Source organism: Pipistrellus kuhlii, unplaced genomic scaffold (assembly GCF_014108245.1).
Source record: "Pipistrellus kuhlii isolate mPipKuh1 unplaced genomic scaffold, mPipKuh1.p scaffold_m20_p_2, whole genome shotgun sequence".
In the NCBI taxonomy this organism is placed as follows: domain Eukaryota; kingdom Metazoa; phylum Chordata; class Mammalia; order Chiroptera; family Vespertilionidae; genus Pipistrellus; species Pipistrellus kuhlii.
Window position 1 is genome coordinate 141,389,717 of NW_023425515.1, and position 72,089 is coordinate 141,461,805.

General features: G+C 37.2%; 2 protein-coding genes across 4 annotated transcripts; both read right to left on the minus strand.

The window, feature by feature from the left end:
• Positions 1-4,348: 4,348 nt before the first annotated feature.
• IFI44 (interferon induced protein 44) lies at positions 4,349-19,667 on the minus strand. Its single transcript, XM_036447300.2, has 9 exons — positions 19,561-19,667; positions 18,661-19,103; positions 15,750-15,786; positions 13,317-13,512; positions 11,984-12,130; positions 8,407-8,578; positions 6,799-6,899; positions 5,193-5,369; positions 4,349-4,563 (listed from the first exon to the last, which is right to left on the minus strand). The coding sequence occupies exons 1-9, from the start codon at positions 19,575-19,577 to the stop codon at positions 4,507-4,509; spliced, it is 1,347 nt and encodes a 448-aa protein (XP_036303193.2). The 5' UTR covers positions 19,578-19,667; the 3' UTR covers positions 4,349-4,506.
• Positions 19,668-33,631: 13,964 nt separating this feature from the next.
• IFI44L (interferon induced protein 44 like) lies at positions 33,632-51,543 on the minus strand. 3 transcript variants are annotated; one of them, XM_045584433.1, is made up of 9 exons: positions 51,416-51,543; positions 49,137-49,612; positions 47,371-47,419; positions 46,078-46,273; positions 43,462-43,614; positions 41,161-41,332; positions 34,909-35,009; positions 34,237-34,412; positions 33,632-34,100 (listed from the first exon to the last, which is right to left on the minus strand). In XM_045584433.1, exons 1-9 carry the CDS (start codon positions 51,523-51,525, stop codon positions 34,085-34,087), a joined length of 1,449 nt encoding a protein of 482 aa, XP_045440389.1. In that variant the 5' UTR covers positions 51,526-51,543; the 3' UTR covers positions 33,632-34,084. The 3 variants fall into 3 exon arrangements, with proteins under 3 accessions (XP_045440389.1, XP_045440390.1, XP_036303024.2); XM_045584434.1 differs by having other exon boundaries at positions 49,137-49,606; positions 51,416-51,537; XM_036447131.2 differs by lacking the exon at positions 51,416-51,543 and having other exon boundaries at positions 33,632-34,088.
• Between the last annotated feature and the right edge of the window lie 20,546 nt (positions 51,544-72,089).

The window sequence follows — 72,089 nt, forward strand, 5'->3', positions numbered from 1 at the left end:
TCTATATTACAAGATTTGTATATTGCACTGTGTGCCCTCCACTCTCTCAATATATATTAAAGCTAAGCATGTACATTCTATATGACAAACAATTTGGTCCTATTATATATCTAACAGAAATGTTTCTATATGTCTTCCAAAGAAATATGTATTGGAATGTTTATAGTAGCACTATTTGTAATAGCCCCCACACTAAAACTATACAAATGCCCATCAATGCTAGTTTAAATGAGAATAAATAATTTTTATCTATGTGAAAAAAGATGAATCAAGTAAATACGCTATCACATGAAACTCAGACTCCAAAAAATAAATAGTGAATAATTTATATAAGAGATAAAGACAGTCAATAGTAATCTATGCAATTAGAAGTTAGAATAGTGAATATTACCTAAGACCTAGGAAATAACTAATCTGTGGCATAAAAAAGACTTTCAGGAACTGACAATGTTCTGCTTTTTATTTGAGTTCTAGTTTTATTGATTTGGGAGACTGGAAGACCAAGTCAATAAAATCAATCTAGCAAACCAACTTGTCTGTCATCAGTTGAAAAAGAAACAAACAAACAATCAAACAAAAACACTAAGTTTCTTAATCTTCAGCTTTGGAGCCCCTACACAAAACCTACCTGCCTCTCTCATTACTATAAAAAAAAATAAAAACAAACAAAAACAGTCCATTGGCAAATGGACTTATAAACTTCAGTGCTCCAGACAACTCTATTTCCCTAATCAATCTTCCCAATGCTTCTAATTGGTGAACCAACCACATTATCAAAACTCAATTGGCAAAATTTATGGAAACCCTCCAAATGCCTAGGCCATTGGCATTGCCGTTAATCCTTCTAAATCTTAGATCCACCCCTTTTAGAGCTCATAAACTCTCAAACTTCGAAATACTTATTGGGCTCCCATACATCTCATGCCTGCCTCTTTTGATCCACAACTAATAAAAGCAAGCATCCACTGAAAAGAACCGGGCTTCAGTAGAGCAATCTTCTCAGTGTAGGAGGCAGCCAATCAATGACTTTAGTTTTAGATTATTAGTCAGTATGCAAGGAGTTGAAAACTTCAAACAACACGCTTTATAACCTGCATATCTTCCCCCCCCCCCTTTTTGCTTATCTCATTCCTAAAGCTACTGCTAATTTTGCCCAATTTTCGTGTGATGTCACTTCAAAAGGAAGACTCCTTCACACAGTCCCCCACACCCTGCTTTGATGAATCCATAGCAGTAGTCTTATGGGCCCTACCTGGTTTGTGGGTGGCAAATGACACTCTCAATGGGCCTATGAATGCCTAGATAGCTAGCGGATCAGAGGCCAATGCTCACTGAGAGCTTGATTATTCGTATTGGCATCCATAATAAATCTTAAATCTCCCATTTATCCTGTCCTTGGTCCTCTCCACCAGACCTTCACAGCCACCACAAGTGGAAACTTTCAAGAGGTATTCAGACTTATTTCCTCAGGGAGAGTACTCTTCCCTCATGCCAGTGAATCTATGATCATAAGTCTCTCTCTGACACTGGGAAAACTTACCAATTCCACCACCAAGGAAATAGCTGCTGAATATTTAGTCAAACTAGTTTTACACCATAAAATAGCTTTTGATTATTTACTTAGGAAGTGTATGTGCCATAGCAAAAACTACCTGTTGTGCTTGGATAAATTCCTCTGGGAAAGTAGAAACTTAACTACATAAAATTAGGCAATAAACCAATTGGTTGCAACAATCTTTACCTGATGACTCCTGGTCTTTCAATCTATTTAGGTGGTTACCTTTAGGTTTGGGCTTTTGGTTTAGGGGATTAAAACCATTTTACAAATGGGATTTATTATTCTGTTCCTCATTTTGTGTGTGTATGTTATAATTTTATCATATATATAATTGATTTCAGAAAGGTAGGGAGACGAGAGAGAAAGATGAAAGCATCAATGATGAGAGTCATTGATCGGCTGCCTCCTGTAAGCCCCACACTAGGGATTGAGCCTGCATGTGCCCAGGCTAGAAATCAAACCATGACCTCCTGGTTCATAGGTCGATGATCAACCACTGAGCCACACTGTGTGTAATCATTTTTAAACTCTGTGCCTATTGGTTAATCAAATCTCTGTAGAAGCAATACACTGAATAGGATGATGTTAGCACAATACTTCAAGATGATCTCTGATACTTGCAAGATGCAAACATTGAGTGGGAAATGCCTAAGAGATCCCTTTTCTATAATACCTTCTTTGTTATTCAAATGTGGCCTTAAATGGTTTCCAATCACTCTGTTCTTTTCTTCTGATATGGACATGACAACCAGGAAAGGTCCTTCCTAGCACCAATACAGACACTTAGCACTAAATACAGACAAACCTGACTCTTGATCACCAATGCTTTCTAAGAAAGATCTTGATCAAAGGGAGGAAATGTGAAAATAGAACCCTCATTAAAAATGTATTTAGGGCCAAAACCGGTTTGGCTCAGTGGGTAGAGTGTCAGCCTGCGGACTGAAGGGTCCTGGTTTCAATTCTGGTCAAGGGCATGTACCTTGGTTGCGGGCATATCCCCAGTAGGGGGTGTGCAAGAGGCAGCTGATTGATGATTTTCTCTCATCGATGTTTCTAACTCTCTTTCCCACTCTCTTCCTCTCGGTAAAAAAAATCGATAAAATATATATTTTTTAAAAATGGATTTAAGAAGCCATGAAGAGAGAGCTCTCATGCACTTACCCCACAACATTTATGTAACCAGCACCTATAGCTTATACAATCAAGAGGGGGAAAAAGATCCCCTCCCTGTTTGCCTCCTTAGTGACCGGCAGCTTAGCTTCCTTCCGGAGCAATAGCAGTCAGCTGACTACTAGCCAGCAATAAGACACCCCCCCCCCATCCTCGTCCTAATTTTCTCCTAAAACTCATAAAAGCTGACCTCTTTTTTGTCTCCTCAGACTTGCCTATGGTTTGCCACATGTGTAACCTCTGCTATCTCAAACTCAATTGCTGCTTAAATAGCTGTTTAATTCTGAGAGAGAGAGAGAGAGAGAGAGAGAGAGAGAGAGAGAGAGAGAGAGAAGCTTTTGAATCCCTAGATTCGACCATCTCTGAGGCACATTCAGTTCAATCCCAGCGTTTTCTATGGTTTGGTTCCTTAATCCAATACTATACTACTCTTTTTTATTTTATTTTTTTTATTCACGTATCTCAGGTTGCATTTTGTCACGTAGCTAAAATAGTTGTAATTTCAGCTCTAACTGGTTTGGCTCCATGGATAGAGCATCAGACTGCGGACTGAAGGGTCCTGGGTTTGATTCCGGTCAAGGGCATGTACCCTGGTTGCAGGCACATCCCCAATAGGGGGTGTGCAGGAGGCAGCTAGTCGATGTTTCTCTCTCATGGATGTATCTGGCTCTCTATCCCTCTCCCTTTCTCTCTGTAAAAAAATCAATAAAATATATATATTTTTTAAAAAATGCTTAAAATAGTTGTAATTTCAGAGCAATCAAATTATAGTTTCTTTCAGCTGTAGTCCTAAGAAACTCATTAATATTAATAGCCACGTACTACAAGAGAGGCTTGGATATTAAACAAAACATGGCTTTGGGTTAAAGCATAAAGCATTAATTGAGGACCCAATGAGATACTTGAGAAATAAGAAGGCAAAAATAGGATGCCATGGGTAAAGATCAAAAGATGCTGATAAGCCATCTATATATATAAAAGGCTAATATGCTAAGTGTTCCTCCCTCCATCTGACCAGTCGCTATGATGTGCACTGACCACCAGGGGGCAGACACTCAATGTGGGAGCTGCCAAGTTGCAGTGACTTGGCAGTGGTAGTTCTCGGGTGATGCACCCCAAAATCAGGGAGGCAGGGAGTTTGATTCCTTGCAGGGCTACACGATTTCACCTTCAGCCATAGATTATGTTGTTGCTGGGGCACTGTCGGCCCCACACCTGATTTACTGCACACTTGCATTTGTGTTCCATACCCTGTATGACAGCAATTTTTCAGTTTCCTCTTGCACTTTGGGACTCCTTGGGGGATATTGGAGAGCAGGTTTTGGCACAATCCTCATAGGCCAGGCCAAAGGACCCCACCTGCTAGAGGGACCCCACTTACTCTTCAGATGCCTTTCTATTAATGGCTCTGCCCCAGGTGTGGCTAGTCAGGGAGGGACTAAGAGAGGTCAGCTCCAGAGTGTGTCTGGCCCATTTCACCCAGTCCCACACCACTGACCACCTTCTAATTAATTTTCTTTCAATGTGCATGAATCTGTGCATCAGGTCACTAGCATCAAAATAAATTTTTTCCAAAATTATACACACACACACACACACACACACACACACACACACAGATTTTATAAGAAGAAACTTTAATTTTTTACCAGTATAGAACATATATCCAAAAAGATTATGATTGTTTTTTACAACTTTAAATTCAGCTGTTCCAAGTTATTTCTATGTATTATGAATTTTTTATGCATCTTCATCCAAGCCATAAGTAAAATATGGCTTTAGCTCCATCTATTTGTCTTTTTCCAGTTTTTCTGGCTAATGCTTTTCTCTGATTGCTGAGAAAAGAGAAACAAAATACTCTTAATACATTGTTTAGAAAATGCAACCAGAAGGAAGAGGAACATTGGCCTACTAGAGGTCTAAGCCAATCCTGACTTTGGAGTGCATGCACTATGAGGAGAGAAGAAATGGAGAAACCAAGATGGCACAGAGTCAGGACAGCAAAGTTAGTTTGAGGGTTTCCCAATAGTTTGTGAATAAGAGAACTAGAGAGGATATGATATTCTAATATGATTTCCCACAACTAAAATAATATTTGACAATAAACTGAAACTCTATCTCAACTTTGATTAGAATAGTACGGTGTGTATTTGCACAGATTGGTACTAAAGGATACGCATAATGCTAAAATCTGGGGCATGCATATGAAAGTTACTTCCCTCTACCTAGCACCAGTCACACTTCATTGACAGGCTTCAAAGGAGGGAGAGTTTTCAAGTCAAGTCAAAGAGACAGAAGCATAAGATCTTAAGGAAAGGCCAAATAATCAAAGATCATATCTGATGAGGATTACTCTCAGAGCAGTAACTCACAGACACAGAATTGTCATGTACCCAATAGATCCAAGCAGGAAGTAGCCACAAAACTGACATCTTCAAGTTTCTATACCACCAAATGCATTTACCTGTTTTTTCTCAAGAGGCAGATCCTCTAAGAAGTCATCTGCTGCCCACAGCATCTGTCTCAGTGCAGAGAGGTTCAGAACGTCCTTAATAGGGTCCAGATTCCACTCTGAGGTATAATTACTGACCACCAAGATGTCAGAAAGAGCAAATCCAAGTTTTTTGTGGACTTCCTCTCGCTGAAATACAGAAATTAAAACCCAGAAATCTCGAAACAGTGGAAAACACTACTTAATGTCAATATAAATCATCAAAGCAATATCAAAGGTAGGCACTTGGCAATATTTTTCCTATTGTGAGAAACAGAGATAGAGATCTGGCCCATAACACACTTTTTCTAAGAACTCTCCAAGTCAAGCTCTATCAACACTGCTAATTGTCAGTTAGAATACATATAACAGATTCAATATGAATTAAAATATAAAGGTAACATGGTTCTATATAAACTACTTTGAAATTGAAGCATTTTAAATATACTTACATTAAAGTCCATAACTTCCATGTTTTCTTTTAAAAGTTATTCTTAGGATAAGGTGATTTTACTAGTTTAATGCTGATATTTAACTTACTTTTTTAAATTTTATTTTTCAATTACAATTGACATGTGATAATTTTTATATTAGTTTCAAGTTCATGGTGCTGATGTTTAATTAGACTAGTTTATCTGTACAACCAGGTTGCCTGGGATCAATATAGGGCTCTGTCACCGCATGGCACTGTCAATAAGCGTTCGTTGGCAAATGTTTTGCTCTGTGCACTTGTGTTTTCTTTTGACTCTAATCTATACTTCACATAGGTGTCAGATGAAGTTTTGTGAAGCAGACTTTGTTCACATCACTACGCTTTCAAAAAGTTGCTATGCTTCCCCGTAATGCACCTGGTTAAGAAAAATCACCTCATGTAAATGTTTCTTTCTCACTTTATCTTTCCTTACAATGATTCAGCCCTCCACTAAACTGAACACTCTATGTGCCTCCTGAAATGCTTTTTCCTACATTGATGAATTCACTTATGCTGTCCCCTTGGCCTGAGTTTTTCCCCCTAAAAATACTCCTCCACTGTAAAGGTCATTTCCTAGTGCCACCCCAGGAACAAAATCTCTTCCTCCCTCTTTCCACCCCCCCACCCCCGCCTTGGCCCTTTAGCTCAATATTTTCCTAATCTAAACTTTCACCACATTTTATATTTTATTATTTCAGATATTTATTATACTCAATAATATCATATCATATTCTTTTGTCAACTTTTTACGCTCCAATTCCCCTATCCCCTCACCTCCACCTATAAAGCTGCAAGCTTTTTAGAACAGGGAAATTATTTCACTTATCTGTGTATCTGATTAGAGACTATCACACGATCATTGCAGGTAATCAACAAATATATGTTGAATTGAACCTCAATGAATTAAATTATAATAAATACAAGTTACCTGTCAGCGGAAAGATAAATAGTTAATATTTAAAACTTAGAAAATAAGTCTGAATTATCCAAGCAATTGTTTCAAATCTTAAACTTCACACATAGCTATTTTTATTATTTATACAAAATAATATTATGTGATTATAGTGACAAACCAGAAAATGTGTTTACAGTGACATCGTTCAATACCTTGAGCTTCACAGGCATACATTTGTATATGTTTATAAGATCTCCTCTCGTAATCAGATCCATGGTATCCACACAAGTGAGTAAAACCACAGGTGCCACACCTATGCCAGATAGATAGATATTGTTTTTATTATCATAGGCAGCATCAGTATTTTTTCAGTTCATCAGCTATCAATTATGCAATAGACCAGTGGTTGGAAAACCATGACTCTCGAACTATATGAGACTCTTTGTCCCCTTGAGTTTTTAGCAAAGGCCAATTTAGGAGTACCCTAATTAAGTTAATAACAATGTACCTACCTATATAGTTTAAGTTTAAAATATTTGGCTCTCAAAAGAAATTTCAATCGTACTGTTGATATTTGGCTCTGTTGACTAATGAGTTTGCCGACCACTGCAATAGACTAACAATTTCAGAAATGTGGGAATGTTCCCTAACCACCCCCTCACCACTTCCTCCCTCCCTCCCCCCACCCCACACACACATACACAAAATCCCTCTGAACTACTTACTGGTACCTGGAATTTTCCTAACATAGGAAGTCCCTTTATTGCTTCCCATGATAAGAAGTCAGGCTTCAAATGAAACCACTCCTCGAAAGAGGTAACTAAAATGTATGCTACAGTATTACTTATTGATTTTATATCTTATCCAACTGTTGTGTTTTTATGAAAACTATAGAAAAGGCCAAAGGACTCTAATAAACAAGATGGAGAAGAGGCCTCAAGGAAACAATATGTCAAAATACTGCAATTAAACTTCTTCTATATCCCAATGGTAGCAGGCATATCTCTGCACACCACCCTTTCAAGGTTTTAAATTTCAGTGAGCAAGTAAGTCAATCACTCCCTGCTTCTAACCTTATCAAAGTTGTGATAAACTGACTCTTTCCCAAACAGAATGAATAATAAGTCCAGGAAAAGCTGGTGTGGCATGGCCTGCCAGGCTCAGTGGTTGTGCATCCATCTGAAACAGAAGGTCAAGGTTTGATTCCCAGTCAAGGCACATGCCCAGATTGCAGGCTCCACCCCCAGTAGGGTGCGTGCAGGAGGCAGCCAATCAATTACTTTCTCTCATCACTGATGTTTCTATCTCTTGCTCTCTCTCTGTCTCCCTTCCTCTCTGAAATCAATAAAAAATATATTAAAAAAGAAAAGACAGTGTGGGGCACTTTAATTCCCTACTCTTGCTTACCTTCTCTTTACCAAGCATCTTATTTTCCTCTCTTTTTCTTACTAAAATGATTCTTCCTCTTTCTAATTCTTTAAGGCCCAAGAGGAAGTTTAGGACTGTTGGTAAATAAATGCATGCTAAGATGCAGTGAGGACTGTACTAAACTCTACATATATATTAATTTGTTTAATCCTTACATTAGAACCTCTATTGTTATACTAATTTTAGAGATTAAGACACTGTGGCATAGAAAGTTTAAATCACTTGCACAAAGACATACGGCTAGTGAGGGCTTGATTTGAATGAACCACACTGATGGGCCAGGGAATATTTAAATATGCATTTTCATAAGTTCTTCAACCTGTTCAAATCTATTCTATAATATACAGTAGTCTAATCAGTTAGCCTTAGAAGTACAGTGGAATAATACTCACCACACTTTATCACCTTCCTTCGAGCTTTTTTGACCTTTGCTACCATCTCATTAGAGAGTTGCTCAATAGAGTTGGCATCAAACACAAATGCCACACAATGGATTCTGTTCTCCAGCGATAGGAAGTTTATATAGCTCTCATGATCTGGTGTGATTGGTTTCATGAAGTTAAACTGTATGGTAAACATAAAGGAACATATTAATTCAACAAATATTTATAAGCACATACTATGTACCAGGCACTGTGCAAGTGAATAAAACAGTGAACATAACAAGTCTTTAATAGTATGAAGCTAACAATCTGGTAGAGGAGACGTCATTAGGCAAGTAGATAGCAGTCCTTTCATGTAGGAAAAGCTTCTGTGAAGAAGGGACATGTCATATGAAGGTTAAAAAAAACAAAAACCACATACATAGGACACACACAGGTGAGTTAATCTAAAATAAGGGAATAACAATATGACAGAAAGTATCCTAGACAGAAAAAGCAAGATGGACAAAGATGGAATTGGTATCATCAGGCAGAGTGCAAGGGGGAAAATGGGACAAAATGAGATGCATTTACTCTTAAACTAGAAATCCTTTGCTGGTGATCTGTCCCACAAATATATGTACAAGGCTATTAACTTCAGGACTATTTGTACCAGCAAAATTATGTGACATCAATGACATATATTATTCTATCACTTCTCTAAAAAAGAGGAAACCACAAATCTGTATTTTCTAATATATTAAAAAATTGAAGTAAATCATAAATTTTTATATAGATACTTATAAGAAGCAGGAAGAAATGCATTTTAACTGATAGAGAATGAAAATGGATTATTTGAGTACACCTTATTTTGTAGTTTTGACTTTAGAACCATATAAATTTTATATATATATATATATATATATATATATATATATATATATACATATAACAAAATTAAATTTAAAAAGTAATCTCTAAATTGATTTAAATAAGTGAACTTTTGCATGCAACTGGGGTCATATCTAAAGATACAGAAAGAAACTATGTCTGACTGACTTTAAAACACAGTAATTTATATACACCTACTACATGATATGTGCTAAATGTAAAATGAAAAATATGCTAAAAATTTTAAATTGTTTCTAATTTTTACTTGCTATTTTTATTCTATTGATATTAAATATAATTACAATTAGATTATTCATGGTAGTGTTAGATAATTATTTCTGAGATTAGAGTGAATATTATGTAATATAAAGCAAATGAGTGGTGACATAGTTTGTCATTTCTGGTATCCTTGAGACTAGAGATTTTCTGTTCAGATAAAGCAGATACTGATGCAAGATAAAAGATGCAGAAAAGTGATCATTGTCTCTAATAGAGAGATGTGGACAGGGAATCCAGAAGGCTGGTCAACCTTAATTGCTCTGAAAGGTTGGAGCTATTCACTCATTGTTTAGTTGAGACATTGGTAGTTAAAGCAGCCTCTATCTGTTACTCTTATGTAAATTCTTGATGATTGGCTATTATTGGAATTTCCTGACTATAGAATATGGGTGTATCTCAAAACCTTAATAAAAGGGATAGCAAAACCAGAGCAGGGTGTAGTCCTTCTCCTAGAGGTGGACTCCCTCCTGGCCCCCAATATTCCCAAATTAATACTTTTCTAGTCTCTTTCATTTGTGTGTGGCCTTCTCCAGAACCCGAACCCTGAACCAGAAGCCTGAACCACGCTGGCTGTGAAAGGGGTTCCTACCAAAAGAGATTAAGTAAAAACTATATAATCCTGTATCTGAATATAGATAGATAGATAGATTTGATATTTTTAGATTTGTCCACTAAAAAAAAGCAAGGACCAACAATCCACTAAATAGTAATGAACAGTTCTTATGACACAAACCAAACCAAACCAATATGTCTTAGAGAAATAACAGGTTAGAAATCTGGACTATAAAAATACAAAATATGGTTTATATTTATAGTCATATAAAGACTCAAGGGATATAACAGATTTTTATGTCAATAGGACTCAGAATCCAAATTGCAGCAGCTCCTAGTACTCAAAGATGTTACATTTGACATCTTTATGTACAATAGATAAACTACAGTGCATTGAAACTCACCAAGTATGTTCAATTCATGAGTTCATAATGATAATAAAATAATCACTGGTCAATATTGGCAGATGTAAAGAAATCAACTTATTCTTCCCAAAGTTTATAAAAAAAAATCAAGCAGATATCCTGACCATCCATATTAATGTTATTAACTGTACCACTAACTAAACAAATAGTGGATGAGGGAAAGTTGTCTTTCAAATGTGAAATGAAAAAGCAATGATAGAAATAGAATATCACTATTTTCATACCCTAATAAATAAAGGTATCTAGATGTTGAATGTTAACGAAACCTATATTACAGAAGTGAGAAAGTACAAAATTATGTAGCTTTCATGGAAGAGCACAACACCATCTTATGAAGCAGATCTGAACCTGAACGTGTGTCTACATTCATCTATCAATTTTCAGGGTACATAAAAACTAAAACTTTATCAAGTGATGAAAACAGCACATTTCAGACTATGGGGAGGTATATGTCTATAGGATAACCAAACAGATTTCCCAAAAATCTCCCCTTTCCTATTGCCTGGAACACTAACAGTGCTCAGCATGAAGATCTTAAGAACAATTGGATAAAAGTCACATGTCAGTGCCCAGCTGGTATGGCTCAGTGATTAAGCATTGACCTATGAACCAAGAAGTCACTAATTCCCTGGTTGTGGGTTCAGTCCCCAATAGAGGGCATGCAGGAGGCAGCCAATTCAAGTTTCTATTTCACTATCCCTCTCTTTAAAATCAATAAAAACATATTTTTTAAATTAAAAAGTCACATGTTTTAGCCATCTTAGGCTGCTATAACAAATTATGATATCGTGTGGCTTATGCAACAAATACTCATTTTTCATAGTTCTGGGGATCATGGTTTTGCTAACAGATTTTTATCCAATGAGAGCTCCCTTCCTAGTTGGTAGACAGCCACCTTCTTGCTGTGTCCTCATGTGGCTAAGAGAGACCATGTCTCTTGTGTGTCTTCTTATATAAGGACATTAATTCCATTCATGAGGGCTTTACTCCATGACTTAGTCATCTTCCAAAGGCCCACTTCCAAATATCATCACATTGTGGAGTATGGCTTTAACATATGAATTTTGAAGAAACACATTTAATCCATAGCACTTTATGATGAGGATCTCAGAACAAAAAATCAGAAGGACCTTGAAAATAATAATCTCAAAGAGCTGACACACTGGCACAAAGCTACCTACCTCCAGACTTCCTGCTACATAACAAAAATTACCTATGTAAGTTGAATATCCAAAAACAATTGAGAGTGCAACAACATTCAGAATTGTTATGACAGCTATGATAGAAAAACTTTTGGATTTTTTAATTCCTTGTAAAATATCAAAAAGAAACAAAGGATCTTGAACAACTATACTGTAAGAAAATAAATGCTAATGCACCAACTAGACTGGAGTCTTTTGTCCTAATAGTAGGCATTTAAAATATAAACTATAACTCCTTAATAATTAGCCAAATTATACCTGATATTTGTCAGGAACGTGGCCTTTTAAGATGTAGGGTATGTCATCCAGGCACAGCCCTTCTTCCTCACTCAGCCCCACTGAGTCACACAGAATAAATGGCAAGGGCTTGACAGTCTTCCCATCGTTAATGGAATATGTCCTGTACTGCAAAGGAGAAAAAAAGAAACTCTAGGAGTTCATTTTTTAAATACACATTACACACACACACACACATACACACACACACACTATAAAAGAGTAATATGCAAATTGGTCAGGATGCCCTCACAGTAACAATCGAACAGCAGGCTGTGGGGGGCGACCAGGCTGGCAGGGGGGTTGGTGCGGGACGACCAAACAACTGAACAGCAGGCTGTGTGGGGTGACCAGGCTGGCAGGGGGAGGGAGGATAGTGAGGGTGACCAAGTCAGCAGAGGGGGAAGTGGGAGCAACCAGGCCAGTACAGGGGGAGGGGGGCAGTTAGGGGTGACTAGGCTGGCAGGGGGGCAGTTAGGGGTAATCAGGGTGGCAGGGGGGGCAGTAAGGAGCAATCAGGCAGGCAGGCAGGCAGATGAGCAGTTAGGAGCCAGAGATCCCAGATTGTGAGAGGTATCATGGATTGGGGAGGGTGTGGGCTGAGCTGAGGGGACCCCCACCTCCATGCACAAGTTTTGTACACTGTGCATCTAGTATCTTATATAATAAAAAGGTGATATGCAAATTGACCATCACTCAAACACACAAGATGGTCACCCCCATGTGGACACAAGATGGCTACCACAAGATAGCCAGCAGGGGAGGGCAGTTGGGAGGAACCAGGACCTCAGGGGAGGTCAGTTGGGGGCAACCAGTCTTGCAAGGGAGGATAGTTGGGGGTAACCAGGCCAGCAAAGGAGGACAGTTAGGTGTCAATCAGGCTGGAAGGGGAGTGGTCAAGGGGAGATCAGGATGATAAGCAGAAGCTGTTAGGGGAAATCAGGCAGGCAGGCAGGCGATCAGTTAGGAGCCAGCAGTCCTGGATTGTGAGAGGGATCCCAGATTGGAAAGGGTGCGGACTGGGTTGTGCCCCCCCACCCCATGTACAAATTTCATGCACCAGGCCTGAATATGTATGTGTGTGTGTGTGTGTGTGTGTGTGTGTGTATGTATATATGTGTGTATATGTGTATATGTGTGTATATATATATATGTATATATATGTGTGTGTATATATGTATACATGTATATGTATATATGTATATAAATTGAGATAAAGTCTACATGTAATGAAGTTGATCAGGAAAAAAAACAAAACCTTTCAAATCTAACTTGAACAAAGTAGCAAAGGCTGAATGACCTACAATGGACTCACCTGCTTAGATATCCCAGTTCTGTCAGAGCCAACCACAGCCTGGTGGGTTACATAGCCTCGGAAAACAGATTTTACTGAGTTGAAGAAGCTAGACTTCCCTGCTCCAACTGGACCCAGGAGCAGAATTCGAATTTGGTTAACCAGGTCCCTAGATGGTTTGTAAGTTCTTATGGCAGATAATAAGTTCTCCCTGAGCCTGTTTAGATAAGACCATTTTAACAGTTAACTGAGATTAGATCACAAGACCTTACCATAAATTTTCCTTTATTTTTCTAATTTACTTATACATTATTTATTTTCGATTATCAATTTGCCTTCTTATATAAGAAGATATAAAACTATCCTACCTTAAATCTTATTATAAAAGAAAAAAAATAGACTTGTAACTAAGGCAATTTGGACATAAAATCTTTCAGATTTAAGCAACCAGACCATATAAACTTAGAATTCAATATCAACTATGTTAAACATGAAAATAAATTAGATAGATGATAGATAGATAAATAGATAGATAAAGTATAATATGCAAATTGACCAGACAGCAGAATGACTGGTTGGCTATGATGGTCACTGACCACCAGGGAGCAGATGCTCAATGCAGAAGCTGCCCCCAGCCCACAGGTCCCCAGCTCACCTGATAGGGACCTGATAGCCAACCTCTCAGTCCCTCCCCGCAACTGACAGACTCCAATCCCTCTATGGAGAACCAGAACCAAGAGTGGGTGGTGGCAGATGCAGGCAGTGCCTGCCTGGGCCCTGATTGCTCCGCCAATCACCCTACACACAGAGGGCAACCTGCAGTGGTGGGGGAGGGACCAGTGAACAGGTCGGAACAACCAACCTCTTGGCCCCTTCTCCCCCTGGTCAGCAGGCTCCAATCACCTGATGGGGAACTGGAAACCAGGGGTGGGTAGCAGTGGACATGGGCAACACTAGGGCCCTGATTGTCCTCTCGGTCACCCCACACACAGAGGGAGATAGGCAGCGGCAGAGGGATCAGGGCCAGATGACAGCAGCCAAGGAAGATTGGCCTTGATCTCAGACCAGGCCCTAAGGACCCTACCCATGCAAGAATTGCATGTGCCAGGCCTCTAGTCTATCGTACCTAATAATAGAGTAAGATGCAAATTAACCATTACTCCGCTACACCCACAAGCCATGCCTACAGGCCAAGCCCACCAGCCAATCAGAGTGAGTATGCAAATTTACCCAACAAAGATGGTGGTTAATTTGCATATGGGGAGGGAGGGAGGAGTGAACACTGAAGACAGCATAGAAGGAAGAGTAAGGGAAAGTGGAAAGCAGGGTGGCTGCAGCTGCTGAAGAGAATACACTGGCAGCTCATGCGGGGTGAGGCGGGGTGAGGCGGGGCGAGGAACGCAGCGGCAACGCCCATGGCCATGGAGGCGGCAGCGGGAGGCAGTGGGGGTGGCGGGTGCGGTGGGTCAGGTGGGCAGGGCAGGGCATGTAGCAGTGGCATGCAGGGCCCCAGAGGCAGCAGCAGCTGGCGGAGCAGGTCAGGGCTCACAGCGATGGCAGCAGCATGCCATGCATGCACGGCCGAGGAGACAGTGGTGGTGGTGGGTGAGGTGTGGTGGGTGAGACAGGCAGGGCTAGGCACATAGCGGTGGTGGCAGCACGCAGCCACTAAGATGGTGGCAGTAGTGGCTGTGGGGGCGATAGGATGGGTGGGGCACGGAGAAGAGGTGGAAGAGCGGAAGAGGTGGCAGTGCCAGGAAGGAAGCCTGCCGGAAGTCTTGCAGGAATATTCCTGCAACAGGTCCCTAGTATATATATATAAGGCTAATATGCAAAGTTTCCCCTCAGGAGTTTGATCACTCGCTATGACTAGGGGCCAGTATGGAATGAAGGGAGGCCCAGGCCACAGCTAGCAGCTAAGGAAGAGAGGCCCCAGCCAGCAGCCAAAAGGCCCCAATTAGCTCTGATTGCTGGCCAGGCCTAAGGACCTTACCTGTGCACGAATTTCATGCACTGGGCCTCTAGTCAATAATAAAACTCAAAGCCACAACATAGTAAGTGACTTTTGAAGTTTATGGAAGGAGATCATTCCTACCATGTTCTTGAAATTATAACCAATCATCCCTTCAATAGAAAATACCTAAAAGTTGAAAAAGCAACTACAAGAATTCCTAGCAAATAAAAAAATAAAAAAAATAAATGCACATATACAGCTAAATAATTATTTTCTTTCAAGTATATAAAAAATTAGAAATGCATTCCCTCTATTGGTATTCTTTTTGTTTTCACATTAGTATTATTAAATGGTTTTATAATTATATAGTTTATTCTTGTTGATAGTGATCCACAAGTTATCTGTCACAATTTGTGCTATTAATTTTATTAACAGAACCTATAATATAATAAGTTTAAGATAATGAACAGAATAATGGAACTTTAAAAACACTGACTTACTCAGCAACCCCATTCATCTTCCTTGTGTCCAATAAATCTGAGGAAAGAAAGAATAATGAACGTTACAAGTTGTTGAATGGTTGGCTGACTGAATAAATGTCAATGAATTCACTAGGAAAAAAAAAAAAAAAATACCAAAATAGCCTTTCTGTGAGAACAGCACACTATAGTGAAAAGCACTTGAAGAAAATTATGGCAAATATTCTGAACATCACCTCATTTGAAAAGGTGAGAGGCAAGAGCACCGCATGACTACCAGTAAGATTGTTTCTTACCCAATTACCCAGAAATAGTGTGTGGCCCACTCCTACATGGGAGGTGAGGGTGGGGATTCTTTCTGAATCAGAGAAACAAGGCCTAGAAGTGTGGACAGATAAGGAAAACTGTGAATGCTCTACTTTCTCCTCAATAGACCAATGTCTGAAAGAGATAATGTATAGGTATACACGGGGGGAAAAAACAACCACCACACAGGCACAAGATTTTTTTCCAAAAGTTACTGTCAATAGCGGGGCTTCTGGAATTTATAATTTTATTACTGACTTCAGAAGAGTATGTGGGGCTCATGTCTATTCAAGCAGAGCACAGTGAGAGGTCCCGGGTGTGCTGAGGACTTCATTTGTACCAATGAGACTCAGGCCCAGAATTATTTTGGTGCTTTAAAGGGAGACTCTTATGGTGGATTTAAAATTGAAACAATTAGGTGTAATGATGCAATCCTCTAAAATTAGGAATACTGTGTGGGATATCCTATCTAATAAAAGAGTAATATGCAAATTGACCATCACTCTAACACACACGATGGCCGCCCCCATGTGGTCAAAGATGGCTACCCCCTTGTGGACACAGGATGGCTGCCACAAGATGGCCAGCAGAAGAAGGCAGTTAAGAGTGATCAGGCCAGCAGTGGAGGACAGTTGAAAGGGACCAGGCCTACAAAGAAGGGCAGTTGGGGGTGATCAAGCCTACAGAAGAGGGCAGTCAGGGGCAACCAGGCCTGCAGGGGAGTGCAGTTGGGAGTGACCAGGACTGTAAGGGAGGAAGTTGAAGGCAATAAGGCCTGTAGGGGAAGTCAATTAGGGGTGACTGAGCCAGTAGAGAGCAGTTAGGGGCAACCAGGCCTACAGGGGAGGAAAGTTGGGAGGGACTAGGCCTGTAATGAAGAGCAGTTGGAGGTGATCAGGCCTGCAGGGGAGGGCAGTTAGGGATGATTGGGTTGGTAGAGGAGGGAAGTTGGGGACAACCAGACCTGCATGGAAGGGCAGTTGTGGGGGACCCAGGCCTGCAAGGGAGGGCAGTTGGGGGCAATCACAGTGCAGAAGAAGGCAGTTAGGGGTTACCGGAATGGTAGAGGAGGGCAGTTACAGGCAACCAGGCCTGCAGGGGAGGAAATCTGGGGGGACCCAGGCCTTCAGGGGAGGGCAGTTGGAAGGGTCCAAGCCTGTAAGGGAGGGCATTTGAGGGGACGAGGCCTTCAGGGGAGAGCAATTAGGAGTGACTAGTGCTGGCAGGGAAGGCCAGTTGGGGGAAACCAGGCCTGCAGGGGATGACAGTTGGGGACAACCAGGCCTGTATGGGAGGGCAGTTAGGGGTGACCAGGCTGGCAATGGAGGACGGTTTAGGGTTACCAGGTCAGCAGGGAAGGGTAGTTAGGAGCAATGGGGCTGACAGGGAAGCAGTTAGGCATCAATTAGGCTGGCAGGGGTGTGTTTGGGGGTGATCAGGCTGGCAGGCATAAGTACAATAGTTACAGGCAATGAGGCAGGCAGGCAGGCAGGCGATTGGTTGGGACCAGCAGTCCTGAATTGTGAGAGGGATATCCGACTGCCCATTTAGGCCCGATCCCAGGCAGTTGAATATCCCTCAAGGTGTCCCAGATTGGAGAGGGTGCAGGCTGGGCTGAGGGACACACACACACACACACACACACACACACACACCCTGTGCACAAATTTCATGCACCAGGCCTCTAGTTTATAAATATAGTTATATGTATGGTTACAAAGGAAACCTTTTTTAAATTACAAGAAGGAAATAGTAAAGACTGAACTCAATGACTGTAATATAGTAAAACTAGAAAAAACTGTTTAAACAAACAAAAAAGCAACTCTTGGAAATTTAAAAAGCATTCTCTCAAATAATTTTAACATCCAAAAGAAACAATGCACATAGACTTATTAATGATGAAGGTTAAGGGGAGAGAGAAAGAAATATCATCTTTTGACCATCAAATTGCCAAATTTCCTGAAGTTTGGCAAAGAATGCAGGAAAATAGGCATTTCTTAACATTCTTAGGGATACTATAGACAACTGAAGCTTTTGAAAAGTCTATCAAAATTTAAATGTAAATAACTCTTAAACACAATTGCAGTTCCAGAAAGTTATCCTAAAGTAATTTTGTCCACAGCTTTATGCATAAATACATCATAGGAGCATTGTTTACAGCAGCAAATGTTGGAAACAATTTAAATATTCTTAAGTAGAAAAAAGGTAAATGAATTTTCATCTTTTGATATATGGGAAACTGCATCAGAAAGGATTGATTGATCCCAGCTTCTGCATCAATTAACAGAAGCTCAAGCTCTATTTTTTGTGGGTGTTTTTGTTTGTTTGTTTGTTTTTTGTTGTTGCTTCTTGTGGTTTTTTTTTTTTTTCAAGAGACTCTCACAATATTTATGTTTGCTTCTCTCTCTCTTTCTCCTTCCACATTTGCTCCTCCTCTCCTACCTCTTCCTCCATACAAACACACTTCAAAAAACTCTGTATATGCTACTTTGGACTATGATTGTGTCTTAGCCATCAATTTGTGGCCAGGTTTCAGTCTGAGTTGCCTAGAAATAAGGACAAGTAAAAGGTCAATTTTTTCTTAAGGTCAGCATGCAGGAGAGAACTCTAAGGTTATGTAACTTACCTTCACATCGAAAAGCTTCACATTCTTCCAAGGATATTATCTGATGTTGAAATAGTTTTAATTTTTTTAATGTATCTAAGCTTATTTTCACTTCTTTTCTGAATAGATTAATCTTGAATTCCCTTTCAATAGGAAAGAAAATAGTGGTAAAATTATATGGTCCTATTTCACATCCTAAAATTTCAGTCTCTTCAAAGGCAAAAAGGAGGCAGGAATCTGTGGCTTTATTTTTGTCATTCTGGGGTATATATAACCCAAAAACATGATCAGAACTATAAATCACTATTAGAGTGGGTCCTTGACAAAAGCATCTTGAGTGCAGATTTTCATCACAAAATCCATGGACACTAGCCTTAAAGAGAAGGCTAAACTGCTTCCCTCCCAAATGGTTTTGCAGTTTCTTTTCTTGCAGCCACGTCAAACGAGTTTTCATGTTTCTCAACCTAATGAATAATCAAACATATTTTCCATAAATATTTGAAAATAGACAATATATACTTTCACAAAACTTGCATTTATGCCTCATATTTACTCTACATGTCACATGGAATGTGTAAATGAGGGTGGACAGATAGCAAGAAAAAAACATTCTAAATTATTATTTTTAGAAAGATTTTTTTAAACCTATTTTATTGATTTTGTACAGAGAGGAAGGAAGAGAGATAGAGAGCTAGAAACATCGATGAGAGAGAGTCATCGATCAGCTGCCTCTTACACACCCCCACTGGGGATATACCCGCAACCAAGGTACATGCCCTTGACCGGAATAAAACCTGGGACCCTTCAGTCCGCAGGCCAATGCTCTATCCACTGAGCCAAACCGGTTTGGGCTATAAAATTTTTTTTAAAGGCAATTGTTTATAAGTGGCTAGGAAAAGTGGAAAGCAGCAGGTCTTTTACCTGTTTGTAGAATCCATACGGGGGCTGAGGCTGAGAGTAGTTGCTCTCTGGACAGCGAGGCAGGAACAAAAAACAAAAAAATAGCAGAGGCGTCAGAGATTCAGAGAAAAAGAAACAGAAAGTCATTGGGGCCCAGCCCAGTTGGCAGTATGCCAACTTCCCTCTGTGAGTAGCATAAACTAATCCAGTTCATTTTAGATAATACATTCCTATGAAAACATAACTGGAGGAATCTAAGAATCAATGTCAAATTTTTAAAAAATCACTACCTTTAAAAGTGACTTTATAAAAACTTTTAAGAAAATTCAATCAATTTTTAATGTGGACATACAAAGAAATGTATATTCTAACTTCAGAACATATCTCAAATTCATCCACTTCTTCCCATTTGCACTCCCCATTTATTTTAAACCAACCTATTTCCTTATGTAACTTGTTTTTGTTATAATACCTTTCTAATTGGTACCATTGCTTTTCTGCTTGCTCCCTTTCCATCTATTCTTCTTAAAACAGCCAAAATTAACTTCCTCTGTAAAATATAAACTAAATCATGTCCATCTCTAACTGAAGCTCCTTCCCTAACTTCACAATGTTGGGGTCAAAAAACTTATGATCCATATATCCTGTGGATTTGTTTTGCAGGGCCAGCATAATTCTTTTTCTTCTTTTCTTAAATTTTAAATTTGAAAGCTTTTATATCATTTAGCATCCACTCTTAATTGCCCATTGTCTTCACAAATCCCCTATTCCTGCTTCTGGTAAATTTAAATTCCCCACCTGGACCAGAAAAAAATATAAGTTTTGAGTTTATTAAAAATCAACAGCAACATCAATTTAAAATATTTAAGCAGCTTTTGAGTATTATTTACTTATGCTTTTTTTTTAAAAAAAAAAAAGCACTAGAAGTTATAATATGCTTATTATTTGCCAAACACTTTAAATGTATCTTAGTATTAATATTATTGCCAGTTTTCAGATAAACAAACAGAATTTTGGAATTAAATTATTTGCTAAAGATAACTCTGCTATTGAATAGCAGAGCTAAAATTGAACTATAATCTAAGTGAAAACAGAGGAATGATTGATTTATATTGTTAAAAATGATAAAATTATACACTTGTTAAAAATAATAAAATTATACACTTGTTAAAAATGATAAAATTATACACTTTAAACATGTGTACTTCAATATTTTAATGATCTCAATTATACTTTATTATAGTTGTTGTTTTTTTAAATATTCCAAAACTTTCCAAATGACGTGTTTTTTTCTGTTTTGTAGGGAAGTTTGTAATAATATTAAACTGGCCAGTTTTAGGGAAATGGCATTCATAAATATGTTAAGTAGTGTATTCCATTACTATGATAGTAACAGCTAAGAGATCACTGAATTTCCACTTGAATAGAAGCTCCTTCCAAAAAGTCATTAATTATCTGTTAACTCCAATGTCTCCAATTGGTGTTGCTAAATATGGTTCTTTCATTCATTTGTTTTTTTAATAAAAAATGAATACCTACTATGTATCTCCACTGTTTTGGAGGCTAGCCATATAGCAACAAACAAGACAGACTTAGTTTCTGTCTTCATGATGATATACCGTACATTTCTCTGGCAGGCAGGCAGACAACACAAATGTCATCTAGAAAACACGTGTTTTGAGGAAAATATTGTAAATGAGAATAAGAGAAAAAAGAAGTGATAAGCGAAAGTATCTGCCACTTTAGATCAAATGATCATGGAAGATCTCTCAAATGACATGACATTGGATATATGTCATTGGACCCAAATGAAATGAGGGAGGGTGTCATGGGAATATTTAGGGGAAGAGTATCATAGACAGAGAGTATTAACAATCTTGGGTGGCTGTTTGTTGCAATAGTTAAAGTAGGATTGGAGGAGAACTAAATCAGTGATCACCCTGGTAAAGAAAAGAGTATAGAACAATTAAAAGCTGTTACAATATCAAGTGGGAGATTAACATCCTGCAGACCAGAGTGACAATGGTGGAAGTAGTTCAAAAGTGGTCAGATTCAGGTTGTCTTTAAGGATAAAAGAAAGTCAAGAGAACTTATCTCTGGACTTGGGGTTGGGGGTCAGGAATAAAAGAAAAGGGAAAGTTTGGTGTGACCTCAATAATTTTTGGCTTGAGCATTGGTGGAGCTATTTATTGAAATAAGTACACTGGAAGAAGATTTCTTGAAGGGAAACCAAGTATTTTGTCTTCCTTGAAATATGTAAGTGCATATATAATACATGTATTAGGTCTAGTAATAATTAATGTCGTTTTCTAATACTTTTTTAAATCGAATTTATTTAAACAATACAACAAAATTTAATCAACAATATAGTTGCCATTGTTTTCTACTACTTGTGCCCAATGCTCAGGAAGCATTTTAATCCCTCTGTTGTAAAATTCTTGTGATTTTGATGCAAAAAATTCAGTCAATGCATTTTTGAGGCATTCTTCATTATTAAATTTTTTTCCAAGAAGAAAGTTTTGCAAGGAACGAAACAAATGGTAATCGGAAGGGGCAATATTAGGAGAATATGCAGGTTGAGGGAGAACTTCCCATTCCAACTGGCGCAGTTTTTCAGCAGTGATTCTTGCAGTATGCGGTCGTGCGTTATCGTGGTGAAGAATTACGCCCTTCCGATTATCAGCGCGGGTTCTTTTTCTCTAAAAGCTTGGGCTAACCTTTCCAATTGGGCACTATACACTGCACTTGTAATGGTTTGGGTAGATGGTAAAAGTTCATAATAAAGAATTCCTTTAAAATTCCACCAAACACACAACATCACTTTTTTCGCATGCAAGTCAGGTTTTGGCGTGGGCTGCAGAGCCTCACTTTTGTCCAACCATTGAGGCCGCCTTTTCAAATTAACATACAGCAGTGTTTTTCAACCTTTTTTGGGCAAAGGCACACTTGTTTCATGAAAAAAATCATGGGGCACACCACCATTAGAAAATGTTAAAAAATTTAACTCTGTGCCTATATTGACTATATATAAAGTAATTCTCTTGAATAGGAATCAAATAAACACAAAGAAGGTATTTTATAATTACTTTATTATGAAATATTAAGTAAACAAAATAGTGAAAAATTATAAAATTCTTGTCTTGTCTGCACCTACGGCACACCAGGCAACATCTCGCGCACGTGTGCCGCGGAACAGCGGTTGAAAAACGCTGACATACAGCACCCATTCTTCATCTCCGGTAACAATTTGCTCTAAAAACGGCAAACGGTTTTGATGAGAGAGGAGCGAACTGCAAATTGTGACTCTTTGATTACGGTTGTTGTCGGTCAACTCATGAGGAACCCATTTTCCAAACTTTTGGACTTTGCCAAGTGCACGCAATTGATTGGGAATTGTTTTTTGTGAACAATTAAAAGTTGTTGCAAGCTCTTGTTGGGTAATTTGAGGATTTTGCACCAAAAGAGCTTGAAGAGCTTCTTGGTCAAAATTGGACACACGGCCTCGACCACTCTTGTCATCTAACGAAAAATTTCCCTCGTGAAATTTCTCAAACCAACGCTGGCATTTTCTGGTGCTAACTGCATCTTGACCAAGAGCACTACAGATGTTTTTTGCAGCCTCACTTGCTTTTCTTCCTAATTGGAACTCATAAAGCATGCAGTGCCAAATATGCTCTTCATCCGCCATCTTCTTAGCTCTAGTTTTGCAACAAAAACCAAACCAAACACAAACTTTTTCAAGCAAAACTTGTTAATTGCACTTCACACGTTCTGTAGATATCATGTGTTTGAAGGTTATGTCAATACAAGTCAACGCCAAGCAAGATTTTAAACGAATGTTTAAAAACGACATTAATTATTACTAGACCAGATAGTTATGTACAATAGATGAGATTTAAAAAAAAAAAGAAGGGTCAGAATCAGAGATTAAATTTGAGAATCATCAACATATAGATATTAGAGGCCTGGTGCACAAAATTCGTGCATGAAGGGTGGTATCCCTCAGTCCAGCTGTACCTTCTCCAATCTGGGACTTCTTGAGGAATGTCTGACTGCACATTTAACGGGCAGTCAGACATCCCTCTCACAATCCAGGACTGCTGGCTCCCAACTGCTCGCCTGCCTGCCTTCCTGATTACCCCTAACCAATTCTGTCTGCAAGCCTGATCACCCCCTAACCATTCCCATGACAGCCTGATTGATGCCTAACTGCTCCCCTGCCAGCCTATTTGCCCCCAACTTTTCTCCTCTGCTGGCCTGGTCACCCCTAACTGCCCTCCCCTTTAGGCCTGATTGCCTCCAACTGCCCTCCCTTGCAGGCCTAGTCCCTCCCATCTGCTCTCCCCTGCTGGCCATCTTGTGGTAGCCACCTTGTGTCCACATGGGGGCAGGATCTTTGATGACATGGGGGCAACCATCTTGTGTGTTGGAGTGATGATCAATCTGCATATTACTCTTTTATTAGATAGGATAGAGGCCTGGTGCACAGGTGGAGGCCAGCTGGTTTGCCCTGAAGGATGTCCCAGATCAGGATGGCAGTTCCCTTGTGGTGTGGGGCGGCCTTTGTGAGGAGCCTCTGGTGGTTTGCAGGCCAGCCATGCCCCCTGGTGTCCCAAGCAGAGGCCCTGGTATCTGGAATTTATTTACCTTCTATAACTGAAACTCAAGCCTCCTGCTCACTCTGTGGCTGGCAGCCATTTCTGTTGGAATTTATGTATCTTCTATAATTGAAACTTTGTAGCCTTAAGCAGAGGCCTGGGCTGGCCATGGTGTGCTGAAAGCTTTGCTTCTTCCATTGCCGGGGCAACCCTAGCCTCCCGCTCTTTCCAGCTCCATGACTGCCATCATTTCTGTTTGGATTTGTTTACCTTCTATCATTGAAACTTTGTAGCCTAGTTTTGTATCCTTCAGTGGAGGTCTAGGCCAGCCAGGGCAGGCAGAAAGCTTGGATTCCTCTGTTGCCTGGGAAATCCAAGCCTCCCTCCTGCTCTCTGTGGCTATAGCCTTCTTGGTTGGATTTATTTGCATACTTGCTCTGATTGGCTGATGGGTGTGGTAGAGTGATGATTAATTTGCATATTACTCTTTTATTAGGTAGGATACTTAAGAGTCTCATGCTCTACCGACTGAGCTAGCCGGGCTTATTAGGTAGGATACTTAAAGCTAAGAGTGAATTTCAGTTAATAAGAGCAGTCCTATGGACCACTCCTAACCCCTCCCCAAAACATGTAGAAGTCATTGTTATTAAAATTGTCTATCCAAGATGATTAAGAAAGTATGACCAGAAAAGTAGAGAAAGGCCAGAAGAATGAATTATCCCAGGAGTCAAATGAAGAAGGAGGAAGTGGTCAGTTACATCAAATAATGGAAATCTTTCCTTCACAATCTCCACAATTTATATGTCTGGAAAGACTCTTTCATTTTTTAAAAAGGATTTGGATGTTTTATTTATTAAAGTGATTGGGGTGACATTAGCCAACATGAACATACAGGTTTCAAGTGCAAGTTTTTGTGCTATAATATAAGATCTGTTTCTATCAGTCTCTTTCTGAGCAGCTGGGAATTTGAGAAATTGTCTTTTCTCACCACAGGGAGCAGGCATTTGGATAGTGGTAATGACTCTCTGTGATGGTAACACTGAGAAGTGCTAGATGTGAGAATACAACTCTACTGCAAAGAAAAAAAAGAAATAAGTAAAACTGCCAAAAAGTCTCCACAAAGCTAAGTTACACTCTATGCTCTGTTGCTAGCAAGCAACCTGAGGGTCACCTTCTCTTCAGGCCACATGAATCTTTAAGAGTGAACAGTTTCATTCCCTTATTTTCATGCTCAGTGGAGAGAACCTCTTGCCAAACAAATTGCCTTTTGTTTTTCCCATCAGGGCCTGCTGCTTTATAGGCTGCTGTTTGTAAGGCAAACCTTGAAGCTGAATCCAGTGGAGAACCATGAGATTTCTGAAGAGCTGTGATAGAGGAGAAGCAATCTCAAGCAGAGGACACTGGGTACATAAGGCTTTCAGATATTTCCAAGTGTAAAGCAAAAGGTCACCACCATCTGAACACCTCCTATGGTCAAATCCTGGTAAGCTCAAAATAGAAGGAGATCCTCTATTTTTCATTTTAAAGATTGCCTCAGAACTCAGACAGGAGCAGGAAGGTCTAACATAGTCTAGCAGATAGCTCTCAATGCAACGATAAGGCTGTGAATCTTAGGTTAATATCTGACAAATTCCCTGTATCATCAACTGAACCAAAATAAGCAAGGCTTAGCTCCTTCATAACAAAGAAATAAGACATTGGAATGGTAAGAGCAGTGATTTGGAAGTCTGTACTTACCTCAAATCCTTTCAAAAGATACTGTAAAGTTGGCATTTCTTGAGAACAGTTTCCAACCTGTCTCCCACTGCCCCCCAAAACACATACTAATACAACAACTTAGGTAGTCCTTGCTCATAAATTATGTCATTTGGATGAAGCAGCAAGTTTAAGAATTTGATATTTCCCAACTCTCCTTCCCTTGGACCTTTGGAAGACAGCTGCTTTCTGTGAGCTTACAGGTGTGATAGGTCCCATTAAAGTCCTGTGTTGGGTTTCCCCTTCCATACTTCCATTGGGATTTAAAAGAACATTCTGTATTTTGGGAGTATTCTGAGTATCTAAGGTCTGTATAAAGAAGGTATGCTCCAACTATTCAGACAGTCTGAGCTAAATTTCGAAGCAGAGTATTCTTCTGGTTAATCTATAGATGATAGGCCATTATTAATGAAAGAACCACTAGTCACATTGACAAGACTGACATAACATTTCTTCTCTACCCTGTGAGGTATTGGGCTTCCTCAAAGGGGGATAAAGACTTTGGGCATGTTGTTTGTCCTAGCTCTGACCCCCTCAGATATTACTCAGAATTCGCCCTATGCTGACCAAAACCGTTTGGTTCTCCCACTTCTGTTCCTAACTTTTACCAGTTAGGTCCAATTTTTCTTCCCTCTTTCTTCCCAGGATGGATTACAGTCTTATAGTTTTGATAAGAACAGGAATGGTACATAGCTTTCCCTCTATCATCTTTTTGAGCTGTAGTAATTCTATAATTTCTATGCTTAGATTTATTCATGCCTGGACTCCTAAAGGTCTTCTATGGAAATTAAAATATCTGAACATTGTTTTAGAATATATTTATATATATTCACATATAGATAGATATATATAGTATATATATATATATATATATATATATATATATATATATATACACACAATTCTCTGGTTTAAACAATCTAATTCTCATGAGAATAATGTGACTGACTAGAAAATGATAAAAGAAGTGTATACAAAGAAGTACAGAAAAAATATAAAAGTTGCTATTTTAAGAAATTGTCTAGCTATACTCAGTGTCCATTTGAAACATATGAAATCACACCATGCAGATGAATTACCTTTTTTTTTTCCTCCCTGTACTCCTCAGTCATTTATAGAGGGGATTTGAGAATCTCCTCTCTATATCTAACACTGAGAATAGAACTACTAATTACCAGGAAGAACAGGGTCTCATACTCTTTGAATACCACTTAAGATTTATATCAGTATGCATATTTAAATAGTAGTAATTCACCCACATTTGAATTACCTCCACAACACAACACCAAATGAAAGACAAATGAGTTCAAAGGCTTAAATGTACGTTAAATATATGTTTCCTTGCATTTTTATTAATGTCCGATAGGCATTATTAAATGCACAAAAGAAATCAATTGTTTAAAAAACTAAAAAATATTATATTTACACACCAATGTTAAGCATAGCTTATTAGCTTTCTCCCACATCCACACTCCCATTCCTGCAATCTCTACTAAAGTTTTGCTTACAATGTAATTTCTATCTCAGAGCCTGGAACATCTTGAATCTGATTGTGAGATCATGTAGATGTATATAGGCTATAATCCTAACTCTATAGTCTGGCTGTCTCAGTGCCCTGCATTTTTTTCAAAGCCAGAGAAAGATTTTGCAGGGGGTTACAATTGGTGTGTATGTTTTCATCTTGCTTAGATAACAAAAAGCAGATCAACAACCTACTATCCTCCATAAATTGGCCCAGAGACTCTTCACATGAAGGATGGGAATTCCCACAGCTTTTAGGTTTCTATCAGTCTTGCTATGAAATAACTACTTTAGCATAAGATTGAGTTTTGTACCTTGAACCTTTACTATTTACTTAGTAAATATAACATGATTACTCATCAACTAGTCTCTAAAGTATTTGGGACTTACGTGAGCCCTCCAATCAATTTTGTCATTTTAGTTATGAACATGCCTTTTTTTTTATGAAGAAGCAACACACTTTTTAATTACTTTGGGATTGCTGTTGTTTCTTTTTTAAAGAAACACACCTCACCCACCATAACTATTCATCTTGATATTTCATTAAGGTGGATGCTGGGTGAATTTGTGCAATGCTATAAACTTCTGTCAGAAACAGCCATTTCTGGTTTGTTTGTTTTTGTTTACTTTTTTTCTGCTTTATTAAATACTAGTGGTCCAGTGCACAAAATTCGCAAATGGAGGGGGGTTCTCTCAGCCCAGCCTGCACCCTCTCCAATCATGGACCCTCGGGGGATATCCAACTGCCGGACATCCCTCTCACAATCTGAGACTGCTGGCTTCTAACTGCTAACTTGCCTACCTGCCTGATTGCCTCTGCTCTGCCTGCCTATCTGATCACCCCTAACTGCCCTACTGGCCTCATCTTGTCCCCACCTGCTCTCCCCTGCTGGCTTGATCTTTCTCCCAGCTGCCCTCCCCTGCCAGCCTGATTTCGCTCCCAACTGCCTCTGCCTGCCTGATCACCATTAGTTGCCTTACCCTTTTGGCCTGATCTCACCCCCAACTGCCCTCCCCTGTCTGCCATGATCTCACACCCAACTGCCTATCCCTGCCAACCTGATCTTGCCCCCAACTGCCCTCTCCTGCTTGCCAATTTGGTTTTGATTGGTCTGTTTCTATGACAGTCAGCATCAAAAGCTCCATCTCCTAGGCAGCCATTGGCTCCTCACAGTTCACCCAGATTTGGTTCTGATTGGTCAGTTTCTATGCCAGTCAGCATCTCCAGGCCTATCTCTTGGCCTGATCAGAGAGGCGGGACTGATCAGTAGCCCTGATGCAGAGGCCGAGAGAAATAGAGGTGCAGCTGCTGGCGAAACCTGGAGAGAAAGAAAGAGTCAACAGCTGATCAAAAGCTGCCATGGAGGCTGCAGATCACACCCTGTCTCTCTCTCTAGGCCTCTCTTTGGGCCTGATCTGCAGTCCCCTTGCCACAGCAACCAAGAACTGACTACAGGACTGACTTCTGGTGTTCAGTCAGTCATTACGGACCCTGGGTTTTTATATATTAGAATAATTTATATATAACATCATGCAGTTTAAAATTTTCAACATGATGATTTGATACATATAAACATTGTGAAATAATTACCATAATAAGATAAGTTAACACATACATCACCTGAAATAATTATCTTTTTTGTATGTGTGTTGAGAACATTGAATGTCTACTTTCTTATCAACTTTCAATATAATACACTATTAAGTATAATGTTAAGTATAATCACCATGCTGTATATTTGATCCCAGAACTTATTCAGCTTAAAACTGCAAATTTGCATGCATTGACCAACATCTTTATTTTATTTTTTTTTAAATATATTTTATTGATTTTTTACAGAGAGGAAGAGAGAGAGATAGAGAGCTAGAAACGTCGATGAGAGAAACATCGACCAGCTGTCTCCTGCACACCCCCCACTGGGGATATGCCCGCAACCAATGCACATGCCCTTGACCGGAATCGAACCTGGGACCCTCCAGTCCGCAGACCGACGCTCCACCACTGAGCCAAACCGGCTTCGGCTGACCAACATCTTTCCATTTCCCCCATCCCTCAGGCAATAGCCATTCTACTCTCTGTTTCTATGAGTTAATCTTTTTTTGATTCTGCAAATAAATGAGATCATATGATATTTGTCTTTAACTTATTTCACTTAACATGATGTTGTTAAGGTCCATTTATGTTGTCACAAATGGAAAGATTCTATTCTTATGGTTGAAAACAAATTCCATTTGTATGTGTGCGCATGCATCACATATTCTTTATTCATGGACACTTAGATTGTTTCCATTTATTGGCTACTGTAAATAATGCTGCAATGAACATTATTGTGAATTGGGAATACATACATATTGGGTCGGCAACTAAGTAATCGCGGGTTTCACACATATATGGCTTCAGTTGAATTTTTAGGTTTGCAGACGTAGTACAAATGTAAAACACATTTTGTTATTTGATAGTTGGCTATTCAGCTGTTAATCAGTAAAAAAAGTTTTTTGATCTGTTTTGTACTTTTCGTTTGGCGTTCGTTGAAAAATGGAAAATCAAAAGGAACATTTTCGTCATATTTTGCTTTTTTATTTCCGCAAAGGGAAAAACGCATCGCAAGCTCATAAAAAGTTATGTGCTGTTTATGGTGACGAAGCCTTAAAAGAACGGCAGTGTCAAAATTGGTTTGCCAAATTTCGTTCTGGTGATTTTTCACTCAAAGATGAAAAACGCTCTGGTCGTCCAGTTGAAGTTGATGACTAATCAAAGCAATAATCAATTCGGACTGTCACAGTACAACACGTGAGATTGCAGAGAAGCTTCATGTATCACATACATGCATTGAAAATCACTTAAAACAACTTGGCTATGTTCGAAAACTCGATACATGTGTTCCTCACGAACTGAAAGAATCACAGTTAACGCAACGCATTAGCAGCTGCGATTTGCTAAAGAAACGTAATGAAAATGATCCATTTTTAAAACGACTGATAACTGGCGATGAAAAATGGGTTGTTTACAACAATATCAAGCGGAAAAGATCATGGAGCAGGCCAGGTGAACCAACTCAAACAACATCAAAAGCTGATATTCATCAAAAGAAGGTTTTGTTATCAGTTTGGTGGGATTACAAAGGGATTGTCTACTTTGAACTCTTACCACCCAACCGAACGATCAATTCTGATGTCTACATTGAACAACTAACAAAATTAAACAATGCAGTTGAAGAAAAGCGGCCCGAATTGACAAATCGAAAAGGTGTTGTATTCCATCATGACAATGCAAGGCCACACACATCTTTGGTCACTCGGCAAAAATTAATGGAGCTTGGTTGGGATGTTTTGCCATATCCACCATATAGTCCTGACCTTGCACCATCTGATTACTTTTTGTTTCGATCTTTACAAAACTCCTTGAATGGTAAAAATTTCAATAATGATGATGATGCCAAATCGTACCTGATTCAGTTTTTTGCTAATAAAAACCAGAAGTTTTTTGAACGTGGGATTATGATGCTGCCTGAAAGATGGCAAAAGGTCATTGATCAAAATGGGCAATACATTACAGAATAAAGTTATTTAGTTCCATGAAAAAATTGTCTTTGATTTTTTAAAAATCCGCAATTACATAGTTGCCGACCCAATATTTTTAAATTTGTATTTTCTTTTATTTTCAGATTAAATTCCCAAAAGTGGAACTGCTGGATTATATGGTACCCCTATTTTTTTTAATTTTGAGAAATCACCATAATGTTTTCCATTGTGGCTATAGCAATTTGTATTCCCACCAACAATAGACAAGGTTTCCCTTTTCTCTTAATCCTCGCCAACACTTAGTTTTTGTCTTTTTTATATTAGCCATTCTAACAGGTATGAGGAGGTATCTCATCATGGTGTTGATTTGCATTTTCCTTATGATTAACGATGTAAAGCATTTTTTCATATATTTGTTGTCCCATTTGTATACCCTCTTTAGAGAAATATCTGTTCAGACCTCCTGATCATTTTTAACACACATTTTTATTAAATTTATTGGTGTGACATTGGTTAATAAAATTATGTAAGTTTCAGTATACAGTTCTATAATACATCATCTGTATATTGTATTGTGTGTTCATCACCAAAAGACAAATCTCCTTACATCCCCATTTATCCTTCCTTTATCCTCTTCTACCTGCCCCTACCCTTCTTCCCTTTGACAATCATACTGATAACTATAATTTTTTTTCTTAATCCTTTCACTTACTTTACCCAGCTCCCAACCACATCCCCCACAGCTATCAGTCTGTCCTCTGTTTCTATTAGTCTGTTTCTATTTTGTTTATTTTGTTCTTTAGATTCCACATATTAGTGAAATCATACAATATAGTGTTTCTATTAAGATCAGGATGTCTGCTTTCATTACTCTTATTCAACATAGTACTAAAAGTTCTAGCTATAGCCATTAGACAAGAAGAAATAAAAGACATCCAAATTGGAAGGGAAGAAGTAAAACTATCATTATTTGCAGATGACATATTATCATATATAGAAAACCCTAAATACCCTTCCAAAAATTACTAGAACTTATAAATGAATTCAGTGAAGTAGCAGGATACAAAATTAATATTCATAAATCGGTGACATTTTTACACATCAATAATCATTTCTAAATCAGATTGTTTTTCTGCTATTGAAATGCATGAGTTCTTTATATATTTTGTGTATTAGTCCCTTATCAGATATATGATTTGCAAGTATTTTTCTCCCATTCAGTAGGTTTCCCTTTCACTTTGTTGATGGTTTCCTTTGCTGTGCAGTAGCTTTTTAATATGACATATTCCCACTTATTTATTTTCTCTTTTTTGAGACCACCCTCCAGCCATCTTTTCCAACTAAAATTTCAAATATACATTTAATTGCACTGGAGTTTTAAGTGTTCCAAAAGTAGGACACAGCCATTGGATTAGAAATTGTGATATCATTTGTCTAACACTGTACATTTTAGTACAAAAAAAAAAAGGAAACTTTGGTAGCCTCAATGTTAGTTCACCTGGACAGTTTTTTATTCTTTATCTCTTGCTCTTTTCATTACTCTTCTTCCTTTCAGAATCTTCATCCCCTTCCATAATGTTACCCCTTCAAATAAGAAATTTCACCTTGAATCAAATTTTGCATCTAGCAAAATTTTCCTCTGCCAATATTTTCGCTGAATCTACTCTGGAAGTTGATAAGTTATGACCTCATCATTGGTGAGCAGAATGGTGGCTCCTCAATCTTTCCCAAAGAACAATGGTTATGGCTATTTCCCCCCGGATTATATGGAGACAAACAAACCTTATTTATTGATCTGTTGCTTCCTAGATTCATGTTATAACCATTCTTACTGCCACTTTACTTTCACTCCTAAAATCTACTTCTGGCTCTGCTCCTCAATATCTATGATGACTCTATTCCTATATCATTTACCTTTTCCACTGAATCATGCCTCCTGGACATTCATTTGAACACAGCTTCCCCTGCAGTTTTGCTTTAGGAAAAAATATTTTTCCATAACTATATCTAAGGAATTCTTCCCTTTGTAATACCCATGACTTCTCAAAGAAGAAAATAATCCTGAGTAAACATAAATTTTCTGCTTTAATATAAATAACTACTGAAGCAAAGCATATTTATTTGAAAGGTCTAAGAAATTTGGAAGAAATAGTGAAGAAGGCTTTAGGGGTAAAAAAATTGAAACATATATTTTTAAATTATTTCATTTACTTATCTATAGTCCTAACTTCTACAGCTGCCTGAAGGATGTCAGAATCATTTATAGCACTTGTATAAGATAAACCTCTTATTGACTTGCACTAGTAATCTTATTTTAATGTTCTGCTTTGGAGACATGGTTAGACTGGTTTGCAATTCAATTAGTGAATATCAGGCATGGGTTCTTTAGAGGGAAAAATTTTATTTTTTTCACAGAAAGAAAAATCTAAGTCTTTAAGAAATATTTGCTTTTTTCAATTAATTTAAATTCATATTGTCATTCAGAGGTAAGTGGAATATTCTCCCTCCTTTATTTTCATTTCTTCTTTCTGGCATTTTATTCTTTTATAGTCTTCCCTTTTATAATGAGAAAAAAAATTAAGCATATACTATCATTCTGGGGAGGTTGAAAGAGATGCATAATGATGGAAATGCTTGCTTTCTGCCAGACACTGTGTGAAGCTCTGTGAATACAAGACAAGTAAAATCCAAACCTGGCTTTTTAAATAATTCACTGTTTATTTAGGGAAGCAGATACTGTGTAATCATTGTATAATCATTATTCAATATGATTACCATGCACATGAAGTTTTAAATGAAGTGTTAAGGATGAATAGATAAGGGAATAGTGAGTTTTGCTGAGGAGATTTAGGATCATGTCACAAAAATTAAATTGTAAGTAGTGAAGAAATATGAAGGGTGGTTTGCAATAGGGATATCTTGGTCCACTATTGCTCATAGTTGGCCTTAGAGCTTGAGGTCTGACTGATCCTCAAATGAGCTATCAGTTAGATGCTGTCAGGTACAGAAGGAAAAGTATGATGAACACAAAGTTCCAAGGAGACTGTCCGCAGAGATTGACTAAGTGAGGCAGGCCAATCCAAGACTGGGCCAAGTGTCAGAAATAAGGCAACTAATCACACATGTCAAGCTGGGACATTCTAGCAACTTCATCTGAAAAAAAATCTAAAAAGAGTCCAAACAAAACATACATGTTAGTACTAGGGCAGGTAGAAGGACACCAGCCATCTAACAGGTGTAGCTTAGGATTTTTCAAAAAGAACCAGGGTTTAATGAGAGGAGCATGAAGGGGCCAGATTACCTGATACGCCTCTGAGGCAAATCCTCTAAGTAGTCATCTGCAGCTCGTAACATCTGCCTCAGCGCAGAGAGGATCAGAATGTCTTTTAAAGGGTCCTGCTCCCACTCCAGAGCATAATTTTCAACCATCAGAATATTATAAATAGGAATTTTTAGCATTTTTTGGATTTTCTTTATCTGTAGGAAAAAAAATAATTTAATAAGGATCAGTCTTACATATAAAATTTGACTGAATTTAAATGTAATTCAAAAAAGAAACCAAAACAAAAACAATTAACAAATTATCTTTAAAATATAATTATAATAAAGATACAGTTTTAAAATGAGATTTAACCAGGCAATTGATCTTTTCTTTTAAATATATTTTTTATTGATTTTTTACTGAAAAGAAGGGAGAGTGAGAGAGAGTTAGAACCATGAATGAGAGAGAAACATCAGTCAGCTGCCTACTGCACATCCCCTATTGGGGATGTGCCTGCAACCAAGGTACATGCCCATGACAGGAATCAAACCTGGGACCCTTGAGTCTGAAGGCCGACACTTTATCCACTGAGCCAAACAGGCCAGGGCGATTATTTCTTTATTTACCTGTGAATGTGTAGTGTGAGAACACATACACACACACAGAGTAAAATATTATTTTGACAATAGCTGGTTACACAGTGTTCTTTACCTGGCTTTGAGAAGTCATAGAAGTATTCATATTTAAAAAGTCTTCTTGAAGAACTTCATGGTAATTTTTCACTTTTGTCAGCAAGGCTACCTGTGGTACACCTAGATCAGGTAGATAAATCAGTTATTTTATATCATAATCTGCAATGTGTCAGCAAGGTAATTAAATGTATATAAAATCAGTTCTCTGTAGGATGGTTTTAAGATTTGGAGAATGAATTATCCCATAGCCAGTATATCTCAATATGGGACCTGAATTTCTTCAACTAAGAGAAATAATATTTTTCTTTCAACATGAGAAATTACCCCGTTTCCCCGAAAATAGGACAGTATCTTATATTATATTAATTTTTGCTCCCAAAGATGCACTAGGTCTTATTTTCAGGGGATGTCTTATTTTTCCATGAAGAAGAATATGGTACACATTTATTGTTAAATGAAAATAAAGGAAATTTATTACCTGTATACAGTACGGTAGTACGGTAGTTGTCAACACAAACCAGACAAACTGTGAATCCTACAGTATCAAGAATTTACTCATTTATTCAATGACAATCATGTCATCATCTTCTGGAATATCATCATAACAATCCAATTTCTGAATTTCCTGGTGAATTTCTTGTGACTCCATTTCTTTCAGAATCAGTGGACCAAATCTCTCATGTTTAGCCTGGGGGGGGGCTTATTTTCAGGGGGGATGCCTTATATTTCACTCAGAAAGAAACCTGTAAGTAGGTCTTTTTTCGGAGGATGTCTTATTTTGGGGGAAACACGGTATTACTAAATTTACACTATGTTGTAGTCATCTACTATTCTATTCAAATTCTGTATTTTAAAGTGTTTTGGGGTGAGTAGCTGATGGCTCTTGACAACTAAAAGGAACCCAAGAAAGATAAAGTGAAGAGCATTGTGTGTCTACATTTATAAAAGCAAAATACACTGTTTTTGTATTTCTAAAGACCTCTTGCCTTTTCCCTCACACCACAGAGATGAATAAATCTCATTTGACTTCTAACCTAATCAAAACTCTCCTTTAGTAACAATCGCTTCCCCAGAAAAAAATAAATTATAAAATTGAGATTTCCAGGCTGCCTCTGGACTTCTTCCTTCTTCCTCCTTCTTCCTCCTCCTCCTCTTCTTCTTCTTCTTCTTCTTCTTCTTCTTCTTCTTCTTCTTCTTCTTCTTCTTCTTCTTCTTCTTCTTCTTCTTCTTCTTCTTTTTTTCTTGACTTTTTTGTAGAGCTTTTTAGAATTTCCTCCTTACAGAAATCTTGAGTTTATTCATGTCCCTTCTCGTTATTCATGTCCCTGATGAATAACTAGTAAAGTTGGCTAATTAAAACCTATCCTCGCCGAAACCAGTTTGGCTCAGTGGTAGAACGTCAGTCTGTGGACTGAAAGGTCCCAGGTTCGATTCTGGACAAGGGCATGTACGTTGGTTGCGGGCACATCCCCGGTAGGGGTTTGCAAGAGGCAGCTGGTCGATGTTTCTCTCTTATCGACGTTTCTAGCTCTCTATCTCTCTCCCTTCCTCTCTGTAAAAAATCAATAAAATATATTTAAAAAAAAACAAAACAAAAACCTTATCCTATAATATAGAGGGTAGGACTCAATTGATAGGTATAAATTTTATCAAACTTCTGTTACAATGCAATTCTTCTCTTTCCAAATTAAAGGCTGTTAGTCAGCACAATTACATGCATTAAGCATCACCACACAATATGATATGCAGCCATAAGCCCTTAAAAAATTAATTTCAAATCTGAACACTTCTGTAACTTAGTCTTATCCCAAATTCACTATGCTTTTAGATCTGTTAATTGCTTATATATTTATATTGAGTATATTTAATGTTTAATACAATCTTTAGATGCAGAACTTACCATTCCCATTTTACAGAAAAGGAAACTATAAGTTCAGTGCATTTGAGTTAACTTTACAAAGATAAAAAAATATGACTGTTTAAAAAAAAATCTAGCTTTAATTAGGCACTTAGTAGTTCTTTCCAACAATTGGGACTTTTTTAAAACACCGCGGGACACGGGAAAAATTGTTCAAAATCGGGACTGTCCCACCAAAAGCAGGATGATCTGGTCACCTTACACTAAGACTATGGTCTATACATTATTTTTATTTTTATTTTTTAAAATATACTTTATTGATTTTTTACAGAGAGGAAGGGAGAGAGATAGTTAGTTAGAAACATTGATGAGAGAGAGTCATCAATTAGCTGCCTCCTGCATAACCCCCACCGGGGATGCGCCCACAACCAAGGTACATGCCCTTGATCGGAATTGAACCTGGGACCTTTCAGTCTGCAGACCGACGCTCTATCCACTGAGCCAAACTGGTTTCAGCATGGTCTATACATTAAACTGCACAGATTTTTTGTTCAAAATCAAAATATAACTTTTTTTTAATTGATATACTAAACAGTGAGGCTCTGGAGTATAAGTGCTCAAACAAGTCTTTACATTAAATTTTGTGGAAGTTCAATGAGAAGACTTCTAACCAGTTCTGGACCAACTAGAAAAGACAAATGATTCTTTCCACTTAGTACAGCTAAAAGCACTGGATCATATATAAGTTGAATGCAAAGATGAAAAGGTAGAGAGAAGAAGACAGACTCGCTAGGGACCTTGGGATCCAAGGAACAATGTGGTGGTGAGTTCTCCAGGTTTTCTTTCTACTTCATGTATCCCATATTAACTGCTGCAGAAGCTTGCAACTAGAAAATGCTGATTAGAGCTGACAAAAGAAGAGAAAAAATAATAGAGGAGAAGAGAGGGGAAAGGAGGGAAGGGGATACTAGTCTGTTCTTTCTAGCCAAAACATGAGAAAAGGCACAACCTAACAAGACAGAAAACGTTCAGACTACAGCTACACTACTTCAGTCCCATCCATGGAAGCAACTCTTCCCTTATAAAACCTCCACTCTCTGCTAGGGTAGTATCATAGAAGAAGAGCAAGTACTAGGTTCCCCTTAATGGTGTCAATGGAGGATGCTTGGGAATCCAGGACTTCCATGTAAACCACGGAAATAATATGCTCTTCTCCCTCTGCACCAGTGACAGAGGAGGCCAAGGGAGAAACTGAAACTTTAACCACCTTTCATTTACCCAGACTTAATGAGACTCCTATCCTCCTGTGGTATAAATGTAAACCATATGAGATCAATATAAAATGCTCTTCCTCCTTGAAGGTGTCAAACAATGCTTAGTGGGAAGCCTGTACTTTTACTCCTACAAGCACAAGATGAGGAGAGGTGTGCTAAAACACAGACTTAAATAAAATCCAGAGTCCCATAATGCAGTACCCAAAACATCCATGGTGTAATCAAAAATTACTTATACCAAAAAGGAGAAAATCTAATCTAATTGACATTTATGGGACATGCCAAAAAATCAGCAGCATACACATTATATTCAAGCACCTATGGAACGTTTATCAAGGTATAGTATATCCTGAAACATAAATCAAACTTCAAAAATTTTTAAGCAATTTAAATCAAACAGAGGATGTCCTTTAACCAAAATGGAATCAATCTCAAATTCAGTAACAGAATGGTAACAGGAAAAACTCCAAGCACTTGAAAGCTAAGTAATATACTCTAAATAATTCAAGAGTCAAGTGGATGTCCTAAGGAAAATTTTAAAATGCATTGAATCAGATGATAATTAAAACATAACATACCAAAATTTGTGGGACATTACTAAAGCAGTGCTGATAGCAAAATATGTAGAACTCAATGCCTGGAGTTGAAAACGGGAAAAGTCCATAATCGGTCATCTAAGTTCCCAACTACCACAACTCACCTAACATAAAGTAGGTCATTTTAGTAGTTCTATGACTATTTTAAAATTGAATTTTTAATTTTAAAACTCCTGAAAAGAAATATCTAGGCCCAGATAGTTTCATTAGAGAATTCTCCTAAACATTTAAAGATAAATTAATACCAATTCTACACAATCTCTTTCAGAAATAGTAGAGGAAGGAACACTTTCCAACTCATCTTATAAGGCCAGTATTACCCTGCTACCAAAGCCTCACCAGTCCAAAAAGGAAACTATAGAACAATATCCCTTAGGAATATAAATTTAATAAAATATTAAAGAAGAAAAAAATGTTCCCATGATTATGTCAACCTATGGAGAAAAACTATTTCAATACCCATTCATGTTAAAAAATCAAAAATAGGAGAATTATAAATAAAGAACTTCCTCATTTTGATAAAGAACAAATATATATTTAAAAAAAACACTCATATACTAATGTTCATAGAAGCTTTACAATAGCCAAACACTAGAAGTAATCAAACCATTCCTTTGATAGAGAATGGTTAAATTGTGGTATATCTATACCATGGAATGCTACTAAACAACAAAAAGGGATGAAGAATAGATATACACAACAATTTCTATGGACCTCAAAGAATATGAAACTGAGTGAAAAAATTGTTTAAAAAGGACATACTGTATAATTGCATTTATATAATATTAGAGGCCTGGTGCACAAAATTCGTGCACTGGGGGAGGATAGTGTCCCTCAGCCCAGCCTGCACCCTCTCCAATCTGGGAACCCTCGAGGGATCTCCAACCGCCTGTTTAAACAAGCAGTCAGACATTTCTCTCACAATCCAAGACTGCTGGATCCCAAATGCTCGCCGGTCTGCCTTCCTGATTGCCCCTAACTGCTTCTGCCTGCCAGCCGGATCACTCCCTAACCACTCCCCTGTCAGCCTGATTGATGCCTAACTGCTCCCCTGCCAGCCTGTTTGCCCCGAACTGCTGTCCCCTGCAGGCCTGGTCCTCCCCCTCCCCCAAACTGCCCTCCACTACAGGCCTGGGTTCCCCCCAAACTATCATTTCCTACAGGCCCAGTCACCCCCAACTTCCTTCCTCTGCTGGCTTGGTCACCCTTAACTGCCCTTCCTTGAATGCTTGATGGCCCCCAACTGCCCTCCCTTGTAGGCCTAGTCCCTCCCAACAGCCCTCCCCTGATGGCCATCTTGTGGTGGCCATCTTGTGTCCACATGGGGACAGGATCTTTAACCACATGGGAGTAGCCATCTTCTGTGTTGGAGTGATGGCCAATCTGCATATTACTCTTTTATTAGTATAGAGGCCTGGTGCATGGGTGGGGGGCCAGCTGGTTTGCCCTGAAGGTTGTCCCAGATCAGGGTGGCAGTTCCTTTGTGGTGTGGGGCAGCCTGGGTGAGGGTTCTGTGGTGGTTTGCAGGCTGGCCACACCCATTGGCAACCCAAGCAGAGGGCCTGGTATCTGGGGTTTATTTATCTTCTACAATTGAAACTTTGTAGCCTGGAGTGAAGCCAAGCCTTCTGCTTGCTCCATGGTAGCAACCATTTCTGTTGGGATTTATGTATCTTCCATAATTTAAATGTTGTAGCCTTAAGAGGATGCTTGGGCCAGCCAGAATGTGTGGAAAGCTTGGCTTCCTCCATCGCTGAGGGCAACCCCAGCTTCCTGCTCTTTTCAGCTCCATGGCTGCCACCATTTCTGTTTGGGTTTATGTATCTTCTATCATTGAAATTTTGTAGCCTTGAGTGGAGGCCTAGGCTGGCAAGGGAAGGCGGAAAGCTTGGCTTCTTCCATCGCTGGGGAAATCCAAGCCTTCCTCCTGCTCTCTGTGGCTATAGCCATCTTATTTAGACTTATTTGCATATTCACTCCTAATTGGCTGGTGGGTGTGGAATGTGGGCATGGACTGTGGTTTTAGTGGAGCAATGGTTAATTTTATTAAATAGGATTCTTAAATAACAAAATTATAGAATGAGAGAAGAGACTGGTGATGGTCAAAAACTGGGGATGGTGGGGGATTAGGAGGTATCCTAAGGGGGATTTTTGTGGTGATTGAATACTTCTGTATCTTGATTATAGTACTAGGTCACATGAATATACACAGGATAAAACAGCATAGAGCTATACACACAAATTTACGCAATGTCAAGTTCCTGGTTTTGATCATCCTAATCTAGTAACATAATGTGGCGAAATGATTCCCCTATCAAGCCAAAGGAAAATAACACATGACAAAAAGTTATAGCCATTTTAGTCTTTCAGGATTGAAGAGTAGGATTTAGGGCCTTTCCTTCAATCAAGGATGTGCACCAATCAACCCAGGGCTTAGGAAGTGCGTGAAGCGTACATTCCAGCTCTCTGTATTACCTTTGCAACTGCCTATGAAGCTATAATTCTTTCAAAATAAAAAATATTAATAAGTGAATGGTACTCACCACAGCTTAATATTATTTTTTGAACTTGTTTGAACTTTGCCACCATTTTAGAGGAGAGACTGTTGATACAGTTGATATCTAAAACATAAGCCACACAGTGAATCCTGTCCTTCAGTGATGGAGAGGTGATGAAGGTAGGATGGTCACATGTAATTGGTTGCTGGGGACTGAACTGTTAGGGAACATAAGGTAACATTTAGACAGTCTCCGCTGAATCCTTTAAGACAAAATTCATGTTTCAAATGTGACCATCATTAACCTCCAACCCGCATTTTCCCTTCCCGCAGCTTCTCCTCCCACAGATTTATTAATGTTGCCTCTTCCATATTTCCTTTCCACTGAGAGCGTAATGAATTATATCTTTGTTATAGAAAAACCACTTTGTTATTTTGGTGAAAAATTATCTATAGTTCACGTTATCCAGAAAAACTATCATTCTCAATGTTACACATCATTTAAGACTGCTCTCTAGCCAAAACCGGTTTGGCTCAGTGGTAGAGCATCGGTCTGCGGACTGAGGGGTCCCAGGTTCGATTCCGGTCAAGGGCATGTACCTTGGTTGAGGGCACATCCCCGGTAGGGGGTGTGCAAGAGGCAGCTGGTCGATTTTCTCTCATCGTTTCTAGCTCTCTATCTCTCTCCCTTCCTCTCTGTAAAAAAAAAAAAAAAAAAAAAAAAAAAAAAAAAAAAAAAAGACTGCTCTCTAAGCATTATACATACTTAAATAAACGAATGAATAGAGAGAAAAGGAAAGATAAAACTGAAAATCTCATTAAAAGTAAAATACTATAATTTCTCATTTTTCCAGAAGGAAAAAAACTAAAGTAAAACAGAACAAATACCAAATTTCAAATTCATGTTAATATTGCCTTACCACAAGACAATGATCTTTCTAGGATTAGGAGAAAAGATGACAAAACATAGTAAGAGATTGATTCATTATGTTTTAAATTTATCTTTATTACTGAAAGTATTACAGATGTTCTCCCTTTTTTTCTCCATTGATCCCTTCTGCCCCTCTACACATAGTTTTAACTATGTATTTCATTGTTAGACTGAATTGGTTCATTTTTCTCCCCTGTAAAAAATGAAGGTATTAGTATGCTCATAATTTTTCTTTCTACTTTGTTCTTCTGCCCTATGTCTTTATGTCTTCCTAAATTGTGAGCTCCATGAAGATAAGAATTATGTTTCTAGCAACTGGCATAGTGTCTGGCATAGTGTCTGACACAACTTAGGTTTTAAATAAATACTTTTTAAAATAATGTGTCTCAAATATATACATACATGCATTAGCAGCTGATACCTCAATTTTGAAAATTGAAATGTATTTTAATGTATACTGCCTTTATAATTATTCAAAGTGTTTGCATACATTTTTTGGGAAACCCTGTATGAGTACATGGCTACGATTTTCAATCAAGCACAATTGAGAGGCAAAAGAAATCACTGTTTAGAAATTGAGGCTAACTATATTACATCTAGTACTTAAAAGAAAGATCATAATGATGGTTAACTTTTTGAGAATTTAGAGTACATCATCTCATTTATCTTTTCAGCCACCCTATAAAATAGACATTATTATTACCTACAATATATTTCACATATGAAAAAACTAAGACTTACAGAGACAAGTATATGACATGCTTATGGGTACACATCTAGTTAGTGGCAGAGCCAACCTTTAGATCTAGGGATTTAAGTAGTATTTAAATAATGAATACTAAGTATTTACAGTATAACATCATGCTTCAACAAAAAAAAAAAAAAAATTAGTTCCAATGTTTTGTCTAAATATACGTCATAATAAACAGTGATATACTAGTAAACACAATCTCCTCCTGACCTTTTACTGGAAGTAGAACCCTGCCTTTTGGCTATATTTCTTAATACTAAAGAGTAGCAATGCCGAGACCGGTTTGGCTCAGTGGATAGAGCGTCGGTCTGTGGACTGAAAGGTCCCGAGTTCGATTCCGGTCAAGGGCAAATACCGTTGTTGTGGGCACGTCCCCAATAGGGGGTGTGCAAGAGGCGGCTGATCGATGATTCTCTCTCATCGATGTTTCTAGCTCTCTATCCCTCTCTCCCTTCCTCTCTGTAAAAAATCAATAAAATATATATATTTTTTAAAAAAGAAGAGCAATAACTCTACTTATATGAATACTTACTCATTTAAAGTACAGTAGTGTTGTTTAGTGTTGAAATCAACTTATGATAGTTAAAATTCCTTATGGAGTAAAAAATCAACAAAAAGCATAATAAGATTATTTGAAATGTGTTAGAGCACTAGATAGTTCTTACGTGATATCTGTCTGGCACACAGCCGTTTAAGATGTGGGGTATGTCGTCCATACACAATCCTACTCCCTCTTTCTCATCCAGCCCCATGGTGTCACACAACGTAAATGGCGGAGATTTCCCATCTTTTCCATCTTTAATAGAGTAAATCCTATACTGCAAAAAAAGGGAAGGTGTAAAATTGCATTCTTCAACCCGCATTCATGACAGAGACTGGTTAATATTTGAACACTGCTGTCCTCAAACATTTTTGTTTCAGAATCACCTCAGACTCTTAAAAATTATTGAGAATTCTACAGATATTTTATGTGAGTTATATTTATTAATACTTAACATAAATTAAAACTGAAAGAATTTTAAACATTTCTTAAATCATTTTTAAATGATTTAATATTACATAACCTAAACAAGATTTCTATGAAAAAAAAATAAAATTACTTTCCAAAAACATTATTCAAAAAGAGTGGAATTGATTTATTTTTTACATTACTTTTTAGTGTTTGATTAAAAAAGATAGCTGGATTCTCATATCTACCTCTGCATTCATTTTGTTGTAATATATTATTTTGGTTGAAGTATATAAAGAAAATCGGGCCTCATACACATGTAGTAGGAAAGAAAGGAAGTACTTAATTTTACATTTTTCAGAGCATCTTGTATATTCCTCATTCATATACATGTAAGTTCAACAAGTGGTAAGTTCTCAAAGATTAGCTGCAATATGGAATTTGTGACTTTTCATACTCTGTTACATTAAATTCACTGATCTATCTCACACTGAAATACATTTTACGCACAGATAATTTTGTAACCTGATGCATTGGTCATTTAAAAATATCAGTTCACTGGCTGGATTACCTAGATTTTCCAAATATTAGCTCATTTCATTGTACAATATTAAAACATCATATCTCTTAAAACCACTATTAATCTGATCCAGTAACTGTTAGAAAGTTATCAAGCTCAGCATGGTGGATATATGTTTCTTAATGTTCTAATATTTTTGTTTACACCTAAAATGCTATTGGAAACAAGCACTGTTGGTTTTACTTGTAGTGATAGGCTTGCTCTGTGCATTTTCCAAAAAATAACTACCAAGTATACAGTATGAATAAGCAGTATTTCATTTTCTTTTTTATTAAAATTTTGTTACATGAGAAAATTTCAGCTCACAACTCAATCACATCCATACCTTTACTCATCAATCACCATACTTTAATTAATATGCATTGGAAGCACTTTATATATACTTCTCACTTCATTACACAAAGTATTAAGATGATGCATATCAAAAAACAAAATGTGATTCTTGAAAAGCATAGAAAATGCTTTCAATTATTGAATATGGCACTAAAATGGGCCATTACTGTTTTATGATAAATTTTGCACTGGCAGTAAATAGCATATAAGTGATCAGAAGATAACAATGTTAGGTTGTAGTGGTTTTAGATAAACACAACTTGGTTATGAAATTTCCTATTTATTATTTTTTTATTATTCTTTGTTTGATTATATGGTAACATTTTTACAAACATAAAATGGAAGTTTCTAGGTAAATATTGCATCATACTTTGAAGATCTTTAGAGTAACAGTTTTTAAATGGTATCATTATTTATTTCCTTAAACATATCTTCCCTAATAATAGACAAACATGTAAATTTACCATACCTCCACTACACCCACAGCCAATAAGAGTGAGTATGCAAATTAACCTAACAAAGTTGGTGGGTTAATTTGCATATGCAGGTGCGGAATGGCAGGGGCGGGATGTCTGCTATGAGGAGGAGGGGGAGTGGTGGAGGGAGCTACAGGGGCAGTGTTCTGGACAGAAGCAAGGACTTGCCAGCTCCTGGGTGGGCCGGGAGTGGGGATGTGCTGGCTCCTAGGCAGCTGGGAGTGAAGCCAGGGGAAGGAAGGCCTATTCTTGTATGAATATTGTGCAATGGGCCTCTAGTTTGTTTATAAATAAGATGGTGTTTATAGGAAAATTTTGTTTTTTGAAGTTGTCTAGATCCTATCCATGTGAGTAGTTTTATTTTATACTAGAGACTCAGTGCATGCTCCCTCTCATAGTCTAGGAGCCCTGCGATCTCGATCTCAATGGGCCTCTAGTTTGTTTATAAATAATATGGTGTTTGAAGGTTGACCCACCAAAGGGAATTGTTATTTTGTTGCTCATTATTATTTCTTAAAAAATGATCTTATGTAATGGGAAATTCTGTATTACATAATTCTCATTTCTTTTTTTTATGAAAAGAGAAAATCATTTCAATCCAGATAAAGCCATGTGGGACATGAGCAAATATACAATAAATATAATGATTAAAGATTTACACAAAGTTTTTACAGTTTTATTGCCCCCCCAAATCATTCTTCATATAACTACTTCATATAACTACTTCCCATCCATAAAAATGGAAAGCCTTGCTGTATAATATAACTTCATGGAGGTAGTTCTCATTCAACTTTTACTCTTGTTTTACAGTTGATTTAGCATTTAATTATTTATTAATTAAAGGGAGGTTATTGGTCTGAGAGAAAATGGCAAAAAAAAAAAAATCAACAAACCTAATAACTATAATTTATAAAAATCCTCAGAAAATTCAGAGATAACTTACCATTTCAGTAATGCTAGTGACATCAGACCCCACTGCGGCTTGGCGAGTCAAATGGCCTCGGAAAACAGACTTCACTGAATTGAAAAAACTGGACTTTCCAGACCCAACTGGACCCAGCAAGAGAATATTAATTTCTGAAACCAAATCTGCATAGGGCCTGTAGCCTCTGAGCTCTGCTAGGAGCCCATTTCTGTACCTGTTAAAATATGGTGGTTAAATACAATAGCCAAACTTCCATAAAGACCAGCACAATTCTTCCAGAGCTTCTTGACTCCAATTAAAAAAAAAAGGTCTTGATTACTTAGTTATTATGTTTATATTAACATCTTCTATCATATGATTTGAATGGTCTAGGTAATGTACTTTGTGCTTGAAGAAAATGCATTTGTCTATATCTGACTAAAGTTAAACATTGACCAGAAACCAAATCATTGTCAAACTATTAGCTTTAGACCACATACATCTATAAGAAATATCAACAACAGTGAAAATGCATTATTATTTTCAGTAATATTATATTAAAAAGAAATAAAAATAAAATATATGCGATGCAGATATATTTACATATAATTGGGGAAAGATGCCTTGGTTTTAAAAACTTACTGACATTCTCCAAAAACTTTATTCAAACAGAAAAATTTCAGACATTGTCTAAAATAGTCATCTATACTTTGTCTAGAAAACTTTGAATATTACAGGTCAAAAGTAAAACCTGAAGTTAAATTGTCTTCCACTTTTTAAAATTTCCTACAATTGGTCATGTTTTGTTTTGTTGTTATTGTTCTAAATTGCATTGAACATATTATGTCAATAATATCATAATGCATTTTTATTACTCCAAATGATTTTTATTTTGATAATTCTTTAATAGTGCCATATATACAATTATTCTAAACTAGAGGCCCTCAGCCTGGCCTGCCCCCTCTCATAGTCTGGGAGCAGGAGGCGACCCAACAATACCCCATCACATTTCTTCTGCTGCCACTGCCAACAGCACAAGCCTCAGCCAGCCCTGGTTACCTAGGCCTTGGGTGGCCCTGCTGGGCTGGGCAGCCACCATCTGAGGCTTGCCTGCACCTCAGGCTGGCCCTGGGTGGCTGGGGGGCTGAAGGGATGGGGCACCGCCTTCTTGTGGCCATAGGCACTGCCACTTCTGAGAGTGTGGCAGTCAATTAGCATATTCCCTCCTTACTGGCTGTGGGTGCTACCATCTTTGCGACAACATGAGGGTCAATTAGTATAATCTCTCTTTATTAAATAAAGTGAAATGAGTAATTAGATAGTCCAACTTACTGTACAACTCCTGTTATCCTCCTTATGTAGCCTTTATCATCATTAATTCCTATAGGAAATAAAACAGCATCATAATTTTTTAAACTTCTTTAGATCTCTTTTTAAAGTCTTATTAAATGTGGTCTACCTTCTACATAAGGCATTAAGTGTGGTTGCATAACCCAGAGTTGAGCTGTTCAATGAGGAACTAGTGCTGGCAAAAAAATAAGAAGAGGAAAGAGTACCTTCTCAATGTGGCAGGATATTAAGAAGCTGGAAAAATCCCTGGACAAGTGGAATGTGGAAACTGAGGCAAGATAATTAAACAAGGCCAAACAATTTTAACAGTTTACAGCCAGCTAGTAAATCACAAGGTTTTATACTCCCTAACCAAGGACACTTGAAAACAAATGATTTATACCTCTTCTCCCTAAACAGAAGATACATAGCTTAAATCACCTTGGTCAGGGAAATAAAGAACAGAGAACAAGATAATGCCATTTGTGCCAGATAAACCCAAGGACAGATGAAGTCAGGGAAACAAATAGCAAAAGCTTGATTAAAGCCACGTATACCCAAGATAAAATTAAAACAGTAAACAGATTAAAGAAAAATCTCAAATAGCCCTATACACTCATTTTGATCTATCAGTATATTTAAAACATACCTGGAAAGCTAATGAATATTCTACTGAAACTCTCCCCTAAGATTCTCACCCACAGAAAAGAGATAAAAACCCTCAAGACAAAGACCCTGTGTGAAGCATGGACTTTTTACTTCCTCCTAAACTCCAAGGGTTCCTATGAGGTTTGCAAGGAGGGAAGCAGCAGGTAATGATAGCTCTTCCCAGGTTTACTCCCCACCCCATTCCCCAATCATGTCTCCAAGGCCCTCTTTTTCTCTGACTTTTCAGTGAATTAAAAGCATCTCTAACTTGACTCACTTCTATCTCTGCAGCCTTCACTTTCCAGTGAGCTAAAAGCAGTCCCACCTTGGCTCACTTCTTCCCTATAACCTTTCTAGAGAGCCAAAGCAGAGCATCGCTTAAGCAATCCCTGTTGCTTCTTCAACCCAAAGTCTTTTGTTTCATTGCCCCAGCTTTAATAAAAACACACACTCAAAATAACCCAGATTTATGCTGTGAAATACTTCCTACACAAAGTCTCAAGAACCCACATACTACAGGCTAGCCAGCAGCAGACACACTCCATGCCAGTCCAATCTGGTAACATCAATACATTAACTCACTCTGCAAACTTTCACATAAACATGCCTAGAAATTTTCAGACTAACCAAAAATCAAAATAGACCTGCTATCTATCTATCGTAAGGTCTGTCTCTCTCTTTCTGTCTTTCTCTCACACCCCCCCCAACCCCTATTTCCATTTCTGTCTCTTCACTTACAATTACCAATTTAGCTTGCTCAAAACTGCCTATACTTTCCAGTATCCTAGGTTTCCTTTGGAGTTTATGAAAGAGAAAATTGATGGCAAAAAATCCCTCTCACTTTTCCTTTTGCTTATAGATCAGCTAGAGACCCAGTGAATGAAATTCTTTCACGGCTAGGGTCTCTTGGCCTGGGCAGTGATCAGAGCTGATCAGGGCCTTCTGGCTACCGGCCTGGGCCTTCTTTCATTCCGTACCACCCCCTGGTTGTTAGCTAACATCATAGCAAGTGATTGGTCGAACTCCTGTGGGGACAATTTCCATATTAATCTTTTATATAGAGAGATTATAACCTGTCAAACACAAAGACTGGAGTGAAAATGTACAAGTATCTATCATACCTTCAACGCGGAAAACTTCACATTCCAAATAATTTGAGGAAGTGAAATGTTGTATTCCTAATTCAATCTTTAATGATTGATGAATAAAAACTTTGGACTCATGTGGAATTAAGGAGAAAATGATTTCATTAGAGGAATAAAATGCCAGTTTTTCAGAATCAATTTGTGCTTCTACATTAAAAACTTCAGTTGTTCTAGTGTTATTAAGTGAAAAATAGAAAGAATAATTTTGATTTCTACAATTTTTATCCATTTGAGGATAGTGCCCAAATAAAAATGCCCCAACAATACAGTTGGGCAAGTAAATTACTGTTATAGTGGATCCTTGATGATTGCACATATCAAGCATATTTTCAATGGAACATTTATGTACACTAGACTTATAAAAAAGACTCAAGGAAACATTTCCAAGCAGCTTTTGCAGAATCTTTTCTTCATTCCATGTCAATCTGGTTGTCATTTCCATTGTTCTGTATCTAATGGGAAAAACAAAACAAAAACAATAACAGGTTAAGGGGAACATATACCCTGTTTCCCCGAAAATAAGACAGTGTTTTATATTAATTTTTACTCCCAAAGATGCACTAGGTCTTATTTTCAGGGGATGTCTTATTTTTCCATGAAGAAGAATATGGTACACATTTATTGTAAAATGAAAATAAAGGAAATTTATTACCTGTATACGGTATGGTAGTATGGTAGTTGTCAACACAAACCAGACAAACTGTGAATCCTACAGTCTCAAGAATTTACTCATTTATTCAATGGCAATCATGTCATCATCTTCTGGAACATCATCATAACAATCCAATTCCTGAATTTTCTGGTGAATTTTTTGTGACTCCATTTCTTTCAGAATCAGTGGACCAAATCTCTCATGTTTAGCCTAGGGGGGGGGCCTTATTTTTGGGGGGATGCCTTATATTTCACTCAGAAGGAAACCTATAAATAGGTCTTATTTTCAGAGGATGTCTTATTTTCGGGGAAACATGGTAGCATAGTGATTTAAAGTAGAGATTTCTGCTTCTAGTTCCAGTAGTTATTTTTTCTCTGACCTAATTAAAACAAGTAGCTGACACACAGGCCACAGTTCCCCAGCCCATGAATTAAAAGATAGAAATGAGGAACTCATACAGAAAAGACCTCACAAAGAAAGAAATTGAAATATGAAAAGTGTTAACAGTTATGGAGGTCCTAGAGTGGCAAAATGTAACATGAGCCATCATGCCAATTCTTACAATGAGAAAATTTGGAAAAGCAAAATAAAACTGTAAAATATATAGATCTGAAAGCATTGGAGACCTAACAAAGCAGTGAAGAATGTTTTATTTTTATTTTTTGCAAAGATTTCTAAAAAAAAAGTGAATATAGAGAACTAAGCTTGGCTTTTGGGAGCACATTTTCCAGAGGTGCACTTATCAACTATAGAAGAGGTACCTAAGTTGCTGAGCAATTAGCCCAAGTGCTCACTAGACTCATAAAGCTAAGGAAATATGGCATGCCATGGAAATGCTTAGCAACTCTCCCTCAGGATTAGGATTCTGAAGAACACGGAATAAGTGAGGGTGGGTGGACTGGAAGTAGACAGATTTAATTTCATTTGCTAGTAATCTCCATGTATGACGGTTAAAATAAAGCTTCTGGATGCATGATGCTTGCAAAATAAATCTTGTCTAAGTAAAGAGAACATTGGTTTAGCTTCAAATTATCTCTGCAATCTTTTTTTTTTTTAATACCAAATGCCTCATACTGATCATAAACACAGGGACAAAACAAAACAACATGCTAGAAAGCCAAGTAAAAAAAACAACAAACTTATATTGGAGTTACCCACACAGATTTTTAAATAAATATGCTTGGCTTATTCAGATAATTAAAACATAAAATTTAATGGTTGACAGCACAATGGAAAAAATTAAAAAGAAAAAAGAAACTCTGGATTTAAAAAAATCTATAAACCTGAAATTAAAAACTTGAAGAATACATTTAACATCAATTTATACACATTATAAGGAAGAATTGGTCAGAAGAAAACACATCAAATGGAAGCAATGAGACAAAATACAAATATGATACAACTATAAGGACATTCTACTAGAGTCAATTTTCTCTCTGCAGTCCCTGTGCTTAAAATTTTTCATTATTCATATGCTTTCATATGAACAACAGAAATATGATCATTAACACCAATTTCATTCAGAAATTCCTTTTCTAAGAAAGAAAAGCAGGCCTTTTTCTTCACAAAAGGAGAACACTTTGGATGGTAGGACGTCGCTTACCCATTTTTAAAAGCTGGATCAGGCTTAAATGGAGTGCAAGCTGCTCCATCTGGCTTGGCCAACTGAAACATTCTGGAGACAGAAAGTTCTGCTGAGATCCTTGACTTCATGGTCTGAGAGAAAGGAAACTGAAACTCAAAGCAGCAAACAGCCGGCAGCAAGCCACGTGTCATTAAGTTTTTTTCTCCCAACCTTAAAGAGACAGAAGAAAACAAAACAGAAAAGAATAAGATTCCCACTGAGCACATGAAAATGATCTTTGATTCCCTATATACCCACATATAGGCATTCATGAAATGGCAAATATTAATTTTTAAAATTCCAATAAAGCTAATAGCTAACAATAGATTATATGAAGTAAAGGACTAAATCTGCTATTTGGAAGATATAGTAGTAGAAAACACCCAATCAGAACCATAAAGAGAAAAAAAAAAACCTATAAAAATTACTATAATTTAAAGGGCCTCCGAGATAACAAGTGTACCAACATTTGTATTATAAGGTTACCAGAGCAAGGAATTGAAGTCCCATTTGAAGAAATAATGACAAAAAAAGCTTCTTATTTCTGGTGAAGAACTTAGACATACAAGCACAGGAAGTACAGAATCTTAAACAAGATAAACTCAAGATATATCAAGATATATCATAATCAAAAGATCAAAGATTACAAAAAGAAAAAAAGATTAAAAACAAGAAAAAAGATTAAAAACAAGATTAAAAACAAGAAAAAAAGCAGTTAGTTACCTATTCAGGAGCTTTCCTAAGACTGATTTCAGATGATTTCTCAATGGAAACTATGCAGGCTAGAAGAAACTGGCACAAAATATTCAAAGTGATGAAAAGTAAAGACATATTAACAAGATTACTCAGCAAAGCTATCATTTAGAATTAAAGGACAGATAAAGAGCTCCACAGAGTAGAAACAGATAAAGGTGTTTTACAAACCAGTATTACAAGAAATGGTAAATGGTCTTTTTTAAGAAGAGAAAAAAAAAAGATAACAATATGAATAATAAAATGGCAATAAATACATAGTTATCAACAATAACTTTAAATGCAAATGGATTAAATGCTCCAAAAGACATAAGATGGCTGAATGCATAACAAAATAAGACCCATACATATGCTGCCTACAAAGAAATTGGAATGCAAACTGGCAAAGCCTTTTTGAAGGGGAATTGAACAATATGTAAGAAAAGTATGCATGTCCTTCTCTTTTGGCCAATAATCCCACTTCTAAGAATCTATCTTGGAAATACAATGCAAAAAAATACATATACACAAGGTTATGCATTGGATCATTGTTTATCATTGAAATATATTGGAAAGAGCCTAAATGCCCACACATAAGAGATCAGTTGAAGAAATGATGGTACAATACACAGTGGAGAACTACGCAGAATATACGGTTAAGTGAAAAAAGTAAGTGCAAAAAAAAAAAAAAGAATATTTATAGTAATCCAACTTTCATGTAAGGAAAAAGAAAATATACACGTTTCTACTCATTTGTGCAAAAGATATCTTAATATAAAAAAAACATATAAAAACCCAGGAACCGTAACAACCAACCAAAGATTTGACCAAACACTGGAAGTCAGTGCCGTGGCAACCCAGCACTGACTGCTGAGGGGGCTGTGGATCAGGCCCAGAGAGAGGTCAGGAGAGAGCCAGGGTCTGATCTGCAGCCTCCATGGCAGCTGTTGATCAGCTGTTGCCTCTCTCAGGGCTTCACCAACAGCCACACTTCTGTTTCTCTCCAGGCCTCCACATGGGCTGCTGATCAGCCCCGCCTCTGTGGTCAGGCCTGGAGATAGGCCCAGAGACACTGACTGTTATAGAAACTGATCAATCAGAACCGAACCTGGGTCAACTGTGAAGAACCCATGTCTTCCTAGGAGGTGGAGCTTTTGACACTGACTGGCACAGAAACTGACCAATCAGAATCAAATTGGCAGGCAGGGGAGGGCCATTGGCAGGCAGGGGAGGGCCATTGCTGGAGATCAAGCCAGCAGGGGAGGGCAGTTAGGGGCAATCAGGCAGGCAGGCAGAGGCAGTTAGGAGTGACCAGGCAGGCAGACATAGAGATTAGAGGTGATCAGACAGGCAGGCAGAGAAGTTAGGAGCAATCAAGCAGGTAGGCAGGTGAGTGGTTAGGAGCCAGCAGTCCTAGATTGCAAAAGGGATGTCCAACTGCCAGTTTAGGCCCGATCCCTATGGCTTAAACCAGGAGTCAGGCACCCCCTAAAGAATCCCAAATTGGAGATGGTGCAGGCTGGGCTGAAGGAACCTCCCTCCGTGCACAAATTTTGTGCACTGGGCCACTAGTACAGGAATAATAAAGCAGAAACTAAAGAGATTGGTTAGTAGCAAGTAGGAAAGGGACAAAATAAAAAAGTGAGTAAGAAAGAAGTAGTAAGTATAGGGAAAAAGCAACACTTCTCAAAGTATACACTTTTGTATGGCTGTTACTCTTAGAACTATACTAATGCTTCACGCTAAAATAAATAAACAAATCATTAAAATCAATGAAAATGTAGGGGGAAATCAAAACACAATAGAGTAGTTCCAGTTTTTAACTGCAGTTTTTCTTTCTACTGGTTCAATTCCCTGGAGTCAACCATAGTCTAAAAATATTAAATAGAAGATTCTAGAAATGAAAAATTTCTAATTTTAATTGAATGCCTTATTGAGTACCTCACCTCATCACAGTATGTGTCATCTCACATCATAACAAAAAGGGTGCGTATTTGATAAGATATTTTGAGGGAGAGAGAGGAGGTAGGGAAAGAGACAAAGACCACATTCATATAACTTTTATTCTAGTATATTTTTATGATGATTCTGTTTTATTATTAGTTATTATTGTTAGTCTCTTATTGTGCCTAATTAATAAATTAAACTTTGTCTGACATATGAATATATACATAGGCAAAATATACGGTATATATATATATGCTCAGTTTCAAGCATACATTGGGAGCCTTGGAATGGATCCCCTGTGCATAAAGGCAACTACTCTGTAGACAATGATGAATGAACCGATTTGTGTGCCTATAATTAATATAACACTGAAGGAGAGGAGTGGGGAGGAAGAGAACTAACCTAAATAACTACAGAAAACAGTATTTTGACTATATACTCAAAGGATAAAGATATAAGGAACTGTAAAACACCATATTCTGGTTAATAAATGTATTAACCATGAGGATTCAGGTTAGGAACTTTGAAACATTGTTCATACTAAAATTGAAGAAAAACTATAATAAATACATTGTAAATAAAAAGTTCTAGGCTTCTCTTTGTCAAAAACATTACAGATAAGAAAAAGAAGGCTAGCAGGAATCCTATCATGATGTTTTGGAATTTGTATAAGCACATATACAAAGAGATAGATAAAGAAATAAAAATAGATATTTGTTTGTGTGTGGATTAGGATAGAAACATATATTTCTAGAGCTGTCCACTGAGAAAACAATGGCACTGTAGAAGTGAGCATGTTTAGTATAAGATCTTGGTTTCTAAATACAGTCATGCACTGCTTAAATATACATTTTTAAAATAAATTTTTATTGTTCAGATTATTACAGTTGTTTCTCCCCCATAGTTCCCCTCTACCCAATTCCCACCCCACCCCATGCTTTTACACACACACCCCCGCCATTGTCCTCATCCATAGGTGTAAGATTTTTGTCCAATCTCTTCCTGCCCCCCCCACCCTCTTCCCCTAGATAATTGTCAGTCCACTCCCTTTCTGTGCCTCTGATTTTATTATATTCATCAGTTTATTCTGTTCATCAGATTTTTTATTCACTCCATTTTTAGATTCACTTATTGATAGATATGTATTTGTTGTCACTTTGTTCATAATTCTTATCTTTACCTTTTTATTTATCTTCTTAGAGAATACCCTTCAGCATTTTATATAATACTGGTTTGGTGGTGATGAACTCCGTTAGCTTTTTCTTGTCTGTGAAGCTCTTTTTCTGACCTTCAATTCTGAAGGATAGCTTTGCTGGGTAGACTAATCTTGATTGTAGGTTCTTGCTATTCATCAGTTTGTATATTTCTTGCCACTCCCATCTAGCCTGCATAATTTCTGTTAAGAAATCAGCTGACAGTCATATGGGTACTCCCTTGTAGGTAACTAACTGTTTTTCTCTTGCTGCTTTTAAAATTTTCTTTTTGTCTTTTGCCCTTGTCATTTTGATCATGATGTGACTTGGTATGGTCCTCTTTGGATTCCTCTTGTTTGGGGTTCTCTGTGCTTTCTGGTCTTGTAAGTCTATTTCTTTCACCAGGTTGGGGAAGTTTTCTGTCATTATTTCTTCAAATATGTTTTCGGAATCTTGCTCTCTCTCTTCTTCTGGTACCCCTATAATTTCGATGTTGGTACGCTTAAAGTTGTCCCATAGGTTCCTTACACTATCTTCATATTTTTTTAATTCTTTTTGCTTTTTTGCTTTTCTAATTAGGTGTTTTTTTTCTTCTTGACTTAATTCTTAGGGTTCTCTATACTGCTGTTAGATCTTTGTATATTATTCTTTATTTCAGGTAGTATATACTTAATTTCTGATTGGTCCTTTTTCATATCCTGATCAGGTAGTATATACTTAATTTCTGATTGGTCCTTTTTCATATCCTGAGGGTCTCACTAAATTTCTCAGAGGTTTCTAGAAGATTCTTGAATAACCTTATAACTGTGGTTTTGAACTCTATATCCAATATTTTGCTTTTATCCATTTCTTTCATTTGTGTCTTGTTTCTTTGTCTCTGTATTTTGGCTGCTTCTCTGTGGGTAGCTGCTAAGTCTCCTTGAGTTGATAGAGCAGCCTTGTATGGTTGGTGTCCTATAGGGCCCAGTGTCTCAGTCTTCCCAGTCACCTGAGTTGGACGCTCTTGTGCACCCCTTTGTGGGCTGTTTGCATAGTCTTATTGTTGTTAACCCTTGATTGCTGTTGATATCACTGGGAGGAATTGACCTCCAGGGCAATTAGCTGTGAGGACCAGCTGTGTCTACACTGGAAAATCTGTTGCGCAGGAGACACCCTTATGGGGTAAGACTTGCTTCAGTAGGACTTTGGTGCTCACTGAGCCTGCCCCTTGAGTGTGTCTCTTATGGATATGAAGAGTTTTAATCTGATATAATCTCACTCTGACTACTGGTTATACTGGCTCTTGGATCTCCAAGGAGGTGCAAGGTCAGCCACTGTCTGGGGACACCCAACAGGACTACAGAGACATCTGCAGATTCCTCCTCTTTGCATGAGGCGAAGCAAAGCTACTGCTACTGCCTGGCAGTGGGCCTTCTTTTGGAATCTCTAACCCAGTTGCAGTTTGTTTTAGGTGAAAGGACAAGCCATTCATATGCAAAAGCCGATGAGCACAAATTAGGTGGGGTGGCAAATTGAGTGGGGTCCTCTAGTAGGAATTACCAGGGTGGATTAAACAGCTGTGGATGCCCTGAACCAGAGAAGTCCCCAGTTCTATGCATCCTGCAACCCTGTGCAGGAACAATGATTGCTGCAAGTACCTCTAAGAGTAAGCCGTTCTCATGTTCCTGTCCAGATGCTTAGAGTTTACCTGCCTCGATGCCAGACAGTACAGTTTCACCCCGTATGTGCCTGGGTCCCCCAGAGTCTCTCCCAGAACTGGAGTTCAGAGCAAGCGGGAGCTTGTATCTCCCTCCTGGTTAAAAGATAGCGCATCCAGGTGCCAGCACTTTCTGTGCCTCTGCACCTTACCCGTCTCAATGCACTTTCTTCCCCTCTTTAGTTGTGGAACCTCCATTCAGCCAGCTTTACCACGGTTCTGGGTGGTAGTTTTTCTGCCGTTTAGTTGTGATTTTTATGTGGTTGTGAGAGGCAGCAAGTATAAGTGATTACCTATGCCGCCATCTTGGTTTCTCTCCAATAGAGGTACATTTTAATAAATGGTGCAAATATCATAGAGTGTACTTCAAAAACCCAGATGGAATAGTCTACTGCACACCTAGGCCATATTGTAGAGCCTATTGCTGTTAGGCTACAAACTTGTATAGCATGTTACTATATTGAATACTGTAGGCAATTGTAACACAATTGTAGGCTCTTGTGTATCTAAACATATCTAAACATAGAAAGGTTCAGTAAAAAAATATGTATAAAAGATAAAAAATGGACCGAAACTGGTTTGGCTCAGTGGATAGAGCGTCAGTCTGCAGACTGAAAGGTCCCAGGTGCGATTCTAGTCAAAGGCATGTACATTGGTTGCGGGCACATCCCCAGTACGGGGTGTGCAGGAGGCAGCTGGTCGATGTTTCTCTCTCATCGATGTTTCTGACTCTCTATCCCTCTCTCTTCTTCTCTGTAAAAATCTGTAAAATATATATTTTTTAAAAAAGATAAAAAATGGCACACCTATGTAGGCACTTACCATGACTGGAACTTGCAGGACTTAAAGTTGCTCTGGGTGTCAGTGAGTGAGTGGTGAGTGAATGTAAAGTCCTAGGACATCACTGGCATTTATAAACACTATGCACTTAGATTATACTGAATTTATAAAACACTATGAAATTAAATCAGGCACAAGAGAAAACAATGCAATCAAGAGTCACAGTAAACACAAGATATATGAAGTTGCTGTCAGTGTAACATAATATACTGATTTACAGCAAACTTCTTTTTTACGAGTAGAAAGATACACTCTAAAATAATAATAAAATAGTATAGGAGATACATAAATCAATTAGTTGTTGTTTATCATTATCAATTATCATATACTGCACATAATTGCATGTGCTGCACTTTTATACCACCTGCAGCACTGTAGGTTTCTTTATACCAGCATCATCATGGCTACATTTATGACAACATTAGGTGATAAGTATTTTCAGCTCCATTTGTACCTTATGGGACCATTGTCGTACATACAGTGCATCGTTGAGCAAAGCATCATGAAGTTGTGCTTGACAATATCATTTTCCAATAAAAAGAACCAGAGCTCTTTGGACAAATGTTTTATTTCAGGTCCAGGACAAGAAAAATACAAAACGAACCTGGAGCTGTTGTAGAACAGCTCTGGAGCCAGTTCCCTCGCTGGCTGTATATCTCTGCTCTGCTCCACATTGGTCTGCTTTACTCTCATTGGTCTTCTTTACTCTGCTCTAGTGAGAGATCCTTGGTATTTCAGCTCAGCCAGGGAGACACAGTCTTCACTCTTCAGTGGAAAGGGAAAGTGCAATCCCAGAGACAGAGGGGAGCTGGCTTAAATGGACAGAAGTCCCTGCCCCTGATCCTTGCTTGGTCAGAAGAGGGCCACTCTGATTGGCTAGAGCTGCACAGCTTTGATTAGATAGAAAAAGCTTCAGTCCTATTGGTTGAAATAAGAAACCAGGAACTCCTTTATAAGGGCTGGCTCAGATGGCAGAACTACAGTGCTGGTAGGCAGTTGAGTGCAGAGGCAGAAAGTTCAGTGCAGGCTTCTCCATGAAGTGCAGTTTGTGTGAGAGTCATGTACAGACATGGTTACTAGACCTTTTTAAAAAAAATTTTTAGCCCAGTTAGCCACCAGAATACCTTCTTAGTATGTACACCCCGCCTCAGGGTTCATAGTCTATTGTGATATAAATAAATAATTTAGTAAATTAAAAAATGAGTAGCAAAGTATAGTTCTGAATTCCAATTAATAAATGTGGGGAAAGTGAGGGAAACAAAAAAAAAATCAACCTTAGTTAAACTCTAATCATTTTTGTAGGAAAATCCACCAACGTAAGAAAATTAATGAGTGTAAATCTGAGGAGAAATAGGATATTTACAGAGTCTCAAAGTTATTAGTGGACACCGAATGCTGCTCAAAACAAACACGGAGATATTTAATTCACGCAAAAAGGTCCTTGATGTTTGGTACTGTCCAAAAATGTCCCTGGGTTCAAAGAGCCCATAACATTTATTTCTACTTTTGCTTTACAGGATTCATGCATTAAAAAATACTATCATGTTTATAGGTCCCAAAAAGTGTGTTTTGGGTGTACTAATACTAATAATCCTTGTGACCTATGTAGTTTCACTGGTAATAGTAGGTGGGGTTAGATAGATGGGTCAGCATGGACCAACTGTCCCCATTGATGTTTTGAGTAGTACCAAATGACCTGCAAGGTTCTAAGTTTCTTTCCTATGATATTTATTAATTTTGAAAGAAAAAAATAGTAATTTAAATTAAAGAAATATTGTAGACACTACCTTAACTAAGTGACTGAAGTTACCATCACCAGAATAGACATAATTAATATCAGGTTCTCCTAGTTATCAAGCACTGAGAAGGGCACACCACTCTGTCTTGCAAAATGCATCCCCTTTATCCAATCATTATAAGACATTAGAAAAACTCAGATTGAGGGATATTTTACAAAGTAACTGACCAGAATTCTTCAAAAAATGTCAAAGTCATGAAAGACAAACAAAGAATAAGGAAATGTCACAGACTGAAGGAGACTAGAAAGACAACTAAATATAACCTATGGTCTTCAATGGATCCTGGGACAAAGAAATTAGTAGGAAAATTTATGATATGTAATGATATGTAATATAACACCAATGTTAATTTCTAGTTTTGACAATTATAATATGATAATGGGAAATGTTAATATTAAAGGAAGGTGGGTCAAAGGTATTTGAAAACCTTCCATAGTATGTTTGTAACTTTTCTATAAGTCTAAAATTATTGCAAAATAAAAATTTAAAGGAAAACTTTTAACAAAGAAAATCTCAAATATGGTGGCTTTGCTAATGAATTATTTTTAAATATTAGAGAAATAAGTAATACCTTTACGCTAACTCTTTAAGAACACTTTCAAGCTCTTGAGATCAGGTCAGCCTATAGACAAAACTTAACAAGGACATTATAAGATAAGAAAGAAAAAGAATAAACCAATATCAATATATACAAAAATCTTAAATGCAATACTAGCAATGACCCTATCAATAAATAAAAAGGATAGTAAATAACAATAACAGGTATATCACAGTAATGCAGGATGTTTTCACATTAGAAAGACAATATAATTTGACATGTTAATAAACAAAAAGGATAAAAAATAATGTGATAATACAAATATAAGAAAATACTTAATAAAATGTTTCACCTGCTCATAGTTTAAAAAATAAATAAAATTCTTAATAAACTAGGAATAGAAGGAACTTCCTTCATCTAATAAAAAGTATCTGGTAACTAATAAGTAAATAAGTAAGTAAGTAAACAAGTAAATAAATGCCTAAAGCATGAACTATACTTAATGATGTAATACTGAAAAATTTTCCTAAGAGTAAGAGCTATTACCAACTCTATTCAATATTGTACTGAAGTTCTTCAATCTAGACATGCAATAAGTCAAGATATAGACATAAAAGTCATAAGAATTAAAAAGTAAAAAATAAACTTAGATATTTGCATAAGAAAATATAGAATAGACAGGCATACTGTTAGCATTAATATGCAAGTTTAGTGCAGTCAGTGGATAAAAGGTAAATTGCAGCCCTACCCAGTTTAGCTCAGTGAATAGAGTGTCAGCCTGTGGACCAAGGGCCCAAGGATCAATTCTGATCAAGGGCACATCTTCAGTTGCAGGCTCATTCCCAGCCCAGGCCCTGTTTGAGGAGCAAGCAGGAGGCAACCAATCAATGTGTCTCTCTCACTTCAATGTTTCTCTTTCTCTGTTTCTCCTTTTCCCACGCTCTTTAAAAATCAGTGGGGAAATAGTCTCGGGCGAGGATTTAAAAAAAAAAAAAAAAGGTAAATTGCAAAAATCAATTAGATTCCTATAGAAGAACAGCATCAAAATCAATAATAAAATAGTTAAAATGTCATTTACAAAAACATCAATATACATGAGAAAGTTAGAAATAAATCTATCATATGATGTATAAGAATAGAATGAACTAAATGGCAAAAATATACCATGTTCAGAAATGGGAGGACTTTATCATAAAGCTATTATATCTGCCTAGATACAATCAGGAGAAAGAAACCATGTGGTAATCTGGTCTGGGAAAGTTTAATATAAAGAACGATTTGCAGCAGCAGCAGAGTATTGTAGCAATGAGGAATTATCTAAAAGTAAAAACTAAGAACTACAGTAGTTAGCAGATTAAGGAATAGTTTTACCCTTTAGGTGAATGGGACACATAGGAAGAGGTCTCAGCAAAGATAAGAACCAGACCTTGGTTATGGCCATGGCTCACTAAATAGCAAAGAAGGGTCTGTGCTGCTGCACTGGTGGAAATTGCTAGAAATGTACCCTCTAGAGTGCTGGGAAAACTGAGCAGAGAGGTGTCCCACCGGAGTCATGCTGCTATAGAACCACCCAGAGGGTGGGCAGGGAAATGATGTTGGGAAGTATTCCAGGCAAAGCTGCAGGCTGCTGAATACTAGCCATCATCCCCTGCAGACCCTGGAGAAGCCACGCAGGCTTCAGTACTTGCAGAACCAGGAAGTAACCCCTTCTCTTGCAGTGTCTCTCCAGTGCCCTCTACTGACAAAACGTACTTCATGCCATCTGGCAAAAAATAAAAATTAAAAATTAAAGGAAGCGTTTTCATTTTCAAAGAGTAGGCAACAAAGGGTAAATTTGGAGGTAAGAGGCAAGAAGTTGGTAACTGAAATAGAAGAACACCAAAACTGAAGGACTCACTATTGTAAAACTATTATAAAGCTGTCATAAATATGACAATGTGTTACTGATGAAAGAAAGACAAACTGGCCTATTGAACAGAAGTATAAACATAGGCAGCAAAATCTCAGACATCTTTCATAGCAATTTGTTTGCCAATTCCAATACATCTACAGCAAGGAAAACGAAGGAGAAAACAATCAAATGGGACTGCATCAAAATAAAAAGCCTTTGCACAGCAAAAGAAACCAACAAAATGAAAAGGGAGCCCACTTATGGGAGAACATATTTGCCAACAATACATCTGATAAGGGACTCATATCTAAAACATATGAGGAACTCATACAACTTAACAAAAGGAAGACAAACAATCCAATTTTAAAATGAGCAAAGGTCCTAATTTTATATATATATATATATTTCAGAGAGGAAGGAAGAGGGAGAACTTGCTAATGGGTTGTATATGGAATTGGCAGGAAGAGAGAAACAAAGAGCAATTCCTAATGTTTTTCTTAAGCAATTAACTATATGGAAGCGTCATTTTCTGAACCAAAGGGAAACTGAGGAAAAATCAGATTTGGCACAGAAGTCCAAAAGTCCCTTCTCAGATGTACAACATTAGACGTTAAACAACCGTGTGGCATTTTTTCAGTTGGCTGTTAGAATTAGGAGAGTAGTAGAGCTCCTCAAGGCAGCTGTCACTTCATAATTTGTTCATCCTTTCGTCCCCTTCACTCTCTCTATCTGCAAGCTGATTTTTTGAAAACTCCAGCAGAATGCCTATCCCAGGTTGATTTTAGATAATGTTCAGTAATTCATTCCTCTACCCTCACAGCCTAACAGGTCCCCAGATAGCCATTTTTAAAATGAAGAATGCAAAACTTCTGCCTTATGTGTTCTATATGTTTTTATCTCATTCCCTTCCCCAAAGAATAGAAAGATCTTTTGAATCAAGAACTGTTTCTTGTATATTTTATATTACCTGAACAAATGCTAATATTTATGTGAAACAGATTACTTAAATAGACATTATATAAACAAAATGTTATAATTCAAAAACTTCTTTAAGCCAGCTCAAACACCAAATCTTTGGGAATTTTTTGAAGAGACAGATTCTTATTGTTTGTCTACTTAAATTATTTTCTCCACTAACCTGAAAAATTAAGTCAATCCTAGCAACCAAACTAGTTTTGAAAAACAGATAGAGATTTACCTAAACTGAAATTTGACACCACTTAACTATCATTCTCACCAGATGATTGCTTTCTGATTTAAAGAAAACCACTTCTAAAATTCCATGTTTTAATTTCAGTTAGAATGTAAAATAATGAGAAGTTTAAGAGAGAAAAGAACAGAGGGAGAGGGAGACAGGGAGAGAAAGAAGAAAAGAAACAGTTTATGGATAAATACATACATTCGTTTGTTTATAAACATATAGGTCTGCTGGAAATTAAAGTTTTGATAACTTAGAGCAGTTGTAAATAAAATATTTATTTTGCTTTTACAGTTTGTTCAATAAAATATAAAAATAATACTTAATCAATAATGAAAGTATATTTTAATAATGACAATACCACAGGCAACAAATACATTTTCTTAGCAGGGAAATCATCTACAAAATAAATGTTTAAAGAACTATAAATACAATTATCTTTTCTTTCCATTTAATGGTTATAAAATCATTTAGTGTTTAAAATTAAAAAGAAGCATTTCAGATTCCACTAGATCAGCAAATCATTGTTCCCTGAAAGTTTTAAAAAATGGAGATAACAATATGTGTATGTGGTTTCTCTTATTATTATAATCTGATTTTCAATTCAGTGATAAATAGTATGTAGTAGAAAACAGCATAGTATATTGAAAATAATTCTTTGCAGTCAGTAGGACTTGCATTGGAATCTTTAGTTCCACTTAGTTCTGTTTAGTTTAATCGAGTATTAATCCTTTCTCATCTCTACTGCAGCAAATAATCAAAGTACTAGCTTATTAAATCTCCTGAAAAAGTTCCAAGAAACTTGAATAAAATATTCAGAGAATTGTATTGATCAAGCTTTACTTTTTTACTGTTCTAGGAAGCCAAATTTTAAAATACTGCATTTGTATTATTCATATGGTTCCTATTATCTTGCATTAGATTCCAGTAAATCTAAACTATACCACTAAGGGTCAAAAAATAGAGAATTAACAGCTGGTACAGAAAAGCAGGACTGGAGAATTGGGCAGAGAAATTTTAAAGCTATTTTCCATTATTATTAATTAACCATATCTTTTTTTAATATATTTTATTGATTTCCTTACAGAGAGGAAGGGAGAGAGAGAGCTAGAAACATCGACCAGCTGCCTCTTGCACACCCCCTACCGGGGATGTGCCTGCAACCAATGTACATGCCCTTGGCCGGAATTGAACCTGGGACCGTTCAGTCCGCAGACCGACGCTCTACGGCTGAGCCAAACCGGTTTCGGCTAATTAATCATATCTTTATTGACCATTTCTCATGTGCCTTGTCACTGAGCTAAGCACTGGGGAGAGAGTGGTGTATAGAATATATGAGGGCCCTGTCCTCACGTAGTTTTTCACCTAGTGCAGGACACAGATCTTGAAAATGCATTCACACAAATATATTGTGTGTGTATATATATATATATATATATATATATATATATATATATATATATAAAATAAATGATAATGATAGCTACTTAAGTCTCCATTTTTTCCCATTACCCAATAGAACTATTTATTTAATGTTTGCATCAATATAGTCACAAAACTATAAGGTTGAATCCTGTTGGATGGAAAATTTGCAAGTTTTAATGTAATGGGATCAGACCACACATAACAATGAATAGAGAGAGAGGAGAAGCAATATTATCATAATCATTAAATTGTAGTGACCTAAGGCCAAATAGTAGCCAATGGCTTTGAGGCATAAATAAAACATCTGTTTTCTGATATCCTCTTAGATCTTGGCACTCTAAAGAAATGTGCAGTGAAAATACTGCATCTGAGTATTTTTTGCTTTCAATCTCTTAAATTTCTCAAATCTTGTTCACTAAGACTTTTTCTGACTCAGCATGCAATCCTATGTCTATATTCTGACAAAGCATATTCAGAAACAAAATTTAGTTTTGTGTATAGGCCATTTATTCAATACTGTGTAAGCATTACATTTATTTTTTAAATATAATAGATAATTTATAGATGCATAAGATCTTTTATAATTCCATTTCATGGGTATGTATACTCTCCAGCTTCTTAATATCTTTGCCAATATAAAATGTGATTAATTATATTGGACACACTTTATTTAAAATTATAAGGTATCTAGAAGTTAACTTTTGTATACTTTATAGTTATTACTACTTTTTTTATGAAATATTAACATTGTCTTTTTCCCCTTCTATATAAAATAATTTTGTTGGGAGTCATTCACCAACTTTTATAATGACTTTTATTTTATTACTTTTCCTAAATTTGGATGTATTGCTCTTATATCATCTTCTCTCATGACTAAATGTTTTATTTAGATTTGTTGGCTAAATCTCTGAAATTACTGATTAGAATCTAGGAAGAATATTCAATTCAATTTGTGAATAAATGTGTGTGTGTGTGTGTGTGTGTGTGTGTGTGTGTGTTAGGCTCTTTTTGCAAAATACAGAATTTTACTCAAGTTACTTTAATTAATGAGGGTGATACTAACCTTACAGGTAGGATGCACAGGGAAATTAGGAAAGTAAGAATCATAGGCACATGGTTAGTTGTCAATGAAATTCAAGAAAAATTAAGCACGCAGACCCCACAGGAAGAAGAGATATCTCAGTACTATTGGCCCTTTTGGCATCAGAAAGTCTCTCTAAAAATCTGGTCAATTTTCTACCCCTTTTAGACTGGGAGTGTCTGGATCCCACTATAGTCTTCTGCATCCAACATGGCTCAGTTACCATGTCCATTTCACCTCATGCTACCATTTAATTAATTTTCTCCATGTTTTCCTAATCAAATTTCTGAAAACAAGTGAATCTAGGTATATCTGCTAATTACCATCAACCCTTTTCAGGCCAATCTTAAAGGTGTTCATCCCAATGGAATCACACATGGCTGATAATGTCACATGGCGTGAACCAAGGGCACTCTGTCCTTGGCCAAGCCTTGGGCAAGAAAAGTTTTTTCTTAGAAAACTGGCAAACAGCCAGTAGCAGGCAATTCTTTGCACTCATGAAGCAAAACCAAGAAGAAAAGACACATTCTAACAATGGCAAAGCAAAAGGCTAGAATCTTAATAACATAGTGGAGCTGCTGTAACAACCTTTCTCCCACTTACTCATTACCTTTAAATCACTGTTAATTAGTTTTTTTGTTTTTTTTATGAGACAGAATATAAATCCCGATTCTGCTGGAATGAAACATTCTCCTAAAGCAATAGGTCCAGCATTTCATCTGGCACCTAATATCAGCATACTATCTCTGACAAATTATGCTCCTCCATTATTTTATTTAAAATGAATCACTTCAGTTTTTATCTTTCAGCTAACTATTAGTAACAATGGCTATTCTGAACACATCCCTTGACCTCTCACTTTAAGAAATATCATTCATTCCCATGATTTCAATTGGACATATATATTGGGGGCTGCTTATTGTTATACTAGTACAGACCTCCCAACTAAACTCCAGACTTGCATTTAGCTGACAACTGAAAAAAAATGAATTTCATCTATGACGACATACATAAAGGATTTAAAATTCATTATTTTCTTCCTAAATTTGTTCCTCCTCTGTTCTGTAATTTGGGGAATAACGTGGATTTCCACCTAGTGGAGATCAGTGTCATTGGTATCCAACTTTATTTCTCCTTCTTCCTTGCCTTCTAAATACCATTGTTACCAAGTCCTGATAAGATGCCTCCTAAATATACTCTGTCATTCACTATCTTCATTGCCACTGTCCCTTTTGGAATCATCAACGGGCTTGTTAAGGACTTGGTCAAGGGTATGTCACTGCCCACAACTAAACAAGAGTTACAGTTCTTCCAATGCATTTTGCTTCTTGCTTGGAGAGAGCTTTCTAAAAATGCAAATCTAATGTTATTTTTCCTTATAAAATAGTTTGGTGGCTCTTCATGGCTTTCAGGCTTCATTGAGGCCCCGGCTGTACCAGACCCTCCAGACTCACCTTTGACTTCCTCTCACCCTAAGCTCCGCTAAGATAGTATTCCTAGCACACTGTGCTTTTACACATCTGTGTATGTTTGAGTGGACTCTTCCCTGTGTCTGAGTTAAGCTTTCCCTATTGTTCATTGTCATCTTCTCTCAGACTAACTGTCAAGTAACTGCAAAAATCTGTTTAGATGTCACAAAAGGAAATAGAATTATTAATGTTAATATATCGTTATTATGTATTAAAATACTAGAAGTCTGCCGAAACTGGTTTGGCTCAGTGGATAGAGTGTCGGTCTGTGGACTGAAAGGTCCCAGGTTTGATTCTGGTCAAGGGCATGTACATTGGCTGCGGGCACATCCCTGGCAGGGGGTGTGCAAGAGACAGCTGATCAATGTTTCTCGTCGACATTTCTAGCTCTCTATCTCTCTTCCTTCCTCTCTGTAAAAAATCAATAAAATATATTAAAAATAAATAAATAAATAAAATACTAGAGGTCTGATGCACGAAATTCTGCCATCACTCAGCAGAGGGGGGTGGGGGATGAGGAGGAGGCTCTACCTGGGCCCCTTCCATTCCAGCTTCATCCGTTCAAGTAGCATATTATGCTTTTATTATTATAGATTATTATAGATTAAACAATTTCAGGAGGTAAGTAAGATTATTCTCACTTTAATTGTGGGGGGGGGGCGGTGTTCCAAAGAGTTAAATGATGTGTCCAAGCCTGGGTAAATAATAAAAATTAAAAATATATATTTATTCATCTTTTGTTAATCAGGTTTTCTAAGAAACCAAGAACAAATTCATTTACCCTTAAAACTGTCAAGTGTTACGCCGGGACCGGTTTGGCTCAATGGATAGAGCGTCGGCTTGGGGACTGAAGGGTCCCGGGTTCGATTCCGGTCAAGGGCATGTGCCTTGGTTGCGGGCATATCCCCGGTAGGGGGTGTGCAAGAGGCAGCTGATCGATGACTCTCTCTCATCGATGTTTCTGGCTCTCTGTCTCTCTCCCTTCCTCTCTGTACAAAATCAATAAAATATATTAAAAAAAAAAACAAACAAAAAAAAAAACTGTCAAGTGTTACTAAATTAATAATACCCAATTTGGGGTTTAAATTACCAACGTGTTTTTTTAGTCTTATGCCTTGACCACTTAGTTGCCATGAGCTTAATGATTAATATATAGTTTTATATATGCCTTTTAAAATTAAGACATATTGAAAGGAGTTTAACAAATATTTGTTCAAAGGGAAGGAAGGATCAGTATTTCTCATGAAGACGATATTATGTTACAATTTACACAGTTATTAGCACAGGAAAATTAAGCACCTGTTTTGAAGAACACAGAGTGCAGAGATCAGGATCCAACAGATGTTGTTGCTATTAATGTACTAAGAGCCTGCTCATTTCCTAATGCGCTGTTCCACTGCCCTGCCTTTATTCCTGATGACTGCACTGGAAATACTAAGAAGTTACAATTGACTTTTAATTATTTATGGCCTTAAGAAAGCTGAGATCAAATGAAACATGGGCTTCTATGTGAAGTCCTTTATTTTAACCCTGGTATACAGCTGAGACTACGGGGAAATAATGCATTTGGAGGAAGCTGTAAGACCAAACTAATTCATGCTGATGCTTTTGTATCTTACCAGAATAAGTGTATATTTTGGCGTTTACAATGAGATCCCAATTTACCTTCACCTTAGGAGCTAGTAAACTGGTTCCAGAAACCTTAACAGAACTTTGCAAATATTGGAGGTTTTATATGTATAACAGTCCATGGGGGAAAAAAAGATTAAAGACAGATGATAGGCAGGTACATTATTAGATAGGTAAAAAGATGTAATATTACTACCCTGTTTCCCCAAAAATAAGACAGTGTCTTATATTGATTTTTGCTTCCAACGATGCGCTAGGTCTTATTTTCAGGGAATGTCTTATTTTTCCATGAAGAAGAATACGGTACACATTTATTGTTAAACGAAAATAAAGGAAATTTATTACCTGTATATGGGTATGGTAATACGGTAGTTGTCAACACAAACCAGACAAACTGTGAATCCTAGAGTATCAAGAATTTACTCATTTATTCAGTGACAATCATGTCATCATCTTCTGGAACAACATCATAACAATCCAATTCCTGAATTTCCTGGTGAATTTCTTGTGACTCCATTTCTTTCAGAATCAGTGGACCAAATCTCTCATGTTTAGCCAGGGGCGGTGGGGGCGGGGGGGAGGATGCCTTATATTTCACTCAGAAGGAAATTTGTAAGTAGGTCTTATTTTTGGAGGATGTCTAATTTTCTGGAAAACACAGTATTAGAGAAGGGATTAGAGGTCAAACAATTAAATGACATTTCAAACAATGTTTTGACGACAGTAAAACAGTAATACATTCTAAGTGCGGAAGTCTAATTCAGCTTGTGCCATTATAAAATACTAGTTACACCCTGTTTATTTTTTAGCTTTATTGAAGTATAATTTAACACAAAATGAGTCTGGCTACATGCAAAAGTTTCTGTTACACATGATGAATAGGCATCTGCTACACATAGCTAAGCTGTAGTTAACAATATGGTATTGTGCCCTGTAAAATACGGTGCTTTTTTTTTTTTTTTTACAATGTATGTTGAGATAAGAGAAACTGAGATGGATAGAATTAGTCATATTTACCCAGTTTTTAAAAAACTTGAAGGGATGGAATTGTATGTAGTATTATCTTAATTTTAAAAAATAATTTAGATGTGTTACTATATCTAATTTCTCATTATCAATTTTATTAGTTTCCATTTTTTATCTCAATTATGTTTGCTAAACTTTTCAGGAACATTGGATGGTTTGATCTCCCTCAGACAAGTAACCAGTTTTGAGATTGATTAATTGTCTTGCTTTATCTGTTTTCTGAGTTATCCATTTCTAATTTGCTCTATACTCTTCAGTACATTGTTTCTGGTGTTGTGCTCCTCTGAACTTTTGAAGTGAGACTACTTTTACCTTTCCTGCAGAATTTTTCCTTGTCCGCAAAGTGCTTTCAGTGATGTCCTTTGTTGTTCATTTTCAAGTTTCATTGGTTAAATGTGTAATTCAATTATTTTTTAAATGTTATCTGTTTGAACAATTAAGTATTTAAGGTTTTCAATTTGCTCTTGACTAGCTCTTGGAATGCACTCATATTTTGATATGAAATGGTTTCACTTTTATTTTCTCTAAATAATGTGAAGTTGCATCTGGATTTTATTTTATGTCCAATGGTAATTTAGGTTATTATATTAATTAATTTATTTTTTAAATCTATACAAATTTCTAAATAGTTGACTTTGTTATTGAAATATCTGGCCATGGTTGTAATTTGTGTCATTAATTACTTTTCTTTTATATTTTACAATTTTTGTTTCTCTCAAGTTATCTGTATATTTTAACACCTTTTCCCATGAAATAGTCAAGCTTATATATTCTGCTAGAATGACTCATGGCTATTATTGTCATTGTGAAGCATACTTATTGATATAAAATTATTCTGTTTAATGATTTGTATTGGATTACCCTTTCTTTGCAATTTAATATTGCTTCCTTTATTTTTCATTTCTAATTGACCTATAATGTTTTATCATCCCTTCATTTTTTAATGGTTATGTTACTACTTTAGATATACCTTTTATAAACAACATATTTTTGAAATATGTTTTTTTAAATTAATATGAGAATATTGCTGTGTAATAGGGGATATTAATTTATTTATGTTCATTTTCATAATTAATATAACTATTCTCTAAATTCATACTTTCTTTTTTTAAAATAAGATCCCTGGTTAGGTGATTCAGTAGGTTGGAACATCATCCCATACACCAAAAGGTTGAGGGTTCAATTCCCTGTCAGGGCACATACCTAGATTGCAAGTCCAATTCCCAGTCAGGATATGGACTCCATGTTCCTTTTCATGCGAGAAGTTTCCACCTGGCTCCCCAATGCTTTCAAAATTCATATTTCTTATATAGTGTACTCATTGTGTTGTTGGCCCTCCTTCAAGTCATCCTGAACCCTCTGTGCAGGTTGTGGCAACTCTCCCTTTATCTCTGCCTAAAATTCAATAAACATATCTTCCAGTGAGGATATGGAGATTATATATATATATATATATATATATATATATATATATGTAAATTCTTAATTTTTTGCATTTTATTATCTAACCTAAATTTTAGTTTTTACCTACTCCAGTCATTTAACAGCTATATATTCTGCTTTAAAATATGCTGCTAATCACATTAATATTAAGAAGTAAAAACACTATAATTTTCTGATTATTAAAATTGGTAATGAATTTGCCTTACCCCATTCCATTTAAAGTGGGAATTTACTTAGGTTTTTTTCTCTCTATACTACATTTGTAAATGTAATCCCAGGAGTTCACTATATATTAGTCACATAAATTTATTATTTTCAATATTACATGTGTTTTTATTATAAATTACTTTTGATTTTTACAATGTTTTAAAGCCATCTTACCTAATAATAGACAAACATGTAAACTGACTGTACCTCTGCTATGCCACCAGCCAATCAGAAGTGATATGCAAATTATGCCAAAACCAGTTTGGCTCAGCGGTAGAGCGTCGGTCTGTGGACTGAAAGGTCCCAGGTTCGATTCCGGCCAAGGGCATGTACATTGGTTGCGGGCACATCCCCGGTAGGGGGTGTGCAAGAGGCAGCTGGTTGATGTTTCTCTCTCATTGACATTTCTAGCTCTCTATCTCTCTCCTTTCCTCTCTGTAAGAAAAATCAATAAAATATATTTTAATAAAAACACCTGATATGCAAATTAACCCAACAAAGATGGCAGTTAATTTGCATGAATAGGTGCTGAATGACAG

Excerpts from the sequence above, each read along its gene's own strand:
- IFI44 (XM_036447300.2), bottom strand. Across the intron at positions 8,579-11,983 it reads ACGTTCCTGACAAATATCAG|TTTAACTTCATGAAACCAAT; the intron begins GTATAATTTGGC and ends TTTACCATACAG. Across the intron at positions 6,900-8,406 it reads AAGGAAGGTGATAAAGTGTG|GTGTGGCACCTGTGGTTTTA; the intron begins GTGAGTATTATT and ends TATCTGGCATAG.
- IFI44L (XM_045584433.1), bottom strand. The coding sequence starts at position 51,525 with ATGAAGTCAAGGATCTCAGCAGAACTTTCTGTCTCCAGAATGTTTCAG. Across the intron at positions 43,615-46,077 it reads TCACTAGCATTACTGAAATG|TATAGGATTTACTCTATTAA; the intron begins GTAAGTTATCTC and ends CTTTTTTTGCAG. Across the intron at positions 35,010-41,160 it reads AAAAATAATATTAAGCTGTG|GTGTACCACAGGTAGCCTTG; the intron begins GTGAGTACCATT and ends TACCTGATCTAG.